We start from the raw sequence: 63,494 nt of genomic DNA, 5'->3' as shown, positions 1-63,494 counted from the left end.
TCCTGTTCTTAGCTGCACTTAAAATATTTTTCGCTTTATTTATGCAGAGTTTTAGCTAGAGAACTAATTTGAACGATAATATGACAAATAGTTTGTTTTGTAATGAGATATTCTCAGCAAACAGAATTTTTAAAAGACATCAATATGTGTCTAGAATATTCAATACGTCTGGTTGCCGGTGACTGAGCAGAGATGAGAGAACATTGGAATTACGTTTTATTTATTGCACTACGGACTGCAAACGCTGGAAACGTGGCTGTTTCTGAGATGCTGCAACCATCAAAGCGTTTTCAGAATCAGTTAGCTCACATATCTTATATCTTAGACCTTCTGATGCTTATCCAAACAGCAAGGGCACCTTTTCACTCTGTCTGAGTGCTCTATGTATTCAGTAGTAACCATGCTGACTGGTGGAGCAGGTTCCTTGAGCAGCAGATGCACCTTATAATACTGTAACTTACCATTTTACTCAAGGCATTTCCCTTAAACACTTTTACTCCTACATGATGAAGAATGGAAGTACAAGAAGGCTGATTTCATCTGACCCCATATATATGATGTTGAATGCACTCAGTTTCATCTGCCTCCTCTCTTCATGGTTTTTGCACTATTCAGCAGCACCAGGAGCTGGAAGGGAGCAAAAATGCGGACAGTCTGGGGTCCCCGAGGACCGGCATAGGAAACACTGCTATGTAGGATGTCACAGTTTATCTTTCATGTCTGCGGTGGAATTGCATATCAGAGAGACTCATCCATCCGCCTTTCGAATGCTTATGCTGCTGTGGGTTGTGTAGGGGCTTGGAGCCTATTCATCACTATTCATACTTATCATACAAGACAGGGCAACACACACAATCACACAATGTGGGCAACTTAGAGACACCTGTGTACCTGAATGCATGCGTTTGGATTGTGGAAGGGAATTGGCAGAACACTGTGGGAACATGTAAACTCCACAATGAGCTGGGCACCAGTCAGGAGCAAACGAAAGATCAGGTCTAATTTTTACAGGAGACATCACTTGGATGTCAGCGGGAAGGTGCTTACGTTTCAGAGCTTCACGTTGTTGAAGCTCTGAAAGTTCTGCTCCAACTTTCAGCCAATGGGGAAGCCCTCACAGTGTTTGATGACCAGTTAATAATGTGGGTGGATGTACAGAAACTGCTGGAGCCCCAGGCACCTGCTGTACAGGATCCTCCCCCTAAGATCCTGTTGCCCAGGGAGGGGCTCTGACCCTGGTGGCCTCTCCTGCACACAAATGGGAGGGGCCCTTCGAGACGTCTTGTTTCCGCAGAAGCAAATATTGACCTTGTTCCGGGCCAGCTCAGCCCTGAGAATGAAGAAGGGACTGGTGCCAAGGACACCTCAGCGTTCCAGCAATGCTGACTGCACTGTCACCCCCCAGGAACCCAGGGACTTACAGCACAGTATGATGGATGTTCCCCCATGGGAATGAACTGGCTGCACACCCCACCCCTGCCTTCCCACCATCTCATTGGCCAGGGACCCCAGTGATTGGGAAGATTTGTATTAGCTTGGGTGCAATTTTATTCAGTTTTTGTGATAATGTAGTATTTCAGAAGCATGGAGTGGAAAGTGTACGACTGACAAGGTGGAGGGACATCCATTCTGTTACATAGTGGATTTTATAGACTTAAAATAATTTAAAGCATGAGTCTTGCACTTTATTGAGTCCCAGATAATAATAATTATTATTATTATTATTATCATTATTAAAAATAAAAATAATAAAGCAAATTTTAAAATGAATTCATACAATTTACAACTTGTAACAAATGCAAAAAACTGCAGTTACTGAGCCCAAAACAACACAAGTACTTGGTTCTGGTCACTCCATCCCTCTGCTTGATACTCTGGGATTGACAAGGTTCTTTGGTTTGGATTACAATATTATTCCTTCGCCCAGGATGGGGGGAGGATATAGAATCCAGGCATGTTCTGCAATGTTAAAATAGATGGTGGGGTACAGAGACGTGTGCTGGTTCTGCAGGAGCTCCTTGATGGTCCATATCCAGTGCATGGCTTCCCACTGTATCTCTGAGCCAAGGATACAAATTCAGTTGCAGCTTTGCATTAAACTGTCAAAAGTACAAATCTTGCCATTTGTTATTCAGTGCACCCAAAAAGTAATCCGGTCAAAAAACAAAGAATACCTTCATTAAACTATGTTACGATACAAAGACCATAGTTTTCTTTTTTTTTTTTTAGAAACTTCCTGTTTAAAAAACTCCCAGTTCAGGCTGCATTCATTTGCATTGCAAGTGTTATTGTTTTCTGGGTTAACAGGGAAGCCAACAGCACAGTAAAAAGGGTGTTGACCTTGTTCATGGCTCTGTAAATAAATCCACCCTTGTACTAACCAGATCACCCCAAGTAAGTGAAAATGAGCTAGCGGAATGTTTACTCACATTTCCATGGTGACGGGACAGGAAGCCCGCCGGGCTCTGTCTGTCGAGTGACCTGCTATAGCCTCTTTTTGCATTGCTAAAAGCTTTCAGCATATTGACTTATGGCACACCTAAACAAGCAGAAATGAAATGGTTTTAATGGAACAAATATTTTAGCCCTTATCAACATGCGATTAAAAATTATCTTTAAGTTCATACATTTATAAATTACTTTACTGAATGCTACAGAATGATTCACTATGCCTAAGAACTGGGCCTTCATAACCTGCCTGTACAGATATGAACAATTTTGAATAGATTTAGAATGAATTTGAATTGATTTGAATAGATGTATGATAAAACATGTAAATGCTCACAAGTATCTGGAAATGAGTTTGTGCAAAACCATTCTAATCACCACTCTGCTCGGCCTGGGACCACGGTAGAGTGAGTTTCATGAAAGGTGTGACTGTGAGAATCATTTTCTGTGCTTCAGTGAGTCACTCATCACCCCTTTTTCTCCGTGCCCCTGCATTTACACCGACCGCCCGTCCCACACCGACCGCCCGTCCCGCGGGGAGAGCTGCCCATTCTCTGACATGCATGTGGTAATGAGATTATTCATGGCAATATATTTGCTTGCACTTATTTGTACATTTGTGGATCACTTTCCTAGAAATGTAAAAAAATAATTAACAAGGATCATGTCTCATTTTATCTTTTATATTAATTCTGATAAATTCATTTAAGGATTTTTTGTTGGTCTGATATCATTACTCTGTTTCCTTGTTGAAAGCTGAACTACAATCATGTTTGAAATACCTGCAAATGAAAAAAAAATTGAATTTATGGATCTGAGGTTGACCAATGATAAAAAGACTAATCGTCTTTGTGACGAATCAGAAGCTTCCTTTATGCTTACCTGTCCTTGGACTGGAGCCAACACAGCACACAAATTAAACCTTATCAAGAGTTATTTTCAAAAGACGATATCAGATCCTCCAGTTTAATAATATGACACTACTGTAAATAGATTGATGTACATGACTCAAACACAAATTTGGCCCAGTGTTCTCTCTGGTGGTCTGTGCTTAGAGATTTAAAGGTGCAGAATGGTTTTTACTCTCACATTCCATCATGAGAGGTGGGTGTGGCCAGGAGGTGTATAAATCAGGCATAAGGTGAGTAGTGGAGGAGAGTTCACTGCGACTTGGAGCAAAAGCACCTGGATAAAGAACAAGGTAACTGGCGCAGGAGAGAAAAACGGAAACTTTCATAAGTTTCACTCGTTCTCTGTTCCTCACCTTCTCTTAGAACTCTCATGATTTTTCCCTTTTGATCATTTATTTTGCATTTACTCTTTCTGTGTGGATTTCATGTGTGTGTCATTCGTGATACCAGTGTGTCATGTGCTCTTCCTACTGCAGAGGCTGTCTTGGGCCGCTTTCAGAACCCATGCATATACTGTTTGTGACAGCTATCAATGCATTTGTTTGTTTCCTTGTTTTAGAAAGTTGCAAGAATGATTAGGATGCTGCTGTCTGTGCTCTTGGTCCTGGTGACCATCTCCTCCTCACTGGGAAAACCAGAGAAGCCTGTAACCAAGAAGCCGAAGCGGGTCCCCCAGACCCTGTCCAGGGGTACGAGTCTCCCCCACCAGTGACGCCCATCAGTGATACTGCGGCCAGGTTGCCGCCACTCCAGTTACACACTGGAGTCCAGCAGTGGCACCATCCAGTGATACTCTCTCTCTCATTTCTCTCCAGGGTGGGGTGATGAACTTATTTGGGCTCAGACTTACGAGGAGGCTTTGTTCAAAGCCAAATCAAGGTAAACGTTTTTTTTTTATAGCGCTAACGAAATGTGAGATACTTTTATGACCATGCTCTAATACTGCATTAACCATATGTGCCTTTGTCATTGAAGCAACAAGCCCCTGATGGTCATCCTTCATCTAGAAGATTGTCCTCATAGTCTGGGTGAGGTACCATAACAAACCCTTATAGCATATTGAATGAGCCCCGTTAACTATTTTGCTAAAGCAGTACAGCATTGTCTTGTCAGTGTTGTCTATAGTCGACAGAGATGGGCCCTTCTGTCAAAAGGCAAATGCATTTTTATAAGTTCATCATTTTATAGCCTGTGAATTTTTGAATGTTGTTATTAAATAAAATGTTTCATGTTGTTTGTTTGCATTTAGCTTTGAAGAATGTATTTGCAAATAACAAGGAGATCCAGAAGATAGCTGACGAGGACTTCATCCTCTTGAACCTCATGGTATGTTATAATGCATAAAGTTCATGAAAAGTATGAAAAATATGTAACAAATACTTATGAATGAGACTTACTGGAAGTTTTAGTGATTCAAAAATGAAAATGTATATAACAAATTCCAAATGGAATGAACTGCTTCCTGTTTTTAGTGTTAATAGAATTATACATGAAACTGATTCATTAATAAAGATTTTCACTCTTATATCAGTATGAAACTACCGACAAGCACCTCTCTCCTGATGGCCAGTATGTCCCTAGAATCCTTTTCGTGGGTAAGCAATAAATCTGTCTTTAGTCGCCATGACAATGTCCAGTGAAACTGTATAGTAAACAATTTGAAAATGCGACAAATGATTTTGCTAACTTGTTAACAGCAGACTGCCTTTCAAGTAAGCTTGATATACCAGTATTCCTTTTCTAAAGTAATTTCTGTCTTGTGCACTCTCTCCAGACCCATCCCTTACCGTCAGAGCTGACATCACAGGAAGATACTCGAACCGTATGTACGCATACGAGCCATCTGATTTGGAGCTCTGTGAGTATCACCAGACTGATTTCCCTTCCGTTTATACACAGACCTAAAATTCTGAACATGGCTGTAAAAACAGTATTTAATACCATTTAAAGACAACAAAAGATAAACGAAACGTAGCAGACATTTTATGTTTTTTTTTTGTTTGTTTTCCTCTCATCTTCTTAATTAGTGCTCAACAACATGAAGAAGGCCAAGAAACTGCTGAAGACAGAGCTATGACTTATGGCTCTCGCTTCATAACCTTTGACCCATGACCTCTCTGACTTTTTGTCATGTTGTAGAAAAGGAACTTCAGTGTCCTGCACTGTACGAAATGTTTGTTTACCGAAATAAAATAAAGCACTGAAAGTCTGTGTCTTTAGAGTCAAAGGATATTTCCTTTAAAGGATGATCTTATTATTGTTATTTCTTCAGTTAAGAGTCTTATGTAATCAACTCTTACTCTTGTTTTGCCTGTTTAATAAATGTTGCTCTTCTGAAAAACTGCTTGTCATTGTAAATGAGCCTTTTATGGGGTTTTATGTTCTGTGGCAGAAGAACGCAGCTCATGATCAGGTTGTTCTATGCTCCCGTTTTTGCTACATCAGTGTTTCTCAACCTGGTTCTTGGGAACCCCAAACGGGCCACTTTTTGCTCCCCCCCAGCTCCGTGCCAGACTTTTTTAGGAAAAATGTGGATTATCTAGGGGTCCCTGAAAAGCGGGTTCAGTAAACACTGCTCTAGACTACTGCTTTAGTGTGACTTTGAAGAACCAATTTAATGAAGTACTGTATTAAACTGATATAAGTATTGTGCTTCATTTAAGAAGTACATGGCTGTGTTTTGTCATTAATTTTATTGACACTGCTGTAAGCAAATGTGTTACGAGGGAGAGGCATGATAGTGATTACTTTAAATATTTCTGAAAGGACATGAGCCACAGTGGCAGAGAGAGTTCCTTGTTTGATTTTGCCCTGTGTTCTGGGTTCCTCCTTAAATCCAGTTTAGAGGCTGCTGCCTTGTGTGGGTTGCATGTGAGGCTTATGAGGAAGCGGTGAGGGGCTGACTGGTGGGACAGCCGGCTGACGGAGCGGTCTAGATAAACGGACTCCAAACAGTAGGGAGTGGAGCACTGTTTCACATCCTGTTGTGCCTAGAAGAATGCGGGCATTTTCCTTGTTTACGAAGTTGCCTAAGAGTCAGTTTCTTCCAAACGAAATTTTTGTGCCCTGGCTTCAGTTGAAATTTTGACAAAACAAACTAATTAATTGTACCTCAATCTATTGAAAAGCACCCAAAGATACTGCCTAATTTTTCTGCAACTGGGTACCTGTTGTACAATCTCCACAATTCACTTGCTGTGTAGTATTAATAATATTGAAAACAAAATGGCATGTCACTGCATCCTGACCTTAAGGTCTGTGTCACATAATCGATTGTTGAATTAGACTACAGTAAACATAAAGCTACGAGCCACTGTCATACAGTCTATAGAATGCTTGTGTTCTGTATGCCTATTCCCAAAACATATTTGTCACCAGATAAAAAAGTATTATATTAACTCTACAAGTGAAATTATAAGTGAATTTGAGAAGCTTGATAATTTCAAAATACATAATTATTTCAAGATTCAGGTTAACCTTCTAGTTCTCTATAATATATATTAATGAAATACAGTGGTACCTTACAGTGGTACCTTGGAACATGAGGCTGGTTGAGTTTGATTTTGGTCGAGGTGCAAGTCGAATTTCCCCATAAGAAATAATGTAAATGAATTTAGTCTGTTCCAGACCCCCAGATGATTGCCTATTTAAACATCATTTAAACATGGAGACAGGAGGGATGGGGGGGGGGGGTATTGTGTGGAAGGGGAGACAGGAGGGATGGGGGGGGTATTGTTTGGAAGGGGAGACGCGTCTCGATCCGTACAGGTCTTAGCAGGTTTGTTTTGTTTTGTCGTGTTCAGCGTTTCTGGTCGGGTTGTGGCTGGATTTCTCTCGACCGACCCGTTCCAGGTCTGAACTGGTAGAGTTAAACTCATCTTGACCCATACAAACTTTAGCACGGTCGAGTTCCAAGATTTCGGTCGAGGTCCAAGTCGAAAAAAATATGACAGCCCCGTTCAATGTCCGATTTGGTTGAGCTAAGAGGTGTTTGACTTCCAAGGTTCCACGGTATATGAATTGCTAACAGTCTATTTGCCAATTAACCTACAGTGCACACACACTTTTGGACTGAGGGAGAAAACTGGCCCCCCCCCCAGCAGAAACCCACACAGGAAGGACCTACGTCTGACCCGTGGATAAAACCCAGGACCTTCTTGCTGTGAAGCAGCAGCGCTAACCACTACACCACCAGGCTGCCTGCAATCAAGCGTCAAGTTCCCAATATCTGGGTCACGAATTGCAGGTCATTGTAATGTATTTAACATGAGGTTGTCATACTGTGCAAACTGGTGCCTGGTCTTTGTCCAGTGACTGCTCATTAACCAGCTTATGCCAGGTCTCTGTAACCGTAAGGCGTAATGCCCAGGGAGTTCTGTGTTTGAGGAAGGTGTGTCGAGCTGCACGATGACGTCACTAAAGAGCAGGTCTGCCGTTACCTCTTACACCTGGGCATCGATCTTTTACGACGGGAACAGGGAGACTGATTACTCAGCCGAGACAGCAACCTGCATCTGAGGACACGGTGATATGAATGTTTCCGGAAAGGACGATCACTTCACGGCTCTTAAACCGGGTCATTAAGAAGAGTAGAAAATCAACCATGATTCACCAATTGACACAATAATTTATAAATACAAATAAATTAATCATTTCTGCAGTTTATCCAGAGCAAATGTCACCACTACAGTGAGCAGAACGGGGAGCACAACACAGGAAAATGTAATAACCTGCAGTGAGCAGAACGGGGAGCACAGCACAGGAAAATGTAATAACCTACAGTGAGCAGAACGGGGAGCACAGCACAGGAAAATGTAATAACCTGCAGTGAGCAGAACGGGGAGCACAGCACAGGAAAATGTAATAACCTGCAGTGAGCAGAACGGGGAGCACAGCACAGGAAAATGTAATAACCTGCAGTGAGCAGAACGGGGAGCACAGCACAGGTAAATGTAATAACCTACAGTACACATGCAAAAGAAAGTTTCCAGTTAGTTTTATTGCAAAACACAAGGGTTCACAAATGCAGTTCACAGAACCAGCTGACATCAGCACACGCGCTTGGCAGGGGGGAGGCATGAGAAGGCACAGAAAGACCCCTCCAAAAAAGTGAAGTGAAGAGATCACCCCTCCCCCCATAATAAACGCAGGCCATTGCAAGTGTCCACCAGTTACTGCAGCTATAGCAATTCACTGACTGGTCATTTAATTAGGAGAACTCACACACCTTCTGCTTCAGTACACAGTTACAGCAGGTATTTCAGTACATTAATTATAACACCCAACTACTCATATGAGCAAGCAGCTTACTCATAGGAGTGGTATATTTAAGGACATCAAGCAGCTATAATTTCCAATGTAGAATTCAGCGTTAAACACAAAGAAAATTCAAAAGGAAATTAAATGGATATTCAGTATTGCTATAGAATTCTAGGTGAAATGCAGCTGTAACACAAAAACTACATTAAAATATAACCCTACAGTATGGTCAAGCCCTGTGCACATATGCTGGAGTGTGTACTGGCAGTGTAAAACCTGGGAGATGAGTAAAATAAACATCCACGACACGGAACATCTCAATGTCAGTCATGCACTTAAACAACATCACAGAGATCACAAAACTGATCATTGTTATCTTTGCTGTGGCTGTTCTGTTCTAAAATGTAACTGACGCTTCATTTTACTTTTTAATCACATCGAAGTGCAAGAATTAAATACAACAAATTTAACAAGAACAACCAAAAACAGGAGATGCTTTATTTTTAAAGCTAAGACCAATGATTAAAAATACAGAAGTGAATTTGGATAATTAACTATGAGCGAAACTTGGAAACGAATGAGGAGCATTACAATTGCTTCAGTCAATACAATACAAAATGCTGAGAAATGTCCACTTTCTCCATATGATTTGACCTGTCAACTGCGCAGGAGATTTTTTTTTCCACAAAAATAATACCCAAATGTCCCAGCATGGTAGAGTTATCTTTAAAATCTTAAAAGTCTATTCAGAGGAAGGCGCTTGGATTTGCTCGGGGGTCTCTCTCATTTCGGTACCTGTGCGTCAGCCACACGCCCAAAATCTGAAAGAGAAAGCAGGCCTGGATTTTCACTTCATTCTCAGCACAGTAACTGAATTTGGGCCAATCAGACAGCGGATCCAGTGCCGGATCCAGGCACAGGCAAACCGGGCAGGTACCTGGGGGCCGATCGGCATGTGGGGGCCCGACAAAGTCATGGACATACAGTATATATTGTATACAAGGCTGGGTCTAGCTATAGGCAGCCTTCCGGGGCCCCCAAATGCGGAATGAAGTGAAATGATCATCAATTTTCCCGGCAGAGAGACCTTCCAAGTAAAGCTTTGCCTACAGCCCCCTGGTCCTGAGCATCTGATCACTGTAACCCCATAAGGTGCTGGTCAGGGTGACGGGGGGAGGGGGGGGGGGTTCCTACACCTACAATAGGAGTTAATATGTATGTTTGCATATTGACATCAGTGTCATCTGCTTTCAAGCAGCTACATTGGATGGACTTCCTATCACTATTAAACTGAACTGATTTTCAGCATTAACATGTGGTTCATTAGAATCCATCCATCCATGTTCTGTAGCTGCTTGTCCAATTCAGGATCACTATCCCAGAAGCCATGGGCGCAAAGCAGGGAACAGCCCAGGATGGGGTGCCAATCCATCACAGGGCACACTCACTCACACACACACACACACACACACACTCACACACTCACCACACACCCATGGGCAATTTGGTAACCCCAATTCACCTCAGCATGTTTTCGGACTGTGGGGGGGGGGGGGGGGAATCAGAGTATCTGGAGGAAACCCCATAATGTCATGGGGAGAACATGCAGACTGCACACACAGAGTCATGGTGGAGACTCAAACCCGGGTCCCAGAGGCGTGAGGCAACTATGCTAAACACTGCACTGCTGCACTAAAACCAAAATTGCTAAATCATTCAATTAAGTTATATAAAATGATACATATTAAAGATACATTAACTGACCTGTGGATTAGCAGTTAAACTTGTTGATTCTTATATGGCGATAATTGTATGTCTTATTGGGTCACTCTTACTGCTAACAAGATATGAGCTGGAGAAGCACCCGGGTGTGACACCCACCTCGGTGAAGCTGAAGAAGAGGCCAACTCCTCCCACGAAGCGCAGCACTTCTTCGGCATGCTCTTCGATCTTGGTCTTGCAGGGGCTGCATAGGAGGTCGCGGGAACAGGCCTGTGGAGAGAGAAACGCAGCAGGCAGACGAGCATGAGCCTCAAATCGTACATCAATGCAGATGAGGCCAAGGGCCAAGTAAAGCTGCAAACAAAGATTCCCCAAGCTGAAGCTCCAGCGTAATTTACGGACGGAATTTACAGAGGTGGGGATATCTCTCACCGCGTCACATGTCCTGTTGTAGTCGACGGACGAGAAGCCGCAGCAGTCGAGCGTTTTCTCCACGTCTCTCTGCATGCTTTCAGAGTTGTTCCAGCCCACCTCCAGCAGCTGCCCCTACAATGCAGGGAGAGGTTCTTCCACACATTAATAACGCACTAGTTAAGCTAACAAATAACGTGAAATATGGAATAAATCATTCTAAAGCACCCGTTCATAAGGAGGCTTCTTGTTACAGGTTTACCATTTTACCAAAATCGGTTGCTTAAGTACACTGCAGACTTACCTGTTGGTCTTCATTTATTGCTAGACAGGCACAAGACACTGATATCTGCACCACAAACACCAGGAAAAGGACGATCATGTACTGGGTGAAGAAGGAAGTCAAGGAAGCTCCACAGGCAGCATAATGAAAAACACCAACATTCATCAATGCTGTGCTGTACCAAGTAAACATGTTATTGAGATCTGAAGCAATTCTAATTGCTTCAGATTGAACCAAACTAAATTGGAGTTACCAAATCGCCTGTAGGTGTTAATGGTGTAAGGTAATTGCTTAGTGTACTCAAAGGTACAATAACGATTCTTATTTTGGGATCAGAAACTGCTTTAAGGTCAATTGCATCTAGCACAAGGGCAAAATAAGTTCCCTCTCATGCATGTAATGAAGGTTTGTCAACATCTGGGGAACTACTCTGCCCCCAGTCCACAAACGTACATAAGTACAAGGAGAATTGCAAGTACAATATAAAGAGAAATAATTCATTTTCCTTTAACAAGAAAGTGAAATGTTAGACTGGACAATCTCAGGAAAACATTACTGAAAGTTCCATTCTTGATACTTTATTCAGAAATTAACCTCAAACATGCATATATATTAATAAAGACTAAAAAATATTTTTTAAGCACTGATACTGATTCAGATAGATACGAAAGGCCTTTAGTGATGTCTGAATAAGTAAATAGATATTATTTTTCCAGGTAAGAATGAATAATTTCATTACATTAATGCAGAGTAGAATTTCTGATTTTTCTAACAGATATTTAACTAAGAAGAGACCAGCACTACAGCATTCTTTATAAATTATGGACTGAGTACAGAATAACTTCTCTGAGTAACTTTTGCTGTTAATCATTTGTGGTTAAACCTTCCGCTTCAGAGCAAAGGATACAAAGAAGAGCAGGACCTGATGGTGCTTCACCGCCCCGATGAGCCCGACCAGCGCCACGACGAAGAGGAAGGAGCCCACTCCGATCATGCCGCCCACCACTTGGAAGCTGGAGACTAGGCCGAACCATTTTCCCCAGGCGGCGACCCCGATCACGAGGAGGCTCACCATCTGAGGAGGGATACAACACAGTGAGAGGCTGGGGGGGGGGGGGGGAGCTTCACTGCATTGGACCCGTAATTCACCCTGCAAAATCACTGCATGGCGGCTTGACGAGAAAGTCAACTACTGCATTAAAAAAACTTCTGAGAAGAATGGCGGGAAGGGTAAGGTAAAAAACAAAGGGGGGGGGGCATTAAGTGGATGGAAAAAGGAAAGGAGAGAGGCGACAGAATGAGAGGAAATACAGAAATAGGAGACAGCTGACAGACTATAGCAGTGCCTTTAAGCGGAGATGAAGTTTTTGCACGTTAGAGGTAATTTAATTACACCTGCAAAAGTAAACATTGCATTCATTCAGTAACAAATTACAGAAACAACTTTGAGTTTATGCTTTAGGGAAAAAAATAATTTATATACTTTAATGGCCTGCTTAAGGATACTACTGTACTTTAATATGAAAGAGTATATATCTCTCAATTACTGTTGCATAAAATATTATATAACATATAATGTAATGTATACACAAGAAATCCAGACAAGGGCCTATGAACCCATTATAGGTGCAGATTGATAATAAATGTAATGTAACACTTAGTATATTAAATATAATCACTCTGAACAGTGGGTTTACAGGCCCTTGGCTGTAGGAAGGGTGCAAATCATCATTATAATTTTTTCCCTTTAAGTAGCCACGATTCGGACTTCAAGGAAATACATCTACTGTATCTTAGTATCGCTGACAGGAGAAATGAGTCGACGTGTAAACATCCTCGTCTACTCTTATGTTCAGCTTCAAGAAAACTAAAATTTTTCATAAAACAGTAAATATTGATGTCACTTAAACAAAATTGAACAAAAGTCAATATCTACAAAAAGATACATATCCTTTGTTAGAAAGCTGCATTTTGTAACATTTTTATATTTCATCAAAGTCAGGTGCGAAAGAATTAAAAAAAGGGAAACCGCAAATACAAGGCCTTAAAGCACAATTTACTCCACGTCGTATTCCTGTAAGCAAAAGAAAATATGTTCAGAAATATGTTCCGAATTTATCATTCCATATGGTAATTTACACAGCAAACTTACCACGTAAAGAATGTTGAGAGCGGAGAGCGCATGTTTAGAACAAGTAAAACCTCCACACACCATTACGTAAATATGGAAATATTTTCTAATTATTAGAAATCCACAGCAAGTTTCAGAAAAAACACACGTTCCAATTCGTAACCGGATAACTGGTTTGACGCTCAGCTATAGAAAACGGGAAGAGCGCTTTACACCAGCAGGGAAGCCGAGAGGCATCGCTGATTGGTCCGCTAAATCTGCACCTCCTCAGTATTCAACAGCTAGTATTTACATTTTATTTATTTGAGCAGACGCTTTGAGCCACATGACGTACATATTTGAGAAACAGGGTCCGACGGTCTCTAGAACAATTGGGGTTAAGGGTGTCGCTCAGGGACCCAACCCTAAAATCACTTTTCTAACGCTGGGATTTGAACCAGATACCTTCCGATCATGGGGACAGAATCCTAACCCGCAGCGCCTAACATTGTCCCCATATAACTTACTGGCATTTTTCAACCTTTTATAACTGGAGACATGTGCCATGTAAAACAGGACTTGCGGACATTTTGGTTTTTGTGGTTTTAAGGAATGACATCTAATTTCTATCAAACCAATATCGATGAAACTTAACATGGAAAACACCTAATAGCATTATAAATGATCATAACAATGATCATCGGCAAGGTAATATAGTATATCTTAAATAAATGGCAAGCCATATGGATTTTTTTGCGGGAGGGTGACCTCTAGTGGCAAGATTTTTTTTTAACAAATTCTTAGAAATGTCTGGACTTATTTAGGATTTTGGATTTGAAAATGGGAGGACAGTGGCGCAGTGGGTGAAGTAGTTGGCTCACAGCACCGTTCCTTGACATTTTAACATGTAGTTATATAGTAATGGGCAGTATATGGGCAGGGTGGGCCAGGCAGTAACATTATAGCCTCATATACCTTCAGGGTTTGGAATTTGTATATTTATTCTATCTTTGTACAGGTTTCCTCTCAAAGTCGACAAACACGCAGAAGGATGAATTTATTTCTGTAATTTGCCCTTAATGTGTGACCGGACGCCCTGATCGTCCGGGGTGATCTCAGCTTCGTGCCTTGGGGTTATAGGAGCTGGTCTCAGGCTCACCACAACAGTGCACTGAACAAACGCTACGAAAATTGATGGGTAACAATTAGCATTATTTCATACTTTTATATTTCTAATGAATTTAATTATACAAATGTCATGTGCAATACACCACACCGAGCAGATGAGAAATGCCACTTCAGAAAGCCGGTTTGCAGTTTGCAATCATCGATACTGTCCAACGCCCAGGTCCAGGCAAATCCCCATGCATGGGTCTGATTCAGGCTGCATCACATGTTAATGTTACATGTTCCCATTGGGAACTTTGTACTTGAATTCATTCATTATTATAATATTTTTTATATTCTATTTTTTTGTTCTGCCCTTAGAACATTTTTGTGTAAATAAAACTCCCGTTAGAAAAACCAGTGCTACCTGAAGCCTCCACTTTACTGCCGCACCCGAGCAGACACGCAAAAATGAGCGACTTCTCGGGCCACTTATAAGGCTTCGGTGAGGAGTCGGATTACGGCATAATTCACTGATGCTATTGTCTAGTACAGACAGAACATACAATGCACTTGGACCTACTTACAAGGGGTACGGCACCTGTACCTAATTTAAATAAGGCGATACCCCCTGACCCACCAACCAAGGATGGACAGGAAAGGGAGGATAGCTAGTCAAAGCAAAGAAGAAGCGTGGTCACTTTATCTTCATTGTGACAGCAGCAAAGGATAGGGAGTAATAAGAAGACACTACTGTGAAAGGCAGTTTATAGCGTTGCACTTATGAGCACCGTTGCCAGGATTTTCCATAATATTTCTTGCGTGAGTGTGAGTCTGAAAGCGTGAGTGTGACGACTGAGCTGACAACCCTGATTATGACTCTTACTCTTCCGCAGTAAATACAGCTTAAACGACATAGCCTATTTACCTAAAGATGCTTCCTGGCTAAAAGCAAATAAGGCCGTCAACATCGTGAATGGGTTCCATTGAGTGTGCATTAGTGGAAATTACTGCGCACAGTAATCATCCTACTTACTGTGTAATGTTAATTTCTTTACTTTTTCGCCGTCTGACAGCCTTTGCAGGGCTGCCAGTTCTCACGCATCTGGAGTGACACTCGCGCTTTCAGACCCTCACGCAAGACATCTTACGGTGAACCTATATTATTCCATAATAAACCTAAAATAAGCTACATAAAAGCACTGGGGTAGTTTTCAAACTCTACGGGCTATTGACAAGGTAATAAAACTGGCGCATACATGTAAATGTGTGTGCAGACTTGTCTCGAATTGAATATCTCACGCCAGCCAACTGACCAAAGTTGACAATCCTGCCTTTGCGCCGTAACTATGGCAGTTTTATTTAACAAAACGTCGATCTGTCACAGCCTTAAAACCCTGATCTCAAAATATACGTAGGGTATTATCGGATTATGATGCACATTAAAATGGGTTGCATTGTCATATAAGTTCATTTTTTCCCAATCATTTTATATTATAAATTATATTTATAGGAATTTTGCTTCATTAAGTGTTAGAAATTATTCAGCAGTTCTATTGTTATTTTTTAAGCAAAACACAAGTTTCGTGCTCCCCCCCCTATCTTTGCTATGGTACAGTCCAGGGGAGGGCCGCTCACAGTGGCCCGCTTTCACAGAACTGGCAGCTGTGGACTCGCTGTCCTGCTGGAAAGAGTTTGTTTCTAATTCTCACAGAATTGATTCTGTAAATTAAACTGAGAAGGATACACGCAAAAGGCGGACTTGCTGGCGTAACCATGGCTGCCCCCAAGAAGGGCGATCTTTCTGCCACAGAAAAGGACCTTTTCCAGGTTATTTCTGCAGGTATGTCAGGACGTATTAACTGCCCAGCTAATCAAACGTGAATCATTTACCGAAACTAAAATGTGAAAATATAAGAAACTAACAACAGGAGTTCTCGATAGCTTAGTTGTTAACAGTTTAAAGTACATTCGTAGTTGGACATTCATTTTGCTTGCATCCAGTTAGCTTATATGGGCTAAAGGATTAGGCCATGCCGCGATCGTCTCGTGCGACATTAGCTAGCTGCTATTAGTTACCTGCAAATTAATGCTGTGGTTTAATTAGCTGCCACTTCAACAGAACAGTATATTTTAAATCAATGTATTTCAAATTTTAAACAAATGAACTTGCTAGCTATATGCACCGAGGAATGAGGTTAAGTCGTTCTTTTCCCAGCCTAACTAATCTGGTAACCCGTTCGCTATATTTGTTTTCTATCTGTTTTATTAGGCAATGTACAGGAAGCTTCACGGTTACTGGGATGTAAGGATGTTCGAGTCAATTGTTTAGATGAGGTAAGAAAAACAGAGGCTAAAGAATATCGGCATTACTGGATACGAGTATATTATATGTATTTCCACACAATATATATATATATGTATACTGATATTGCTACTTGTCGGTGTATTTTAATAAATTTCATTGACGTTTATTCGTAATATGTGAAAATATGAGGTGTCTTTCTTCTTGGAAGTGTTTTATGAAACGGTAATATGCACAATACTGTTTATAAATATGTATCTGGTAATTGTAGAGTATTAATTGTTCCCCTTGATTAATTCACACGAATATACTGCTTGCTTCTACAAACATGTGCACGTGTTATAGAAGAACAAGTGATCTTTTGTGTGCAAACATATGGCTATGACTTGAGTGGTCTGTTGCACTTGAAAAACCACCATAATAGCGAGGTACCACTAGATGTAGTGCACAGATTTCTCCTGATACCTTTATTAGGGATGGGACAGATCACAAAAGTCTGAGGGTCGTGTACCACACTGTCAGAAGCAGATGTGGCAGCATTTGCGAAATTCTTCTAGATTCTAATTTAAGCTTGTTCTTTTTAAATTTTGACCAGTCACTTTTGTAATATCAGTTTTGTTCTGCAGATTCCTAAAAGCACTGCAGTTACAAAAATACAGTGAATGAATAATTTGCATTGGTAACTGATGCTAAAGTTATAAGCTAACTTGATTATTTTGTAGTAAGAGCAATTTAAAGTGTGAGACTTCAAAATTGATTGCATGTAATGTGTGATGGCACAAATAATAGGCTGCTAGACGAACATCCGCGTATAATACCTGTCAAATGAACTTTAGCATGTATCCTTACCTGTTTATCCTTCTGTCTTCAGTATGGCATGACCCCCCTCATGCATGCTGCCTATAAGGGCAAGGCCGACATGTGCAGGCTGCTCCTGCAGCATGGGGCTGATGTGAACTGCAACGAACACGAGCACGGCTACACTGCCCTCATGTTTGCCGGGCTGTCAGGTGGGTGTCGACGAATTAACAGCGGCCCAGAGTATCCTGTAACACGGTCTGGGACGGGACTCTCAAACCCTGGGCTCTGCTGACCCCCCCCAGGGAAGACCGACATCACCAGGATGATGCTTGATGCTGGGGCAGAGACAGACGTGGTCAACTCAGTCGGTCGCACTGCAGCTCAGATGGCCGCCTTTGTAGGTAAGATGGTCTTAGGCTGGTAGGTCTTAGGTTGGCAGCAGCATTGAGCAGAGAGATGGTTATAATCATAGGTCCTGTGACCTAAGGCTACCGTAGTTTAAGAGGAGCATGACAAAGAAACTAAGGATGTATGTCTTTTAACCTCTTTATGATCTTTTCTTAGTTACCATTGCACAATGTATCCATGGTCTTTTGAGCGGAGATGGAACAATTTTTCGCTTTGTGTTTTCCTTCCTCCCAGGCCAGCATGACTGTGTGACTGTGATCAACAACTTCTTCTCCCGGTCGAGACTGGAGTATTACACGAAAGCCCAGGGTTTGGAGAAGGAGCCCAAGCTGCTTCCGAAACTGGCCGGACCACTGCACAAAATCATCATGACCACCAACCTCAGCCCCGTGAAGGTAGTAGCTGGTGCTAAAAGATTCTGGCTCCGTCTTAGCCGAACCTCTGAGCGTAGCCCTAAATGAGCATGGGCAGCCTAGATCTTCTCAGCTGATAACGGTGACCATGGAGATGGTGCCATATGGAATGAGAGGACTTTGAGAATACCTTGCTCCAGCTGCTTAAGGTTTCAGTCTGGAAAAGCTCTCACCCTGATTTGAAGGTCATGCACCAAGATGATGGTTTAAAGGAACAGCACACTTTATTTTTGATCCCTAAATGATTTTCCTCCTTGTTTAGTATGATGTGAAAGAGTATAGATGATGCCATTGTGGCATAGAAAGGGGCTTTACGAAAAAAGTAAAATAGTCATTGTGAAATCCCTCTCCTCTTTCCTTAATTACCCCTCGGGGACAAATAAAGTTGTTTTTTTTTTTATTGAATTGAATTTAACTGCATCCATTTTAAAGTTTGCATCATTTAAAGGAATCGTCAAGCTGCATTTGTTATCTAGGACAAGATAAATCTGATCAGCATGTGACCTCAGTTTAGTAGAAGAAATGGCATCAGCTGTTCGTGACACACCAGTCCCTTGTGTCTGATATTGCTGCTGGTGAACTGTAACCTTATGGCTGCTGCCTCCTCCAGATTGTAATGCTGGTGAAGGAGAACCCACTATTAATGGACGTGGGGTCTTTGGAGAAGTGCCACAAGGTGCTGGACCTGATCTGTGAGAAGTGCGTGAAGCAGCAGGACATGAACGAGGTACTGGCCGTGAAGATGCACTACATCAGCTGCGTGCTGCAGAAGTGCTGCACCTTCCTCAGGGAGCGGGAGGACAAGTTGGACGCGTTCGTCAAGAGGTGCCCCGACAGCCGCCACCTCCGTGTTGTGCCTGAATCCAAACACTTTCTTTACTAGTACAGAATTTTCTTTTTTCTATCCCTGTAAAAGGCCCACTTCCATTCAAATTCTACTCTTCGCAGCCTGTTGAAAGGACGGGACAGTGATGGGTTTCCGCAGTATCAGGAGAAGTTCATCCGGGAGTGTATCCGGAAGTTTCCCTACTGCGATACAACTCTGCTCCAGCAGTTGGTCAGGAGCATCGCTCCTGTGGAGATCGTAAGTCTTTTTCTCCTTCAGGGATATTTAGCAGTATGTCACTCGTCCATTTATGAAGCTCTAACTATACCGTATTTGTCATCAGCATGTTGTACAGAGCCGTTGCAATTCCTGCCTTGTCATTTATGAAGTGATATTAATTATTTTCCAGATAAAGATCCAGTCCTGAATGATGTCTGAACGATAGTAGAAGATGCCTCAATTAACATTTGCCATGCTTATTGTATCCAGGGTAATGACCCTACAGCCCTCTCGGTTCTGACCCAAGCCATCACCGGCCAGGTGGGCTTCATGGATGCTGAGTTTTGCACTGCCTGTGGAGGAAAGCGGGCCAGCAAAAGGTGTTCCATCTGCAAAATGGTAAGCGTGTACACAGCCTTGGGTCTCCACGGGCTGGGAATTCTGTGTAGCTCTGTGGGTTAGAAGGTAGATGGTTCAGGTCCTGTGGTTGCCAGGGTAACAGGGCTCTCCAGCAAGGTCCATAACACCAGTTGCTCCCAGAACTGGCAGGTCCTACTTTCTCAGCTGGAATAAAATTGAGAAGTGACTAAAAGCATCTGCTGTGTAAATGTTAATGTAAAACCACAGTTAGCAGTTCAGATAAAATGTCCGGTGTCTCATCGGGCATGAATGCCTCCTTTGTTGCTGTTTTAAACACGTTCCTAACTGTGTTAGTTATAGAAGTAGTTATGTTAATTAACATAGCTTCAGTTTACATACCACTCTGTTTCCCTTGTAATCTGTTTACAGGTGATGTACTGTGACCCCACCTGCCAGAAACTCCACTGGTTCACGCATAAAAAAGTCTGCAAAAAGCTGCAGGAGCAGAGGGAGAAGCAGGAGGCCAGATCAGCGCTAATGATGGACAAGCAAGCTAACGGTATGAGCGCCGTCTTCAGGTTGAGCTGCTTTTGTGTTGGATGTGTCATATCCAGTGTTACAAAGGTAATTCCCCTTCTTTTGGCTGTAATAAGTAATGTAGCTAATTACCCTTTCAAATTAAATAACTCAATTAAAAGTACTGAAATTTATATGGACTCGTTATTTTTGTCTTGCGTGAAAATATTAATGGACAAATGCAGCATATTTCCCTAATTTCCTGTTTATGATCTAACGTCATTTGACTTTACTGTGGCGCAATAAATGGGTGGTATTAGATACAGTGATAGATAAAATTTGTCTCACACTGTCACAGCAGTAACACTAAAATAAGATGACTACCCAGACAAAACACATGCATAGGCGCGATATTACTGAGATGCTTTAAAATCCATCGGCAAAGCATCTCTATCGGGTCATTTGTACCCTATCATGGACGGCACCTGGTGCGGCGAAAAGTGCCCTGTGTCTAACGAAATTTGATGTTTATGATAAAAATTTCTCTTCGCATGAAATAGCGATATGACTAGATCATGCTTTTCTTTTTTGTTATACCAGAAGACAACAAGCCCGTGGAGGAGGCGACTAGTTTGGTGCAGGGACTCGCCATACAGAAAGAAGAGGATTCCCCATCTGACGCTTCAGTTGTCCAGTCTGGTCCAGCAGTCCCTGATGCGCCTTCGGTCCGGCAGGAATAGGACTTCCTGGGTAGAGTGTGTAGACTCTGCAGTCTTGACACTGTGACAGTAGCCACATGAAGCAAGATCAGGTTGTGTTGACCCGCCAGTGAGACTGCTGGGTGGTAGTGTGAGGAAACCAGTCCAGCATGGGGGGGAAACATTCAGGCTTCCGGTTTGTTCCGTACAAAAGGGAGCGCCCATGAACGCAGCGACGTCACACCAAAGCTCTGCAGCTCACTTGCACACAAGTCAACAGAAGCATCACCGTTTATTTGTTCCTTCAGTTGAATTATAACGTGGAAGCTGAAAAACTGCAGATTATGAATATTTTAATGCAACATCCTCAAACAATGTTGCATTAAACTGATAAATGTCATTTCCAAGTCTTGGGTCATTTTTGTTTCTGCATTGTTAGTTATTCATGAACACATTCACAGAGGACATCCAAAATATTTTTCCTTGGTAAGTCGTGGTTTTCACTGGTGGTGATTCAGTAAGCAGTTCCTGTCGTGGGCTGAATTTGTGACCAACATAGTCTTTTTAACTATGAATGAAATGAAAATTCTAAACAATTATAATTTTCAGTTGACAGGATATTCATATAAGAACAACAATCATAAAGAATGTATAACTTTCTGATATGAAATAACTGGCCACTTTTCCTGAAAATATTTGTCATGCATTGCTAGAACATTCTAAAGGTTTGAAGGATGTTATACAAGTCATTTTACTACACAGTTGTTTGGTGAATAAGTAGTAAATTTCCAACTAGCAGCAGTACCTGTGTTTTGTGCATATGCCTTTGCTGACTGGTGTAACAATATTTCCTATAGTTTGTGAAGATATTTCTGTCAAGTATCCAGCTATATATTTGCATTGGTTGTTAAATTGGTCAGTCTCCTCATTTGTAACTTTAGGTTGGACCTTTTGGATATAACATGGTTATAAGGTCCTAGCCTGGGCAAAAACAGCGAATTAAAATGACAAACTATTACAGAACACAAGGAAAGAACAGCTAAGCAGGCAAGATATGCAGCTTCTTGCTGCTTGTCCGGTTCTCTAACCTGATACCTGGCTGTGAGGCAAAATGGACAAAAATATTGAGTTCTCAATGTGAGCTCAGATCTGGGTCTTTTCTTTTTTTCCAGAATACCGTCTAACCATTAAAATGCATGTAGCCAAATTGAGCATTAGTGTAGATTTTTTGATACATGCCATTAGCTATGTGGTATTGAAGGTACACTTGCTAAATGTGTGTGTAGAATAACTTTCAACATCGCTGTGTGTAACCTCCCCACCATACCCTGAATGATGGTAGGAAAAGCCGGGGGGTGTTTTTTATTTACCACTTGTAATTTAACTTGGGTATGTCTTTGTGGTGATGAGAATAAATAATTTATATAATTGTAGATTATTGAATTCTTAAGTAATGAACACGGTTATTTCAGTGCTAAGCAGCATATGCAGGACATGCCTTGTATGTTTTAGGCCAAATTTACATGATTATATAGCATAACTATTGCTGGTTGTTTATTGGTATATTTACATAGGATTGTATACATTTGGCAGTCATGGTCGTGTTCTTTATTTACTCACTTTTACACTTTGCCAAGAGAGTGCAGTTGACTTATTACGGGTATGAAGTTGCTCTGATATTAAGTAGATGGATTTATCTCATTTAGAGATACAGGGAAACCACTGATTCAAGCACATGCGGATTTTATTTTTGTGCTTTTTCCATATTCTTGGGGAAAATATGGTCCTGGGGTATTTTCATGGGTTGTTACAATCACATGCAGCCTTAAAATGATGTGGCGTGAAATCCTATATTATTCATCCATTGCTTTGGTTGGCAAGTTCCTAATGCGTCTCATGCAAGATTCACACAGCAAATCACAGTTATGCCTCTGTGCCAATAAATGGTGGTTTATGCTCCCAAATGCTGCTGTTTTCATTTTGAGATGTATAATGTATTAACATGGGAAGCGAGAGTGAAGCTGTATGGAAAACCTTTTAAAAAAACATTTAACTCTGAATTAGTGTTAGTTGTTACAGTGTTGACGTAAATGTCATCCCACTGTTAGGTCATCTGTTCATAAGTATAATTAGCACAGAAAACTGGAAATAATCAGCAAAATTTAAATTTTAAATATTTAATTGGTAGTGTTTGCAACTCCTTCAAATAACGAGAATCATTTATCATTACTTCAGATTTTTTGTCTTGTGTAAGACATGCCTGAACTAAAGTAGGTTGGGGTTCTTGGCAATCTCAAAGTGTTTGGCCTACGCAAATCATCTGAACTTGATGGTGATTATTTTTGGTCCTGCTGTGCTGTGTCTGTACTGCCCTGAAGGGATGGTGGTCCAGTCAGTAGAGAAACAGCATTTTTGGATCTCTGCACTGAAGCATTCAGTCTGGCCAAGTGTGGCTCTGAAAATGAGCAAAGGTCGGGGTCATTAAAGAGTTTTCAATTGCATTGATAATCCAAAATGACTTCCTTGACTGAAGTTGCAAAAATGTAAAGAATTCAACACAAATACAACAGTGACTGCATGAGAAACATCAATAATATTCATGTTAACAACAAATTATTGAAGAGTGCTAGCCTTTCAAAGCAGTGTATGCTTAAGATGAGTTTGTACTCTGCATTGGAGCACGAAAGGTACTGTACTTAGTTGTGTACACAATATATATTATAGTAAGAGGATGTACTGTAAACTAGAATATTTTGCTATTGATTGTCTTGAAAAGGGATTTGCATCTCTTTTTTCCTGAAATTACTGCTTGGACCATACTTCCTGATGCTGTCTTCTTGAAAGAGGTTTACCTGAAATTGTACCTGAAGTTGACTGCCTAGCAATGACACAATGTACGTCACTAACATTTGCTGCCTTATTTTAGCAGGTCTAAGCAATGAAATGCAATGAGAACAATGCAACTAATTAGAATTAGCAGCAACAGTAAAAGATGAGAAACTGATCTGGTAGAGAGGTTCATCTACAAAGTTCATCCTTTGGTAAGTCAGGGGTTTGTTGCATCCTTACCAGGACGAATCTGAGCTCTGAACTTCTGAACTTCTATCCCTATTTCCTGCTATTGGAACAAACTCTGCTCGTCGCCCAAAAGCCACAGAGTGCTGGACTCTGTTTCTCCCTGGGCTGAACATCTGGAATGCTGAGATTTTTTCCTCCCGTTTCACTTCTGACAGGAGCACATTTATTTATATTGTCAAAGACGGTCTCTAAGGGTGTGTGTGCGCTGTTATTCAATGATGAAATTAGCTAGCAATTCAGTGGTAAGTTACAAGTCCTTGAATACAAAATAGCAACCACAAACTCCAGCTCTTTTATGTCGAGCAAAAGGATTTCAATAAAAGTTAAATGAATGAAGTGTTGGTTAATTAATGATGATACATAAAATCCTATTGTTCTCATTTAGAACATTATCATTTTGATATGGTATTTTTGTTACATTTTGTATATTGTGTTTAAATTTCCTGCAGACTTATGAATGTGGGTATCTGATTTGTTTTCATTACATTTCAGTATTTCATTCCGTAATGTAGCTGAAAACCATGTTCAATCATTTTGTAATATTTACCTCTTCTATCCAATATGAGCACAGATGGCAAGTGATGAGCCACATAGTTTCGATACTGAGGGTTTTCTGTGAAGGGGTTCAGGAAAAAACCTGGAAACAGATGTGTATAAATCCTAACTAAGTCTTTTTTTTTAATGTAGCCCAAATTTGACAGCACTGTTACATCCTTCGACATAATTTATGGTCAGAGATATTTCTGCCCAAAAGATTCTTGATAAAAATAACGTTCGGCAGACTTCTGAAACTGGTAGTGTTAAGAGAAAAGGAACTGAGGAGACAAAGGGCCACACAGAAAAAGCCCAGAGCTACACACGACGTATCCTTGGACTTACTGAGAGTGTGGAGCTGCTGAGCTCGCCTCAGTTCAGCCACCGACTCCTCCAGACTCTCCAGCTGGTTGTTGTGTAGGAGCAGAACCTGCAGGCAGCTCAGGTGACTGAGGGTCCCTGTGTGTGAGGGACAATCACAGCCAATATTTCTATCTAACGCACCAGGGTAGATGTATCCTTTATCTTGGAAACACTAACAGAGGCGGCTGGGGGACCCCGGCTGGGACCACCCCCACCCCCCCCCTTAATTCGGCTAATTTTACCAAGCACCCCCCCATTGACCCCCCTTGCTGAGAGACTCCCTTGTCCCCTCATGTGTCCCTGCTTGGAGGTGTGCAGTACTTTTTCCATACCAAAAACGAACCAGTTAATGTTGTCGACACGGTTTCATGACCAACATTATTAAGAATCATTGCTATGATACTTATATCGTGAGGTGATATATTAGGGTATACCATGAATGTGTACCTGATATTGTGAGGTGATATATTAGGGTATACCATGAATGTGTACCTGATATTGTGAGGTGATATATTAGGGTATACCATGAATGTGTACCTGATATTGTGAGGTGATATATTATGGTATACCATGAATGTGTACCTGATATTGTGAGGTGATATATTAGGGTATACCATGAATGTGTACCTGATATTGTGAGGTGATATATTAGGGTATACCATGAATGTGTACCTGATATTGTGAGGTGATATATTAGGGTATACCATGAATGTGTACCTGATATTGTGAGGTGATATATTAGGGTATACCATGAATGTGTACCTGATATTGTGAGGTGATATATTAGGGTATACCATGAATGTGTACCTGATATTGTGAGGTGATATATTAGGGTATATCATGAATGTGTACCTGATATTGTGAGGTGATGTATTAGGGTATACCATGAATGTGTACCTGAAATTGAGGTGATTTTATTATTTTGAAGATAAAGTTCGGTCAAGCAGCAGCTGGTAGACAGGGTGGAAATCTTTGTTATCTGAAAAGTTTACCAAAATCAGTTTGGCATATACATAAAAATCACCTTTCCATGATATAAAAATTGATTCATTTTAAATAATTCATAGTTTCTTATACACCCACCCATCTTTTGATTGCAATTGAGGGTCTTGTGGTAATACGCATTTTTTACTCATTTCAATTGCATTTAACGTACAGATGAGATATTAAGCTTTGCTGCAAACTACGGGTTGATTAGATGTGTAAACTTGTTTTATATACTTCGGTTTAATTCTGTGGGTAGCAAAATCAGGTTTTTTATCTGTAGTTATCATATTAAAGCTTAACAGTTCCAGTTAGCTATTTTCCCAGTAATTAAGTACGTAACTTTAATTAAATGACCCATATAAATACCCACCATGTTGTTATTCAGCCATAGGTATCGAAGCATTCGGAATTTTGACAGATTGGGGATCATAACCATTTTTCTAAATCAAAAAACAACATAAGAAAACATTCAAGCATACGTTGTAAATAGGGTTTTAAATTTAATGAGACTTGGGGGCAGTGTCACTCACTTATTTGCTAGATACAGTTGAGTGATATCGATGGCCCTCTTAATTCCAGAGTTTCGACGAAGGACATCGATTTTTCGGTGTTCCTACAATTAATGGTCGATATATACAGTATTTCATGTAGATTTTGATGAAATCTCATTGATAGTGCTCATAATATGTAAAAAAATCTACCGCTAATGGGTTTACCTTTTCGCACATGTCCATTCCTCTTAACAAACGCGTAGTTGCCAGGGAACGTCGATCCGTAAAGCTCGCTTACCTTATGCTTCCTTTAAGTCCAGCAGTGAACGTACAGGATAATCCTACTAGCAACAAGGAAACGTATATTAAATAAATGCGATTTGTAGCTGCCCAATGCTTCGCCTGTACTAATCGCTTCACAGAAGAGGCACATATCGATCCCAACTTTATCAAGGTACTTAAAGTAGACAGACGGAGATAATCACTAGGTGGCAGGATTTCCCTTTTAAAGTAAAGAAAGTAGAACGCAAACTCCAGAATACACGAAAACTAGTATTGTTATATTAATTACTAATATTGTTCATTTTTTAGTGTACATCCATCCAATCATCTTTCTTTCTTGGTAATCCTCTAGGATCTAACAAAAGAAAAGCTTTTTCTATTTGAACTTAAAAGGTGCGGCTTTTCTGTATATTTTTGACAGGCCACTTCTTTGGGGATTGGATTTAGCCTGAATTCTACATACCCATCTATTCCATTATCTCGTGCCATTTTTTGTCTTTCCTTTGTTCTTGATACCTTACTATGTGCTCTGTTGTCTAGACAGGGTCTCCTGTACCCACCCAACACGGTCACACATGGATTCCTGGTAATGAACACACTCCTGTCATGTTGCCTGTCATTATATTAATAATTGCTGCTAATTTTTGGACCTATAAACCAAAACCATTACAGTTAACGTGTAAAAACCGATTCCATCTTTTAAGCTTTTGAAATGTAGCAATAACTGCGCATCAAGCCACGTTTCTCCTTTGAACCCCGCCAACTAGACACTCCGAGTGCATATAAATATAGGCTATTTATATTCATGATACTTATTTTCCATTCATTGATCCCTGAATGTGAGGGGGGTAAAGGAGTTAACCAATTTCAAGAAAATGTTGGTGGAGATTTCCCACAAATGATTATTTAAAAAATCTAATACGTAAATGTTCTTGCATACTTTTAAAGTATAGCAAAGGTAATTTAATTTTGTTTGTAAAGTGCAAGTTTTTAAAATAAAGATAAAAGATGCCCATTAAGGCTATGGAAATAGTTTGTGGAGTAGGAGAAACTCGAGGAATAAATGTTCTTGTGAAATAACTTTTAATTGCACATTTTAAGTAGACCTAAATCATGACAAGATTTTAATAAACGGAAATGACAAATACAACATACACTTTCCCTATGTCATTGCTCTATGAATTCACTAGATAAATGCCTTGTTTCCCATAACGGCATAAATGATTAATGATAATTAGCCTATTGATTTTGAAAGAGTAGGGGTGGTACCCCGATGCCCTGGCGAAATTGCCCACTGTGGTCCTATCAGATCTGGCCCCCTAATCATCCCCTGCATCTAATTGGTGGATTCTCCCCTGCCCCTTCCCCACCTCCGCTTCCGTGTGGTGAGCGTGCTGGCGCAGAATGACTGCCGTCACATCATCCAGGTGGGGGCACAGTGGTGGTGGTTAAAGTGGTTCCCCATTATACTTCAGTAAAGTGCTTTGGGTGTCTTGAAAAGTGCTACATAAATGTAACATACATTCATTCATTCACAGTCAGTTTGAACTGGAAAAAACCGGGTGATAAAACTTTCTTACTGAAGAACTCGTTTCAAATTTGTACATGCCATAATGACATTCCTTCCAAATCACATCTTTAAATTAATTTAAACACACAATGAGAAAATGCACAAACATGATTTTACATGATCAGCATAAGTTTCTGAAACAAATTTTCTGCTCACCCTGGCGTAGACCTTTATGCATTATTTAAACGGAAATACACGAAATTCTGAATCTATATTATCTGTCGGGAAAATGACAAGAGTAAACGAACTTAAGAAATTCAAAACTAAAAGAAAGCATTGATCGTTCTTTTTAAAAGAATAAACTGATTACTTCAGGTATCCGGAGGAAATTAAACATTATTATTACTGCTATTTATGTTTTATGCTAAATTGTCTTGACTATTAAATTTAGCAGTTGTATGAGATATTACTGATGCATAGTAGTATTTTTTTTTCGGCTCAAAGAACATGGGCGTGGTGCGGGGCCAGTTACGCTTCATTCTGAAACTTTCCACCATCTGCACCTGAGCTGCTGCCAAAACAAGAAGCGGGTATATAAAAGTCTCAGAGAAAGGTAACGCAGTACCTTCACGCAGATATCAGAAGAGCGCAGACGGGCAGCGGGAGGTCTGCACTTGTGTTGGACATACGCAAACGCAGCCATGCACATAAACACATGCGCATCTAGCCATCTTATATTTTTGTTCTGCATTATTCTGAAGAACTGTCATACTTTCAAGAACGATGCTACGGAAATCCTTTACACGCAAGTACTTACTCCGGTTGCAGAGGCTCCGAGTAACACATCCTTGAATCGTGCAAGAAACGGCGGCAGAAGCTTGGGCAATACTGAAAGACGTGGTGAGTTTTTTTCCATTCCATTTTTTCCATTAATTTGCAGTCAATTAAATGCGAACAGTTAACGTCTTCATTTTATATGTTGTATTAATATTTGGTTTCACTGGTAAACATAAACAAAACAAAATCAATCCATTTAGATATTAAAATAAGTTCTCCCATACCCACTTTTGAAACAATAAGTATTCCGGATATTTTTGTTCTGTTTTCCAGCAACCAGTTACAACTTTAATGGCTTAAAACGATTTTTTTTAGTTCCATAAATTATAATATAGTGTCAAACTAAATTTCTTCACAGCTGACCTTGATAATGCTCTCCAGTGACAATATCAGATGCATTTGCTAAACGGGATGAAGTAAAGTTTGGCAAAGTCGCCTGCATTACATATTTCTCTGGCAGACACCCAGAGAAGCCGGAGAGATGTGTTAGTTACGCAATGCGTTGAGAGAAGGTGTGTCTCACTGGGTGAATGGAGGTGAATTTAGCAGCACAGGAAGTCTCTGATTAAAGATTGTTAGGTACCCGGAGCTGGAAAAAGACTCTCCATTCACTGGATGATTCCATTGTCACTGAGGTGTATACTGACACTGTGAATGGGTAGAGGTATCGGTTACAGAATTAAGACATATAGCCCAGAGCAAATCTCTGTCAGTGGCAGAACCGGATGACTGCAGATATCTCTGGGGCAAACCATCTTCTTTGATACACATCAAATCAGGTCAAAGGTCACATCATTCAATAAAAAGATGATCCCTGCAAAACTAAGCGTATGTGTGAAATCTCTTGCTTTAGCAAAAAATTGTAATACATTGAAAGCTTTTGCCCTGATACTTACCCAGAAAAGTACTTCATACAATTAATGGATGGATGGAAATGTTCATTTATTCTGTTTCTCTGCAGTAGATCGAAGCCAAGTTGGGTGCAGAGAACTGCGGTCAACTAAATACATCTCTGATGGTCAGTGCACCAGTATAAACCCAATAAAGGAGCTGGTTTGTGCTGGAGAATGCCTCCCAGCGCAGATGCTACCGAACTGGATTGGTGGGAGCTATGGGCGGAAGTTCTGGAGCAGACGGAATGACCAGGACTGGCGGTGTGTGAACGACAAAACCCGCACCCAGCGGATCCAGCTGCAGTGCCAGAACGGGAGCACACGGACATACAAAATCACTGTGGTCACCTCCTGCAAGTGCAAGAGATACTCCAGGCAGCACAACGAGTCGGCCCACAAGTTTGAGGATCAGTCCCGAGCCCAGCCTGTCCAGAAAGTGAATGCCAATAGGAGACATGTCAGGGGAGAGCAGAATGAGAACTGGCACGAAGCAAGACCCAAAAACTAAGTCACCCAAAAACCACGGCCCTGGACTTTTGCTCACTCTAACGGACATGCCAAGGGTGCACTTGTGGTTCCTGACCTCCCCCCCCACCCCCGCGTGGAGCATGGAAAGACTGTACTGATCCCGGCACCAGCATTTAGAACTGAAGGCAGCCATTGCCTGTTTAATCTCCCATTAGAGTTCAATGCAGTTCAAAGCAGCAGAACAAGTCCTCAGTCAGCATTTTTGAACATTATTATTTTTCAAAGTATTCATACTATTTAAAATGTTGTATATAAAAACCCTTTTCTCTCTTTTTAGAAAATGTAGCATGCAAAAAAAAACTGATGTAGGATAAACTTGCATGTCAGAAGATTCCTAAAATTTCAAATAGCACATGTTAAATGTATATATGTGTAAATATTTATATATTTCATTATCAGCTATCAGTTGATTTGAAAGTACAACATTTTGTATAAAACTTTTAAGCATAAAATATGTATATTATGTAATATATGTTTTGTATTGCAACACATTTTTATATATTTTAGTTTTATTTGATAACTGGTATGTTAGGTTCGATGCAGACACTGAGTAACAATGGCATTAGTAAGCTATAGTGTGTTTAGGTGCATATTGTATGTTTTCTTGTGAGCAGAGTAATAAATTGAATTATGTGGTATTACAGTACTTGTTTTCAATCAATTAATTACATGTATCTGCACACATAACTTCAAATACTGTATATCTGACAGTATACTGTATATACTAAAACATATTTTTAGGTTTACCTAAATGTATAGGAGGAAAAAAATGTAAATATTTTTATGTTTTTTCCCTCACCTCTGATGCCTAAGTCGCACGCATACTTACATACACACAATAACATTAACTTGTGCGGATATAGCTGTTCCAGCTACCTTTGCATTGCTGATAATGGTGCCGTTTCGGACTCAGAAGTGAGAAGTGTTATTAGAAAGGGATAAATTAATGATTGGATGGGTGGATTCCCAAAACTTTGAAGTTAATGTGTCGCTGTCTAAATGTTACGTAATAGGCTGACTGCATATATTTGGTCATGGGCGTCGGGAATTGTGTTCAATTTTCCACATTTACTGATGATCTCTAATGAAATATTAATTCCAAGAAACCGCACGAACAGGCAGTCTTACCACAACCTCACTGTCTATAAAACAGCATTTAAAATAATAATAATAATTATTATTATTATTAAATACCCGTTATGTTTGTGATTAAACTTAGGAGATGCTCTAGGCAGTTTAAACACTGCCTTTATGCAGTGCTCAAACGGGGTATACTAAGAACCAGGCTAGCAGCTTGTCAGTGCTCGTTACTGTACAGCAGCGTTGTTATCGGTCCGCTCTACCTCCATAGCACGTTGTCTGCAGGACATGGGATAGGACCAACATTTACAGTCTTTTTAAAGTTATAATTACTACATCCCCGGACAGCACAGCTCCAATCTGTCCAGAACTGAAATACGTAATTCACAATGGACACCAGCTGTGAGAGTAGCGGCAGGCCTACTCATCCAGCGGGTTTCTTTGCAGACGAATCTGACTTGAGTGAACGATTCCCCGGACACGACAGCATCGATTTCCCGGTCGCGGTGGTTCTACCAGCAGGTGGATCTGGAGAAAGGATGGGGTTGGCGACTCCCAAACAGTTCTGCACTGTCTTCAACAGACCTTTGATAAGCTACACAATTCAAGCGTTTGAGAGGTACTCAGTAGGCTAAAGATTTTCTAACAGCAAAAGATAAAATGTTAGCCCGCCAGCTATCAAGCTAACTAGCTATTCGTTTCCATGGTTGCCACAGCAGCGCCAGCTAGCTAACTGGCTAAAAGCTACCATCGCATTTACCGCAAAGCCTGAAATTTGGCTGCCGTATTCTCTTTTATGCACTTTAATTTCCTTTCAGTAAGTTCTTCGTATCTGAATTTTCGCTGTTATTCAGCGCAAAGGCGGCGTATCCTTTTCCCAAACGTTACGGTGCAGTAACCACTGAGTTACTTTGGGATGCAACGTCTGCCTTTAACTTCGGCTTTTATTTAAAAGAAATAAGTTCAAATCAAGCTTACAATAAAGAGACCATAACATCACGCTACTCCAAATAAATGTCTGTTTTTATGCACACTTTAAATTTACGTTTGTGGTGATTTCGGTGATTTCGATAGATACATTTGAAAATATTTGGATGACCATACGTGCTCTTTTCCCTAAACCTAAAAATACGTCCGGCCAGGATTTCTAAATTTCCTGAAATGTACAGGATTTCGGTTTGTTTCATGTCGACTTTGACTTTTTGCAGTCGGGATGCTTTTTGTCTGAATATTCGCGTCGCTTTGACGCCTTACTTTGCGTCCTGCCCCATGTGCTCCTTTGAAAACCAAGCTATGGTCACCCTAATTTAAATGAACAATTCCTAACCGTTTAATATTTAGCAATAAATCGCCAAAACTGACCTTCATCTACCGGTTTTAGCATTTCAGGATTGGCTTCGGAAATGTTGAAACTTAATTATTTGTAGTGCCAGTAGTTGTACTGCCAGCGTTATTACATGGATACGTTAGTGTTAATACTCAGCTGTGGGTGAAACGGTCTGTATTTTTCCAACCTCATTTAAATATTGTCCATTATGCAGATTGAAAATTTAACATACCCATACTTACTTCATAATACTGTTTACGCATGAGCCATTTACTGGACCAGAACAACTCGTTTGACCCAAGTTTCCATGTACAGAATGCCAGACCACCAAACCTGCAAATATTCTTATTTTTTCCGGATTATGCAATGTTTGTAGAGTTTTTGTCCAACTTTAAACTTGCATCGTTTATTGCATTTGTACTGTTATAAATAAACATCACGATTTTTATAAGGATAAATAAATGCATAAATAAATCACTGTAATCTCTTTCAAGCATACACAATCTGTTCCCTACAGTGGAATTCTATACAGATATCTGTTGTGATACTTCATCATGTCCTTCACTGTTCAACTTGTAATATTCTGTAATATTGTGTACTATAATGTGCTCTCCCTTTTATTACAGAATATCCTGGATTGAAAACATCGTGGTTGTTGTAGCAAAAGAAAGCCTTCATCTTATGATGGACATCATTCACAAGTTCTGTCACAAGAAGGTAAAGGTGCTTCTTGGTGGATCATCTAGACACCGGTCTATTTTTAATGGACTCCAAGCCTTTGGAGAGATGCCAGATGGAAAGTCACTGAGGAAGCCAAAAGTGGTCATTATCCATGATGCAGTCAGGCCTTTTGTTGAGGAAGATTTCCTTCTTAGGATAACTATTGCTGCTAAGGAACAAGGGGTAAGTCCGTCTTTCTTTAGTTCACCATTTATCCCTGCTTCAACTGTGTAACACATTTTGTCGGTAACAAACGGGGAAAAAACCACAAAAACACTACTTGCCATAGAGATAAGCTTCCTGCATGGCGGGTTTAACATTCTCCAGAGTTTGTGTTCATGAAAGGTGTGGCTTTGTGCTACGTTTAGTTTTGTATAAATCTTTTATTCCTTCTGGGATACCAGACAATATTTTGTTTCCTTAAACAAAATATTTCCCAGTCCTTATTTCAGCAGGGTTGTCGAGACGGATGAAATTGACATGCATGTCACTGAGCATGCAAACAAAAAGCATACCTAAAGACAGACAGTTTCCTGCAGACTGCTTTTGGTTTCCTTTGTAATCCGTCAGGATGACACACAAGCCACTCTTTCAACACAGCAAACGCTTCCTGTTTCTGTGCGGTGGAATTATCGAACAGTCTTGTTCTGGTTAAAAAGAAAAACTTGTGGTTGTAGAACTGAAACATTAGATGTTGCTGCCACATAACTTGGAAATACTTATTTAAGCAGCTGTAATACAAGACTACGTGACTATGACATTGTTTGCTTTATGTAGTAGAAAACACAGTAAATACATGTTTTTGACGTGGATAAGTGTTTTAGAGTTAATTCAATGGTGTAGGTCTTATATCTTAATCTTAGTTCATATCTCTGCCAGTGAATGTAACCAGTAGAAACCTGTAATGGGAGATAACTGGTGTGGCTGCACCCAGTGTTTAAAACAACAACTGCCTGCTATAGCATGCCAAGGGGTTTAAGTAAAGTATTTTTATTTGGCATATATTCCTCCCAAACTCCAAGCCCCTCCATGACCCTGACCAGATTAAGCGATTAGAAGATGGATTGATGGATGGATATTTAATCCATTCTGAATAGACCCTTCAGAAATATATTTTTTATAGTAATCTAGTGGAACAGTCAGTAGATACTTATAGTCTAGTTTTCTTAAGGGGCACCTGGAGAAGCAAGGCATGTGTAACTGGAGTTGACTGGGACAGTTATTGAACAAGGAACCAAAAGGCCAAAGACATGTAGTTTCCTCTTGTTTGTTTCATACAGGACTAAAAACCCGACCGTAGTCTGGAGTTCATTAATGTGTCACTATCCCTGATTGTTCAGGAAACAAGATCTCCATTTTGGACTTCGAGATTAATATGGATCTCAGTGACACGTGAGGCACACACACACAACATGTGTTTGCTCTTATCTTCTATTGAGTATTTAAGCCCTGACTACTTACATGATGGGCAGTTAGCATTAGCATAACACTAAGAATTCTTTGTTTTGTGTAGGTCAGACACTTATTTTGGAGGCTTATATCCTCAAGGGAAACAATGCAGATTCTGTGTATGGAGATGATTAGCTACCGATTATGCAGTTTTGGTTAGTATTAAGTCATACCAGTGACATACATTTGATCTCAGACTGTGTAACGTTTCATTAATAGAAATCAATTGGGAAAATAAGTTTTGATCAATATTGTAACAATGTCAAGAAAATAATTTATTTAAGTTGATCCATTATTCATTTTTTTTTATTATGAATTAGGCGTCTGGAGCTATACGGCCTCTTGTTTCCACGGTAATAGCTACGACGTCAGAAGGCTACATAGACCACTCTCTGGAAAGGGCTAAATACAGAGCAAGCGAGATGCCACAAGGATTTGTATATGACATCATCTACCAGGCTTATCAGCAGGTAAGTGCTTCCTGGAAAGTGCACAGAACTTATGATAAAGGGGTTGCGAGTTCAAAAACGATAGCGCTCTACAAGTGAGCAAATCACCAGGTATCATTATGCCAGGGCGGGTTTTTTTAAGAACCTCAAAGTGCAAACCTTTCAGCAGATATTTGGGCCTGGTGATTTAAAAGAGCAGCGGCAGACTAGAGATTTTTAATAGTTGGCCCATAGGGCAGTTTCATTTGTCTCGTAAATGAAAAGACGGAAAGCTATAAATCATGCAGCAGTTTTTGGTAAGAGGCTTTTATTAAGAAACCAGCTCTGTATTCACTTTGTAATCAGGTCCTTCATGTCACACATGTCAGGAGATTCATATATAAAACACACATAAACCTTGGAAGGTTGTTCCTGTGAGGTCGTCTTTATGAAGTGTGTAAAATGCCTTAACTGATCTAGTACAAAGATTTATGATTTTCTAAATAATTAAAGCATCACACTGCTCTTATATGACATGTTTTATTATACCACACATAATAGCTCACAACCACTGGCCCGACACCCTCCATTGTCCGCGAGATGTGCCGGGACCTGTAGAGTGTGAAGCCCAAGACCTAGCGGGATAGCCGCTATCATTTACGAGACGCCTCGATCATGCTTGCTAGAGTGGCTTTGTTCTGCACAAGGGAATGCCGTATCATTTTCCGATAGCCTCTCAAGTGCTCTACACGTGTGACTGAATTTTTTTTTGTAGAAAAAGAAGACATGAAAAACTATGTTTACCTATACCTAAGCCTGTAGCAAGTTCCAGCTGTTATCTTGAATTATAAGCTTCTAATCACTCAGTAAACTTGCGGGCTTTATGTCCTGTTGGACTGTCATCTCACCTGTTTGCTCTTCCAAGACCCTGCTTGTTGCCTGCTCAGTACTGAATTCCAGCTTTGCTAGATTGTTATTTAGATACCCTTGACTGAAGAGGTCTGGGAGCCCTGTGAGACAGGGAGAAAGTTATGTTTTCCACTGGAATCCAATTTGTCTCAAGTTATTTTTCTTCCTGGCACAAGAGTAGTTTGTATTTCTTGGACGCCGTGTTCGGTCCAAACATCCCTTTGAACGCTGCGGGTGCAAAATTTGCCAGGCAGTTTTAAGGCTGGTGAGATGGCAGTGTTGCTGGGAGAAACTCACTTAGATGTGCGTGGAGAGGGACATGGAGATGAAGCAGAACAGGAGGGAACTAATGGGGTATTGATGTGACTGCTGCTGTCTTCTCAAAGGGGCTGAAAGTATAAGGTAGCCGTCAGTGGAGTGCTTTAGGACACAAAGTCCTGCAGAGTTTTTATGAGTCGCAGATTCAGCCTGTGAAGTGTTGACTTGTATTTTAAGTCTGGTAGCACTCGGGGTCTATAAGACAAAGGGCAAGACACACAATCCTTCCTCCATGTCTTCCAGAGAAAAGGGACCAATGAAAGGTTAAATTACGACCATATATTTCAAATTTCTTGCCTTGTTTCGCTCCAAGTAACAAAGGCCATGAAAATATACATCTCTTGCAACCAGATAAAATATTGACCTCATATTATCTCAGGTAACGTTGTTGGGATCTCATAATCTGTGCAGCTTCTCTTGCGTATGAGGTAACTGCTAGATCAGATTTCCTTTTCAATCGACTGCATTTTTGTCTTTATTCATCTGTGTGAATCTGTTAACCATGTGTACCGTAAATGGGCTTCTGCTAAGATATGAAGCCCCCAGCCCCTTCTATCGCTCATTCTGAATGGCTGTTTGCATCCCTAGTACCTGTGAATGATCCATGAGTATGATTTCCGTCAACAGTGCAGTGAGTCCGACTTTGAGTTTGGGACTGAGTGCCTGCACCTGGCTCTGCAGTACTGTGGCACCAATGCAAAGCTCATCGAAGGTCCCCCTGCTCTGTGGAAGGTGAGGACCATCACCAATGAGAGGCTCAGTATCCTATAGCACAGTGTTTCTAAATCTGGTCCTTGGGAACTCGCAGTCAATCCACATTTTTGCTTCTGGTAGGAGCAAAAACGTGGACTGCCTGTGGGTCCCCAGGGGCCGGATTGGGAAACACTGCAATAGTAAACTATTTGTAGGTTAGACAGTTGATAGGACTTAAGGAGTCAGTGTAGTTAATTTCACCATGGTGTCTGTTTTTCACATCTGTTTTACAGATTTCTAATGACTTTTCTGTTTGACAGGTGACTTACAAGAAAGATCTTTTTGCTGCTGAATCTGTAATTAAAGGTTAGTGTTTTGCGTGTTTGTTTCTGTACCCAGTTTTATTGTCTGTTTAATAAACTGAACAGACTTTAATTGTTATGAAATTACCAGAAGGCTTGGAGCTTCACCTTCTCTTGGCAGGTCGAAATCTATAGATGTGATCAAACTGCTCTTTACAAATAGAGTCCAAATCAGCGGGAGGATTAAAGAAAATGAAGCCTTTGTGTCTTAAGTAAATCGAGCCAATAACCAGTCAGATATTTGTGATGGATAGCCAGGCTCGACAGACTGTCTCATGGCAAGCTTTCACCCAAAACAGTGTCATTGTGAAATAAATGAAGCATGTGCATTTTCTCATCAGAGAAAAGAAGACTTGGCTGTAAATTCTGTAATTTCTCCGTTATTGGTAGACCTGGGTACCGAACTTTGATGCTTTTATGGCACTGACCGAATTGCTCAGATACCAAGTTATCAACTCTCGAAAATGCCTTGTCATTCGGTTCCAGATTTCAATACCCAAGGATTAAGTATCATCAGTGTCCGTTAACATGCAGCAGGCTTGTATCAAGATCTAATAATTTGGTGGTGATCGGTAACGTTACACAAGATAGATAGTATCAGTCAAAAGTTTGGACACGCCAAGCCAGCTACGAAGGAGAGTGAGAGTGATGCACCACGTGATCTGGCCACCTGACCTAAACACAGTAGAAGTGATTTTGGAGGAATTTGACCAGAGAGTGAAAGAACAGTGACCAGACTACCCATCATATACAACGGTATAATTTTTTTTTTAATGATACCCAGCCCTAGTTATTGGTAAATAAAAAAAAATATATATATATAGTATTAGGGACTTAATTTAATATGCATTTTTGTGTCGCTATAGCATAGAAGAGTGTGGCACATTTAGTGCACAAGGCCTCCCTAATCCAGATTAACCCGCCGTGACACTGATTACATTGTCTGAAGCACTGATAATCTTACACAAGCCATATGTCAAACGTAATTTCTGTAAAACTGATGTTTTTCCAAAGCCGTCCTGAAAAATTTGTCATAACTTGACAAGCTGCAGCCTGGTATTCTGAATAAATGTCATCAATTTTTATTTAAAAAAAAACACACACACATTGTGTCAGTCTAATTTTGGATGATCCCTTACTTTGGGTTAGAATTTGATGAGTCATCTAAATCTACCTTTTATGCTTTCTGTGCCATACATAATATTTGTTCACATCTGATTAATTCTGACAGTGTCTTTTTATCTTTGTTTAAATAAAATATAAGCAATTATACAGTTTTGTCATAATTTTAGGACTTTTTCAAAACACTTAAGGAAAAACAAGATAAGAAAAATATCTATTTAGTTTGACAGATGTTATTTTTTGGTAAAATGTTGCGACAGTCTCTGTGAGTGTGGACATTTATTAGGTAGGAGTGTGTCTGTGGTTCTCCAATACAATGAACGCTCTGACCTGCCTTTGACCTTCTCCCTCAGCACGACACCCCCAGAGTCCCTGGTTCTATCTCGTCTTTATGAGCACTTGGTTATGCCCTTGGACTTCGGAGCACAGAAATTCAAATTTATTTCCACAAAGTAGTGGTAGCAGCTGCCTGGTTCAAGATTATTTTCAGGGGTGGGGCAGTTGAAGAGGAAAAATGAGCAAAGTAAAAAATGCCATATTTGCTTAAATTACAACATAATTATGGCTATAATTCGTGCGTATCACTGCAGTACTGGGAACTACAAAAATTGTAGTCGTGTTACATGCATTTTGGAAAGCTGTTGTACTTCCTATAATTGACATCTTTGAGAGCCAATGAAAATGGAGAGGACCTGGAGGGCCAATCTGATTTTGGGAGGGGGGCGGATAGCTTTAAATAGTTGGTTATAATTTTGTAAGAACACTATGTATACTTTTTAACATCCCCATTTGTCAGCGCTAATACAGTGTCAGACTTAGGCCTGTGTGTACATTGTTGTATGCATCTGGAACTTTGCAGTCGAGTTGGCCTATGTTGGGCGACATCACAACACCTCATCTCTGTGTGGCCCTGAGGTACTGAGAACACGGTTGTGTGTATTTTTTCCAGAAAGAGCAGCGACTTTACGCTGGGTCAACAGAAATGCATTATGGCGGTGCCCAAGTTATTAATGGCTACTGATGAAGGCCTGCCATTATCACCTTGGGACCATGTTCAGAGTCATGCACAGCTGATACATGATGATGGGGTGTGAGAATCCTGACGTCCTTCTCCTCCTTCCCTCCTTTCAGACTTCCTGTCCCAGGCCTGTGTTATCACGACTGTCTGTGCAGAGTCAGCAGCGTTGGCTCACAGGTTTCAGAAGAGCCTTGGAGCCAGGAGCATGGTAAGGTGGTGCTGAGAGGAGAGCAGAATGCTCACTCACCCCCACGATTGTCCCCGGTCATTCTGATGGGCCCTGTCCTCCGTCAGGCTCATTTCGTTAGGGACCTTGCCTGGGTGGGCTAGGCAGGGTGGACATCTGCAGCCAGAATTCTAATGGGGCTTGTCTGAGATTGACACACACTCTGCACCTCTCCCTTCCCAGACTGACAAACCCAGATGGGATTCATTTTTGGACTGCCCTTTATGTACATCATAAGAATTAAACGGATCCAGAATCTGTGACAGCGAAGTGCACACGCCCGTTTTGTTCTCGCCCTGGTTTTTTTTTTGTTTTTTGTAGATGACGGTTTTCCAGAGTCGCATCCTTATTTTCCACAGGACCTTCCATGATACTGGGCGGATGTGCTGTTCGTGTTAGCCGGGGGCACTGGAAAGGCTCACGATTTATGTCAAGTTGGCCAACTTACAGCTTGACAGCCAAGCTGGAGCCCTTCGTCAGATTTTGACAAGCAGATTCGCTGCCGGAATCCGAAAGGAGCTTCTGGTTCGTGTCCTGCCTGATTGCAAACAGCTTCTGTGGCATACAGATGCTGGGCTCCGTTGCTTGTGTTCCAGTGCAGACGGATTCTTTCCAGGGCCACGAAGCGAGATCCGTGCAAATCCAGAGCAGAGTGGCACACGTGCAAGGATTAATCCTGAGCATCCTGGGAATTAGAGACCGAAGAAAGATATTTCTATGGAAAAAGAAAAATGAACAGTGTATCTGTGATCTATATGCCTTTGGTGTGCTTTTAATCAAAACTCAATCATGATAGTAACAGTAACCTGCTTTAGGTCAGTCACACAAGGGTGTCTAGTAACTCATAACTCATCCCCAGTTTTTTTTAGAGCTGCTGATTAAGTCACATTATAAAATGTAACGCTTTAGTTGCATAGATGTTCTTGCTCAGACAGAGTAAAGGACAAAGGTGTTAACTAGTGAAAGGGCTTTTTTATGATTGATTGCTGCATCTTCTTATAAGCCAGGAAATATTATGGAATACTGCAGAAACCTTTAATAAATTGTAATGGGATTCCTCACCGGTAAGAGAACCACAAATCGTCTCTCTTTTCATTCGTTTGGACGAACGTCACATGATTACAGCCTTCATACGCCAATATTATTATGGATTTCCTTGTTTCTCCTTTTATACATATAAATGTTCACATTTAAGCAGATACCAAAGCATAAATTTATGCAAGCACTGACTACCAGATGTAAGACTTGTTCAGAATCCAAATGCACTCATTTGTTACACTTGTCTGTAGTTTTTAATATGTTGGCCTGAAAACCAATAGTGATTTACTTGTTTGTCTGGCCTTCCTTGTAGATAACTGGAAGGTCATTTTTGCCCTTAATCTTCTTTCTTTAGTTAAAATTTGTTTTTGTCCACCAATTTTGTGGTGTTTTTTTCCCTCTGTGCAGGGATGTGTTTATTACATTAAACAAGGGGAAGTTTGCTGTAGACACTATGCTGTTGTGGTACGTGCCCTTGTCATCCAGCATGCCCTGAGTTTAATCTAAAACAATATTTCCATATTATCTCTGAGTGAATCAAGAGGCAAGCACACGTGCGTTTAATCAGCGGCAGTCGGAAATGAAATTCGAGAGGAAATCTTTGCAGTATGTGATGGGGAACTGCAGTGATGGTCAGGACAAGTCCACCATTCTCTGTTTTATGCTCCCCCAATCAGCAGAAAGCGTGAGGATAAAACAGGACTTTGATGACAGGAAGAGCACAGAAACTGAGAGCCGTTTGGCCTGAAATCCCGCCAGTCGCGAATTGGACAGGAGGTGAAGATGCGGTCGTGGTCAGAGCTTCCGAACACGGGTTGAACATGAATTTTAAATCCTCTGCAGAAGTCGTGGACTGATTAGCAATACCTACGTCCTATAAGCCGCCTTTAATGCCCCATGTCAGCTGTGGAGTGTGGCTTTGGAAGCAGCACCATATGTTTGCAAAGAAATAAACCGATTTCTTATGTCTTGCTAATGCTAAAGCAGGCTTTAATAAGGCTAGCCTTTAATGATATCATCACATTTTTAACAGTTGGAATTTTTATTATTAAGAGTTTCCGGGCCATTCCATGGCCAGTTATCTTTCCAGAACAATGCAATTCTTTGTGTTTCTCATATCACTTTTTAATACTCCCACTTAATTTTATTTTAACATATCAGTTGCACAATTCCGAGCGTATTCCGGGCTCAAAGCCCGGATGTTTGTGGCCATGTTTATTTCTTTTGTGTTTAGAGACTTTCACGGTGCCAGGAACAGTTATTCATTGAGTGTGTCATGGCTTTATTAGGGAGATTTTTTCGGTAAGTTATGGGCTTGCCACATTTTGTTTAGAAAATAAAAAATATGACAACCCCGAGAGCCAGTGGACGGCCTTCTGACTGACCTGAGGCCTGGCCAGCTTTGCAGGGGAAATGGGGCGGGGAAAAATGGTCTTTAATTGGGGGAGCAGAGCGGTGGAGGCTGGGATGAAATAACTCAAGTAACTTTGTTTTGTGCCTTAAAGCAGGTGGATGTAATATCGGGCTCATTCGGGAACAACCAGCCGTTGGTTTCAAAGACCTGGAATTTCATCCATATCACTGTGAGTTAAAATGAATGTCAGAGACACCCAAATACATATTTCCAGACTTTTACATATAACGTCTTCCCATGATGTAATGTTACGAGGTTAAATTTAATTGTTTTTTCCCTGTGCTTTCTCGTATTTATCAAAGGCGAATATCGCGTGCTTGGCTGAGATCAGCAGGACAGTCAAGACGCTCCACGAGGCGGGCCAAGCCCTCCTTTATCCCGCTGTCCTGATCTTGGTAAGTTCTTGGCTCTAGTAGGGAGCCAGACAATTCTGTGGTGACCCTGAGCATCTGCACTTTCCCTCGACTTTCCGTAGCCCCCCCCCCCCCCCCCTTTGTGGCTTAGCCCCTCTGAGTCTCCTCACCTTGCAGCCTGTGGCGATTCTTGGTATGGGGGTGTAACCATGAGCCAGCGACGCCTGGGGAGTTGGGGGCCCCAGCCCGTAATCGAACGGAGAGCAGCAACCCTGTTGTCCTTGGGGGGAGATGGAGCACGTGTGAGCTGGTGCAGTCTCCGCTCAATCCTGCTTTCCCACCCTATCATTGAACTTCCTTGTGTGGGTTTTTCAAACACCCAACATCTGGTTACAGAAAAGCCGTAATACTTTAGGAAATGGAACCGACTCCCTTTATGATGCTAAATCTCTCATGCATTTTAGCTTTTACCCATCAACTGCTGGCAGTCTCAGCTCTACCTGACTGTAGCTTTGAGGTATGGCTGAATCCTTGTTTATTCCTTCTGCCAACACAGGACTCCTATATCATAAGAAACTCTCTCAGAGAGAAGCTTCAATTTCCAGCTTCTTCTCATGTGGAAAGTCCCCACACAGGTCGGCCCTTGCCCCCCCCCAGTGAGTCCCTCTTAATCGATTTGGCAGATTATGGCCTGGCTAAGCCGTCGGCATAAGTGGGGCCCAGTCCTCTCCTGGGCGAGGGTCCCCACTGGCGTGGGGACATCGCGGCTGGTCCCTTTGAAGTCGCTCTCGGGTCCCCGCCTCGCTGGGGTGGAAGCCTTAGTGCCGTGTGAAATTACCCATGAGCCGCAAGGTTACCCAAAATATACTGGGCTTTATTAAGACGGCTAGGCTGATTTACTCCTGGCCTGAGGACTTCCCTGGCACCTCTCCAGTCCGTAGCACACTGGAAGGAGGGTAGAGGGCGCTCTGAATTACTCACGGAATCGGGCACGTGCGGCCAGCTGGGCTAGCTATGAAATTCTGAGTGGCATCAGATATCCATCGTAATGTCGGAAACTCAGTATTGAGCTCATCGTGTTCTTTTAATCTATTTTCTCTTTACTTAAGATGGTCTTTTTCACACCAAATATGCTTAATTTATAAACCAAGAATTACTGGTTGCTCTTCTTGTACTGAAATTTGTTTCCATTACGTCTATATCACTGTTATCTCTATAGTTTAGTAAATGAAATTATGGTTATAATACTTGGGACTTTTTTGGGGTAAATTTATGGCTTAATGGGGGTTCTTGCACAGTAGTTTGAAAGGTAGCTGTGCTGTTCCTCGACACCTGGAAATCTCTTCCACGTTTGTTTCCCAGACACTTAAAAGCCTGACTGATTTGTGCTTAGTGCATTTTCTGACACCAATCCAGAATATAGGAGGCCTCTGAGCCCTAGTATGTCTAATGAGACATGGATGATATTTCTTGCTCGCTGTGAAGCCTCCTGTATCTCCAAGGTGTTCCTTAGTCCTGCGCCTTGCTGTTTTCATAGGTGCATTTCAGTGTCCTGCCGCATTCCTCCCTGACTGAAAGAATGGGACAGTTGGGTGCCATCAGACATCTGGCAATGGAAGCAAAACACAGGAATATTTTACTTTACGCCATCCTGCTTAATCACAATGAGGTATGCCTCCCACCTCCCAACCCACACCCCCACCTTCCCCCACCTCTCACAATTTTGACTTATTCGTGATCATCAGAATATTAACAGTATGATAGTTAACAGTTGTATAAGCATGTGCATAAGTACTATGGAAGTAAAATCTGTACCGGGAATGATTTGATAGCTATTTTGGGTCTATAGCTAGGATCTTAGAGCCAATTGTTAGGGCCACACTTTTATGTGGCTGACTGAGAATTGGAACTATTCTTTTATCAGTTCCTTCGAAGTGTGCTACTTAAAAAATGATGGCGGGAGCAAGTAAGATTGGAAGGTATTCAGGAGCTTCTGGCCCGTTGGACCACGACCAATCAGTGGGCCTCATAGTTTTACTCAGCTGATAGCAGCAGTGATTTTCTTGTGGCACGTGTCCCCGTCGCATGTCCACAGCGTGCGCTGGAGGCCATGGCATTCATGCAGGTGCCTACAGACGTCTCAGCTGGACGGTTGCCACTGCAGAGCTGAGCCAAATCGATTTACATTTTGACCCTGATGACATTTTGTAATGGTGGCGTTGCTCTAAAAATGAGAAAACTATTACCAGCACAGTCAACTTGCTGTTTCTTTCCAAATATACATATATGTATCGCAATGTATATAACTATGCCTAGAATATATAAATTCTTTTATTACACCAGTTATATAAAACCTGAGCGTATTTGCGGAATGTGTGCCCAGAAGGCAACATGTGGCTTGAATTTTTGAGACATCTATTTACGAGAAGGTTATTCTAAGACCTAAGCATGACAAATAGGCGGCGGTATCACTTGAGAGGAGTATGAAGTTATAAATGAATGGCAAAACTCGCCTCTCAGCCCAGGAATGTCTCCATGGTTTCTTTTGCCATTGCCCTGTCATCTCTGACAGGGCAAGTACGAATTTAATGGCTTAGCTGAGTTACAAATAAGGCGATTTTTCACAGGGTTGGAGAGTCATGCGCGGGTAATTCTTTTTGATGTCCGTGTGTCATGGGCTCTGACTCTTCCTTGCCGGGGCCTGCGACTGAGCGGGATTTCCAGCAGACCCGACTCAAATCGCGCCGTCGGGCAGCAGCTCAGGCTCATTGCTGGGCCTGCATTGGAGTTTCGCTTAACCTGTGCAAACAGGGCATAGCTATACTATTTACCATTTCACTTATTAGGGAAAAAATGGGGGCAGAGGGTTGATGAAGATAAAACGCCTTTCGCCGTGCTAAAGTATAAGTCGCCCTGAGATAGTGGAACGGCAGATAAAGAACCTGAATAAATCATCCCTTATATGTTTACTGTGATAGAGGTAATTTTTCCCAGATGGTCTAATTCAAGCTTTTCCAAACTGTTTCCAGTCCTCCCTGTTGTGAGTTTGACCCCAAGCACACTAAGTCTGCATTAATATGACTTGTAAACTGAGTGTAGAGCACCAGTATTTTAATTTCACTGAGTTGCAGCAGGTATCCGTCTTCTGTGCAGTCTGTGGCATTTCTGCATTTTCTTATATATTTAGTGAATTTCTTTATGTAAATAGTAATGGCTTGGAGTCCTACTGGACGTCAGCTTTTTCGAGTTCTGCTTTCCGTTTAGTTTAGTTAGAGTCGGGCTACATTTTCTAGTTGTTTAAGTTTAAAAAAAAAATCTATTAAATTTTTACGCATTTCTGAGCATTTTCTGAACATGTTGATTTTTTTCCCTCATGTAAAGAGCCATGTGGGTTTTTACAATGAATGTAAAAGAAATGAAAATTGTATGCTGGGAATATAACTAGGTTGTATTGTGGCATGAAAGGAGATCAGAGGACTTAATTGCAATAATAACAGAAAGCTGAATGTTAAAAAGTGGACATAATGTCCGTTTACTGAATGTCTTTATGCTTATTTTGGTATAATGAAATTGCAGAAAGTTAGACTGGAAAATACAGACCAACAAACAGAATAACAAACAGATATCGTTGTTAAAAATGAGTAAGCATATTTATGCAAATAAAGCTTCAGTGTCACGTTTAATTTCATCTTGTATAATGCAAATGGGGTGATTGAGTTTGAGGTCAATCTCCTGCGTATACAAGCTGTCTAAAACAGTCATTTCTGATGCTGAGATTTAGGCATTAAGGGGCAATACTGGGAAAGCAGCTGTCTGTGCCTTCATACAGCCATGGTTATCTGGGTAACACATATATGGCGTGTTAATCTTCGTGAAATGTCACAGCTATGAGAGGAGTGGGGCTCTCTCTGGGACATGTGACAGATTTTGGCTTTCCAGCCTGAGAGGTACGTCATCCTAAAAGTAAAATGTTACATACGTAAAATGTGAGGTAATGGAGTGTACACTTCTTAAGTACCCACCATCTTCGTCTTTCTAAAAACTACTTAATGTTTTTTTTTTTTTCTATATATATATATATATGACTGGACCCTTTCAGTCATGCATGCAGAATAAAAAGGGAGTTTTAAATACTTTCATCCCAGCTGTTAACAATTTCGGAAAATCACGTTGGAGAAGTAGGGCACTTTTTGGACGAGCCGTCTGCCGCTGCCCCGTTTCCATGCGGTTCTCTTGCGTGTTTTAATTCACGCATAGATGACGCGTCCTGATTCCATGCCCGACACCCGTGAGGCGAGGGAAGTAATGAGAGTGCTCTCTGTCCACTCGCTCCAGAGCAGTGGCGGTAAACTGATCCGCTGGGTGTGAAGATGGTGATTTTATCCCCTATCAAAGGTCGCAGCGGCGATAGGAAGTGACATCGGATCCCCCCCGCGCCAGGCCTGGCCGGCCTGTCAGTGGCTGAAAGGGTGTTGTCACGGTGATATATGGACGTCTTAATCCCGGCACTGAGAGCCCTGATGTTTACCCACCCAGCGCTTCCTTCTTGTCAAAAGGCCCAGACGGCGGCTCCTGAACCTGAGACGAGATTAGTTGCCTTAAAAAAAAAGAAAAGGAAGAGAATGAGAGGCCATTTTCTCACCTGCCCTGATAGACCAGCGAGTGGCAGACTGTGAAATAGTACACCAGGGCCTTCACCTTTTTTTGGGGAGGGTTAGTGGCTCCTAGATTTGCACGCTTTGGGGGGGGGGGGGTCACTGGGATGTAGACCCCCCCCCCCCAAAAAAAAAAAACAACAACATAATGCTAAATCTTTTCAAACCAGAAATACTGCAGATGTCCAACCGTGGCTGGGTGATTCCTTGTATGTCCAGGAAGACATTTGTATCTCAGCTTAGCTTCTCTTCAGTTTAACATTCCTCAATTAACAGAGTCACCAGAGCAGAATCCCTACTGTGGAGAATAGCGAAGCACTGGCTTTCCAGAATTAACGTGCTTTATTAACTAACGTTGCCCTTTGGAAAATGCGTGATTCCTCTTGACCAATTTTACTGTGATACGGAGAAGTGAAGTTTAAGAGCTTCGGTTTTTATAACATTTATTTATTTGTCTGTTTGTTTACTGTGCTATGTGTTTGAGGTGGTTGTGACCCCAGGTTAAATCCTGAACCATGTTCACATATCTATGCTGACAACAGCATTGACGGGTACCGTACAGCTCAGCGCTTAACGGGTAAAGCGAAGAGCAGCTAGCGTTAAGCGCTGAGACCGTATGCTAAATGTTTTCTCAGTTACTCCAGTTGCATCTCCAGTGAGGTTGACACTTTTGGCTGCTCTAGTTAGCGATGGATGTTAAAATATTTTTGTGTGATTCTCATAATTTATTGCCCTGTCACACAACTAGACCGATTTGTATGCTCTCACATTTTTGTATTTTTAAAAATGTGTTTTAATTCCCTATGACTGCATCAGTTATTTTGGTCTCCTTCTGTACTCTGTGCTTTAGGTCAGGTATCGGGAATTAGACTTGGTCTTTTCACCGAGAATGGTGCAGGTGTTTTATTGGTATGTATGTGTCTAACAAATCTAACAAGTCTAAGCCATAACTTTTTTAGTTTTTGGCTTCTTTAGTCTCACATTTTATTTTTTCATGTGTACTGATTGAGTTATAGGAGGAAGGAATGAAGAAACAGTCAATGAATCTATATGCAGTTTATCCATATCATAGCTACATATGATTTTTGATGTTGCTTCGACCACCCACTGAATTTGAGTTTAGGATTTCTAAGCCTTTATAATCCTCTGGAAGACACAATGGTCTTGGGATTAGGCCTCAGTCTGCGTTTTATTATTAGAAACGTTCACCTTTTGGAATACGGAGATCCTTTCTACGCTCGCCCGAGACCTTAGCGCGCTTAACGATGGAAACAGGCTCGGCTTGTTAAGCTTCGTTACGCTGGGATCAGTTTAAAGCTTCTGGCGTGCTCAGGCTAGGGGGTGCGTGCTGCCCGGGTTGCCCCGCTGCCAGCAGGAGACGTTTTGCCCGATATTTGGGTCTCACTTCTGCCAAGGGAGGGAGTGTGGCAGCCTCAACAGGCCTCGTCCGATAATGCCCCGCTTGAACGGCCTTGGTCTTCCTGACAGACAGGCACGTCCTTGGCTGTTGTTTAGTCTGCAGAATTGTTTTGAAAGGGCTGCAAAAAAAAAAAAAAACACTCGCGCAACCAGTTTCGTATACTTGGCCGCATAGCTATTTTAGAAATCAGAGCCGCCGCAGGCGAAAACCAGGTACTCAGGAGCGGATGGGATGCTGAATTTACAGGGTCAAGTCCAGGGCGAGGCACAGAAAAATATATCCCTGGGCGAAATGCTGTGTTTAACTTTCAACCTTCTGCCATTTATTATTTAAAGAAAAGTTTAATGTTAACGCTAATTTAGCTGACGTTTCTAATCAAGAAGCTTTCATAATCAAGCTGCACTACAGCTTGCAGGGTGTGACGTCTGTTCCTCCAAATATTAAAGGTATTTAGAAAGAACTTGTAGCTATTGTTTGTTTATATATCTGAATCCCGACAGCGACAGAAACCTGCAGCAATTGAAACTATTGGACTATCTTCCATGGAAAAGCCAGCTACTCTTATTGTTTTGTGGAAGTAGAGTTCGTGCGGGATTGTAGGTCAGGCGTGCGAAAAAAAAAAAAAAAAGTACGACCAGGGTCATACTTTACACCTCAAGCTTGCCTGTTTGGATAAGCAGCCGGAAACCCTGTAGATACTGTATTTGTCAGGATGCAAAAGCGGAAACACCGCAGAAGTCACCTTTTAAAGCGCTTTTTCATCGTACCTTGACTGGGTTTATGTGGAAAGAATGAACCCGGAGTCTGTGGCCCCGTGCAGCCGCGACATCTGAATAGCCGTGCCAGAGAGAGCGAAGCGGCAGCTCCCAGGCACACAAAAGCTAGCGGGATAAAGCGCATGCAGGGATTATCCACCCTCAAACAATATACGCTCCTTTCAGATGAAGTGAGGCGGAATGCGAATGACAAGGTAATCAGAAATACAGACTTCCAGGCACCGCGATTCCAGCTAAATGTTTTTTCCTGAAGAAATAACTTGTCCAAAGAGCTCATCAAAGTATTTGCCTCCTGATTAGTTATTACAGGGCTGCGTTTGTGAGGGACAGTGCTGATGATTCATTATTTTTCTTCTAGGACAGTGTTGGCCTTCCGTTACTCTCGTATCGCTTTCACGCTGGCCCCCTCTTGTTCGAAATGACGTTCTTTGTCATCCTGGAGCACAGGTTCCCCCCCCCCCCCCCTGTCCTGCTGTTCCACTCTGCCTTCTTTCAAACAGTTCTCCTGGGTGGGGTTACACCACAGCAAAGTATTCTGGTGGATTATGCCTCATATCAAGTCTCTGGGGCTGACAGTAATTAGACCCGATATTTTCATGGTTTACCTCCCAGCAACGACTGGCTGAATGAGTGAATAGTGAGTTGAGGGTTACTGGGGCGGGGGAGGATGGCACAAGGGACCCCCCCCCCCATTCCAGTTTTTTGGCATGCGAGGACAGATTGACTGTCAGATTGAGAAACACAATACCTTTTAAACAGGACAATTAGATCTCTCAGGGTCCTTCACGGATGAGCTTTCGTCTCGTTAGACCACGTTTCCTGACATTTGTTCTCATGTTATAGCTGAATTGCTACACCCTTGAACGTGGTTCATACTATAAGACCATCACAGTGACGCTTATAACACCTGGCTGCCCCTTGAGTGTTTCCTGCAGTCCATGTGACCAAGTCAATCCACTTGAATTTGGAAACTGTCAGCCAGCAATTACGTCGCTCCCCCTTTGGTGATGTTCAGAATTGACCCGTTTGCTCTAAGAGGAGCTTGCAAACAATTTGGAAGGGATTAAAATGAATTGTTGTGACAGTAAGAGTAATGGGGGTCGTGAAATGAGTGTGTAGAGCAGCTGTGCTCTCTGTCCTATTTACTCAACCTGTTTAATTCTGAAGGGTCTCTCCAGTGGTCTGGGGTATCTGCTGCTAAATGTGTTCCATGTGCTGGCTTTTCTGGGAACTCACTCTCACCTGGCTGAAACTCAACAAGGGTGAAAAAACAGCCTGGTTGGGGGAATCTCGGCTCACCGTCGCGGCGTCCCTGCAGCCGAGCACCCGGGAGGTGAAAATGAAACACACTGCATCGTTACCCCACCCCCCCCGCCAGCTGAAGAGATACAGCTACACTCCCCAGGCATACGTTGAGTGCATAAGCTCCGTGGTGGTTCGCTGTTGACAGTCAGTACCTGTTAACCGCCTGCTACTTCGTTTGTCTCAGACTGGGACACACACAGAGCCACGCAGCAACCACTGAACCCCCACAGAGATGTGTGGATCAAATTAAAATGAATTTAAGAAAAAATCTTTATAAGCAGTTTTGGAATGATCTGCCTGTGACATAGTGATCTCCCAGAAATTCAATAGATGTTTTTTTTTTACCATGGTTTGTGCTCCTGGGTCACAGCTGATTTAGCATGGCGTTTATATGTGTGTGTGTGTGTGTGTGTGTATGTGTGTAGTTACGAGGAGCCCCAAGAAAGAGATATTTTTAGATGGAGACTTTACCTCGTGTGCCGATTCCATTGTCATGACAACGGTCTGCTTCTCGCAAGTCTCGACTTATGCGACAACAGCTTAATCAGAACCATATTTTCACACACTCTTTATTTATAAAACAGTTCGGCCAGGCCAGTTGGCCATCCCATTGAGCGGGAATATGAAAATACATAAGCGCTTTTGAATGTTAGAACACATGTCTTGGTCGCACATTACAGGGAATAAACAATTTATATGGCTGAAAAAAAATGATTGGCGGGTTCAATGTTTATAGGCATAAAAGTAATTAAATGGAAAGTTTGCATAAACTATGAAATACTCAATATTTGTTCATTTTTAAATAGCTGCCCATCGGATTTTGTATCCTGGGGGTTGTTGGACTGCGGACAAGTGCAGCACAAGGCAGAGAGACACACAGAGGTGCTTGCGTGATTTACAACTAATTCATTAGAACTATGTTGATAGATGGGTAGATGGATGGGTAGATGGATGGATGGATGGTTGGATGCTTTCTTAATCACAAAAGAAATTCCAGGTTTGAATGATACATCCAGTTTTTGAGAAAATCTGTATTGTGTTTTTTTTGAAAGTGGCTGAATTCACATGACATGCTGCTTTGGGATGGACAAACAAGATAAGCATGAGGGAGAAATGAGGTGAAATGAACGTGGCTGGAAGGATAGGAAGGACTGAGAAGGTTCACTGCCGTCACCTGTGATGCTGCTGTGTGAGGAACGGCCACATTTACGTGGTAATCGCTTTAAAAGAAATCATTTATTACAGAATATTTTTAAATGAAGGTTGAGTTCCAGTTGGTGTTTTAGCTAGACCTTGTATTTAAATTTTAAATGTTGTACGTTTTTCTCTTAGAGATTTTTTTCAGCGTTAATTATATGAGTATTGTAAGTACAACCTGGAACTGTCGAAGTATGATGTGGCAATTAGCACAAGGAGTTGAATCAGGTGTGTTAAATGAGGGTAAACCAAAAACTCTGCAGGTCTCCGGCCCCCCAGGACTGATCTAAGGGTGTTTGTTAACTGCGTGGCGCAGTCAGGTTTGAATGCCAGAACATTTGTTCTCGCCGTCTTCCATTGTGGTTCCGTTCTGAGGGTACACAGAGCCGTGTGTGAACTTTGTTAAACCGCTTGTGCATGTTTAACTCATCTAGTACAGCTTGGAAAAGCTACTGAGATTTAGTGGAAACTGTCTAATTCCCTTGTTATTACAGCTGACTGGCCAGTAGAGGTAAAAGAGAATTAAAATCCCAGATTGCTTTTTGGTAAAAACGCTCCATGCACCCGTAACAATGGCCCAGGCCAACTCATTAGTATTAATGTTTATGCTCCTTTATGCCCCCTTTTATTATTGGATTAGTGGGCCATCTTCAGTGTGAGTTTGGGTGCCAACTGTAAACTGTAGCAGTTTAGCAATTCTCTGTTGGATTTTCTCTCGTATATAAAATCATGTCTACAAGATGTTAGGATCAGTATGATGAAGATGCATGATTAACGTTTGAGTGAAGATGGTAGAGTCCAGTCCACGTCTGAAAGTCTGGGGAATTCTATAGCAGGATTCGGTAGGACCTCACCAGTCAGTCCTTTTGTTAAAGTATAAATTCCTTTAAAGATGCATTGTCTTGAATCTTTGTTATTAAGTCACAAAGATATTAAGGTAAATGTTCATTTTGTTAAATGGTTACAAGTGACTGCTTTTGCAGGTGAGGTGATGGTGATCTGGAACCCGTCACATAAGGTAGTATGAGGTGTGAGGCCTGACAAATGCTGGATAGGTTATCAGTCAGTCACAGGGTATTCAGAAAGGCTCACACTCATTCATGGCAAATTAGGGTCACCGGTTCACTTGTGCAGAATGTCTTCGGATTGAGGCGATTTGGCTGCCTTTAAAAGTTTCCTCTATGAGTTTCTGATAGTCAGATCACTTTTTCCCTGTTGTGCACAATTGTGAATTTTCAGTATTTGGCATGATATTTTAAGAATTTCCTGAAACAAAACATATAAAGAGATAAAATGATTGCCTTTTTTTGCACATCAACTGCAAAGACAACTATTCCAAGTCCAGACTATTTCTGTTACAATTGTGGCGCGCAAATAATTGCAAATAATCAAATAGTCAGGTAAACATAAGCAAACAAAGGCATTTTAGAGCTCTTATTTTCCATGCAAACACACCAATTTTATTTTGTTACGTTGTCTGGCAGATACAGTGTGTAGATACACCCTGTCTTCCCCTTAATCACATCTAAAGCCACCCACTTTGAAGAACTGCTGTACACAGAATTCTCACAAACCCAGACAAAGTGGGAACAGGATTTGGTCTCTGAGCTTGGGGATGTTAGCCATTCCTGAAGAAGAACACAATATTTGTTTTCATGCCCTGTTGTCTTTGTCATGAATTGCTTTGTTTACAATGGATCCTGAAAGACTAAAGTCTAATATTTCAATTTCGTGCAAAATTTATATGGAAATGCTGAACATTTCCATTTCAGCCTACAGTAATGTATGCCATGTTATGAAGCATAGATTGGAGTTCATTGATTATATCATTTAGTGGAAGTTCTAATATAAAGGGTATTGTACACTTAACCATGACACTCATGTCAAGGTATCTTTCATTTAGAAGCATTTGGCTGGATTCTTTTATTAGATATTGACATACAGTAATGGCGTGATATAAAGTCTCATGGATATTGAGCAAATGTCAGAATGAGGGGCATGCAAAAGTATCAGGCCGAACATTCTGTTGACTATTCGCAGATGTCCTGGCCCTCGTACTCAATGAATGTGTTTATGATGCGTTTTATACAGGAAACCTTTTCTTCTTTGATGTCTGAAAATCAGGATCAAACATAAATAAAGAAACACAGGAAATGCCGAAATTACGGATTTTGGAGATACAATATTTGTAGCTGCGTTTCTTTAATCAATAAATGATTGCCGGATCTGCGGGCAGATTTTTTGATTAAAAAAAAAAAAAAAAAAACCTTGAAGGAAAATGTGTGACATAATAGTGGATGTTAAATGTTTCTTATTAAGCATGATTTTTGGGATATTGGCCAGTATGTCCGGTGTCCACTTCTGCTGCTCCACTTCCACGTAGGTGACGTTTGAGATAAGAGTGACACAACATATTGTAACGTGGGATGCCAGAGTCGATGGAAGTTGCTGGTGGACTGCTTTTGATTTTCTAAGCTCATGACAAGCAGACTGATTGTAACTGACAGAGAACCACTAGCTTTTAAAAGCATACAGAATAAATAAAAGTAATCAAAGGCAAAACTTGAAGAGAGAACAGGAAAAGACTGACTAATCTAAATAATACAGGAGAGAAAAATAATAAAAAATATTTCCAGGGCAAGAAAATTGAGACAAATGGCACAAAACAACCACAAAAGTAGTGCTCGTCTTCTAATGATATTTCTTTAGAACATAATTCTGTATTTCATTAAAAGCAAAGTCTTTAATGTCTAATTTGTGGTTATGAGATATTTAAAATATCATGCACTGTGAACTTTAAAGAATGCCATACTGTAGCTCTGTAATTTTACAACCTAAAACAATCTTTAATTTAACAAAAAACACTTTTAAGCACAACGCTATAATTTGGTCAGTCTGCCCCCCAGAAATCCATCAATAATTGCTTTCATCTGTAGATTGATCTTGCTATCAAATAACACAGGCACGAAGATCCCCAAGTTCCCCAAATGCTCGATAGGATTTTTGAAAGTCAGATGTTTCCGTTCACCCTGTTATGTTTTGTGTGCCTTTGACGGACATATTGTGTCGAATGGCGCAAAGAAAATAAGTGGTTTTCCTTGAAAAGAACAATAGTCTTGTCTGGGCATGTCTGACTCTGGAACTAGTTGCAACTTGTTGTCCGTATTTAAGTTTTTGTGTAATGGAAGAAGTTATAAATTAGCCAGAATGATCATAAACTGGGCAATGAACAGTTTGAGGGCCACCCTTTATGGTAATGTAGTAGTGATTCTACAGAGTCACTTTCCTTTAAATTACTTCGGCGTATACAGAAAGGTGCATTGCCTGGAGCAGCATTCCATCCAGCCAGCGTTATGTCATGTATCCGCCAGCCTCCAGCATCAGATGGGTCACAATGTCCCTTCTCACCACACTCCGCTTCACACTAAAGACTCGTCAGCACATCTGTTTCCTGACTTTAGACACCGACAGCACAGTCTGCAAGTATGGTGGAAAAATCAGAGGAAAGGTAGAAGTATTAGAGAACAGTAAAATGAAAGCTCCGGGGGCGAATGGTTCACAGCGCTATAATTAGGGAAGATATATTGTGTGCAGGTAGGAGGGGGTGTGTAACAGGGTAGCAACAGGGGGCACATTTACGGGCCCAGTGTGTATCTGAAGTGTGACTAGACCATAATTTGTAGTTATAGGTCCTGTTCCACGAAAAAAATAAATAAATGTCTGTCAGCAGGCTTGAGGCATTACCAGGAAGTGAGACAGTGAGGGTGCCGGGGGCCGTGTGTCGCCAGGTGCTGGCAGTGTGCAGTGTGCAGTGTGCAGTGTGCAGTGTGTTATTTCTGTGTATCAGAATGCGGAGCAGTGGGAGGAGACCGTGGAGAGCGCGTCCGAGATCACGACGGCCCTCGTCAAGGATAGGAACCCCGCCCTGGCAGGACAGCTCCTGGTGGCCTGAGGAGCGGAGACCTTCCAGACGAGGCCTTCATGAACGCCGCTGTTTCGCCATTCTGCTCGGCAAACCTTGAAATAAGCATGATTGAGATCTGTCGTCGTTGCACTGCCTCACCTGCACATCAGTTAGGAGCGTTTGAAAGATCCCGGCAGTTTACGTTGCTGTGTTTTAACTTTAATGTAAATGCTACTTTAGGGGACATGTTATTACAATTTTAATATGAAATTTGTATCATTAAATGGGTGCACTTCACATTGACAGCCTTTGTGTCATCATTATGTTGATTTCTGTTAAGTGTCTTCAAAGGTTTAATCCATATTTGAGTGTTAAGCTCTAATTAAAATTACCAGTTCATTTGCTTATATCTTTGATACTATACTGTTAAGTCCCTGTTAAGGACAGTTTGGGTCTTTAAGATGACATCACATATTTGGGGGTGTGCTTTTAACCATCTAAATTAAAAAAAATCTTTTTTCCCTGAACTCAGGAGGATATGTGCATGACTTCAGGAGTTTGCAGAGAGCAGGTAGTTCCTGAGCGGAAGGTAACTGAGTGTTATGCTGTCACGCTCCGCTTGGGAAAGCCTCCTTTGCTTCACAGTCATCCTCATCCTTTTATTTCTTCTGAATAAAGCAGTAATTCAGTCGTGAATTGAAATATTTATCCTACCTTTATCCCAATAGCCATGTACCTCTGTGATGGGAAATGCCCCCCTTATGGGAATTATATAAATGTAAATTGGTCATTTTCTAAAGAATGATCTTTGCAATCGGGATCTGAAGCCTGAGGATAACATTTAATTACAGTTTGAAGTACTTGAGCTGTTGATGACACAGCCATCATGCATATTACTGTTGTTCAGGACAAGGGGCCTCTGTAACAGTGACCATGCCTGCCTGTCTGTCTGTCTATCTATCTATCTATCTGAAAATCATAGGATAGATAGATAGATAGATAGATAGATAGATAGATAGATAGATCACAACTATACAGAATATAACATAATATAATTCAACGTTTTCCAATTGTTACCTGCTTCTTACCTTACTGTGCAAGGTACAATACTTAGTCTTAAAGAATTGTTTTTATTCTGTTGTTAAAGCAGTCAAAGGCTGCCGTTATGCATTTTGTATGAATCTTTACGTTAAATGGATTTACGTGTTGCATCGTACTGACATCTGGTGGCTAAAAGTATAACTACATTTGATGTGGCCCTTATTTTCCACTAGGGGCATTGTTTCTGCACTCTTAAGATATTTTCCATTGTACGAGCACGATGAAAGGTACTTAGGAATTATTTTATTTTCACATACCCCATCTTGCTCTCCATGAGAGAGACAGCTCAGGGTCAGCCAGCGTGCTGTGCTGTAGCAGCTGGGGTTAACGGCCTTGCTTCTGGGAGACACAGTGATGTGATTACTCTGCTGGCTGCGGGATTGGAACCCACAACCTTCCGGACACAGGCAAAGAGCCCTGTGGTAATATCTTTGTTCTGCTATGGAAGAATATGTCATTTCTATATATTTTTGAACAGCTGTCACTTTCACTGTCCAAGACAGAAGTAGTTGAGGCTGGATTTCAGCAATATCCATTTAGGGGGGAATACCTAACTTCAGGTTATGATCTAATTTTGCTCTCGCATGTTTCAGTGCAGGAAGTAGTTTACATTTGGGCGCATTTGTGCCGGTGCATGTTAATAGTCCACTTGCTGCCTCTTGCTACACAGTTTCATAGATCCCTCGAGGGTGAATCCATTACCGTTCTAATCTGTTATGTCTCAGTGATGCTGGCTTTCCGTTTTCCTGCGGTCCGTAGCCCTGACAACCACACTTCATAACCGTCACTGTTTCTGTTGCGTTACCAGCTCTGATGAAAACAGCACCCATGGAATGCTTGGATGCATGTCTGCAGCCCCTGGACCTTGAGGAATCGCTTTCAAGGCCTAACCACAGATTCATAATTAATTACGGACTTGGTTTTTTTCCTTCCCCAGGAGCCCCGGTGGTCCAGCCAGCGTGCCTGGTAATGAACTCTCCCCCCAGCATCCATCCCCACCCCCCCCACATGCCGACTTCCTGCAGATTTATAAAAAGAATGGCAAGGAGAAGAATAACGCAAGAGCGAAGAAACTTGTGTGCTTTGTCTTCCTGGTTACAGAATGAAAACAAACACGGCAGCATGTGCCAGAGCAGCCCGAGTGAAAGGGACAAAACACAGGAAGTCTTATCAGCAGAGTGGGAGGCCCATTCCTGCAATTCTATGTGGTCACATGGGCAGAGAGCTTCTGATGATGTCATCCTGCCAAGTTTCAAACTATAGTGACGGAAAATCACACCTTATCATAAACAGAGAGTATTTTAAAGCACAGTCAAGTCTTTGGCTGGCCTAGAGCTCCACCTAAAAGTATTTTGTAGGACAGTACAAATGGGAGGAAACCAATTGGAACAGAGAACAGGAAACAGAAAGTGTGTTCTACACATGCCTCTACTGAATACCAAAACATATCCATTCTGGAAAACATGATGCCATATATTGGTTCTCTATACTCCTGTCAACATGATGTCTGTGAAATGAATTTCTCAGTGAGGGCGACTGGCTTCGTCCGGCGTGTTTCACCACCGAACCCACCAAACTTGTTTTTTTTCCCCTGTCTTTTCCTTTTTGTAGTTTCCCATTTCACCACCCCCCCCCCCACCCTGATTTAGTCATCTCTAATTCTGTAACAGGCTCAACTGTCTCTAATGCCCCCCCCCCACTGCCCAAACGCAAGGCAGAAAAGTTACCCCTTTGATCTGCTCCCCACCTGGCTGGTTGCTGCCCTCTTGACTGCCTGTAGAGGGCAGCAGAATGCAGATGGCTGCTGAGGCATCAATCAAGGTGCCCAGGTGCGGATGAACTATCCCTGTCAAGGCCAAGTGGAGCCCAATAACATTTTGCTGTTGCAGAAATACATAGTTTGTGATGATATGGCATGCTTTGCATCTAGAACACAGTGCTGGCTGTTGTACTGCCACCTAGTGTTGTTGAGTAAAGATCATGCAAGTCAAACTGGTTAACCATCCCGATAAAAAAGTGCTCATGGATAAGGGATGGATCTGTGGATTTATATGTTAGATGCATATTCCATCAGTGTTTTCAAAAACATATTTAAAATGCATAGTGGAAATGTAATACATGTAATACAAAGCGGAATACATATGAAAAACAAACTAATACCTTAAAAAGCTTTGCCACTGTTTCATATTTCATGTGAAATTTATTATAAATGCATATTTATTGATAGATGTTTTAAAGCAAAGGAATGCCATTGTAATTTTCTAAAACATCTGCATATACCATCTTCCCTGGATGGATTTGCGCATGCAAATGCACCACACATTACAAAATAGGCATAATGATAATATAATACTGCCAATAATAATAATATAATCCATCCATCTTCCATAACCACTTATCTTGTGCAGGGTTGTGGTGAAAATAATGTAATAACATGATGCAACACAAATTTAGAGATGTCTCCACTGTGGCTTGGTGAACATGTGTCTTTGTGTTGCTGTTTCCCTTAGAGGGAGTTTCACTACAGAGGAGGGAGGATCTTCCTCTAATGTGGTGAGGATGGTATTCCATGGGTAACGAAGAGTTCGTGCCTGGCCCTGATTACGCTTCCTTGTGGGACCATCCATGATGCGCTGGCTGCAATTATAGCGTCAATCAGAGCCACTCGCAACACATGTAAACAGGATCTTTCATTGTTGAGGCCACAACACCATGGTTTCAGGCTTGGTTGATACACACAAAGACCACAAGTATTACTTTGACTAACTCTACATGAAGACAAAAAAAACAACATAAGACAACAGGCAATGCATTTGTCTCAATCCATATCTGACATCACAGAAACTTAATTAAATTAAAATTTTAATTTAAAAAGGGCTACTTTCTATGTTTGTTAACTTGCAACAACCATATACAGTATGTACATGTTATGCTCCCCAAAAAACATACAGAAACATATAGTAGAAGGACAAAATAATAAACACACCTAACAGTATATCCATATCAAAGAGGGCCACCTTTTGCTTTGACAACAGAGTCAATCCTTCTTGGAATTCTTTGAGGTTAACTTCTGCACGGTAGAATTAGCCATAAAGGTTCAATGATGTTTAGATCCTGTGATTGTGGAGGCCACTGAAGGCATTCCAGTTCATCCTGGTCTTCAGGAAACTCCTGAATTTATTTAGCAGTGTTTCTTAGGGACATTATCATCTTGGAGTATAGGAACATGATTAGTGTATGCATGATAGCGCACACCTAGTCATGAAAAATGGCCTCATACTCTTTGGCTGTTATATAACCATGCAAGTAAATCATCTGACCTAATGACTCTCATCAGATTGCTGCTCACACCAACAGATATGGTGGCCCTTGACCTTCTCCAAATGTAAACCTGTAAGGATGTAGAAAAAGGAATAAAAGATGACTCACAAAATGTTATGACTAGGTCACAGAGGTGCTTCAGTTCTGTGGTCATGATTGAGACCGTAGTTTTGTGGTTGTTAGCAACTATCCTGTTGGTGAGATGATTGTCACACTTTGCCGGTGCAGTTTGTCTGAGTTTGGCATATGTTGCCACCATTTTTTCCCTTCCACACATTAAATTGTTTTTCAGTTTGTGTGACTAATGCACTGGCGATTTGCACAACAACTATTTGGTACTTTTATTAGTTGTTATGTTACTTTGAAAACATCAAAGCCCTGATTGTGAGGATTCTTTTATAACTGACAAATCCGCTTATTTTGCGTTCATCATAATGACTCACCTTTGTGGCCACGTTTCATTTAGCTTAAAGTGCTTTTTCATGTGGTATTTCTGTTATATTTTGTCTAAGCCCTGTATATAGATAGAAAGAAACATATTCAGAGCCTTATTAGCCCTTATACATAAATTAAATGTTTTGATATTTTTGTTACGTAGAATGAAAATGATTCAATCGATTTCATATTGCAAATGTAGACTAATGCAGGTATTTTTAAATATTTGATTTTATTTTGATGGTTTTCTGTTCTTTACAGTTTGTCCGATTTGTGGAAATAATAGTGCATATAAATCTGTTTTATGCTTCTAAAGTGAGAACACACACACTAGCGGCAGAACTCCTATTCAGTATGAAATGTGTTGAAATATTGTCTCATATTTTGCATTTCCAATATCATAAATTTTCACACAGCTGTGGCCGTCTGGTTACTTTTTCAATTCCTGTTTCGTAACTTGGTCCAGCACCTGCATCTCAACACGTCCTACTCATGCACTCACTATAAAATCTTTTTCGTCATGTGATTCTCCACTATCACCCAACACATTCATGAGTAAACAAACATTGCTGTAGAGCCCCCAGTCAGTGTGAATGGCTGCAAAGGAAGCTGAAATAGACACGCTGGGAATTTGATCTGCAAATCATCATTTGATCTGCATTTGAGTTTCTCCCCAAACGAGCTTGATGGGCCGAATGGCCTCCTCTCGTTTGTAAATTTCTTATGTTCTTATGTTCTTATTGGAGGAACAGTTAATTGGAATTTAAGTAGCTTCTATTATATGCAGAGTACCCTGCTCTGGTGTCCATCTACAAAATACCAGAGAAGGAGATAATCACTGCATATAATCACTGTGCATCCCACACTATGGATCATCTGGATGAATGTGGTCATTGTGGCACTGAGGAGCCTTTTAAGGGAAATTCCCTTTGTTGACCTGACCTTTGGCATAAGTACAGTGAAGGCTGGAGTGCACTCCTGCCCAGAGTTCTGCTAAACAAGTCAAGGTGTTTAACTGGTGCTTTGTCTAGAAGATGGATATTATGTGGTGGTTGCATGAACATTTCTTAGCTTTACAAATTCCTCATTGCCAAGTTTTATGTCACGTACAAACATCAAATGGTACTGCACTATGTGTATTGTCTTTGCAGTTTGTTTTTGTTTTGTTTAATATGTTTGTTTATTGTCTGCATTTTACATATCATTCTGCTGTATGTACAAGAATTTTCCTCCAGGATCAATCAAGTTAATGTTATGTCATTATGAATACATTACCTCAGTTTGTTTTTCCCTGGTTAAGGAATTTACATTTGTCCCAGAACTGTTCACCTCACTTTTAAGTTTGTTTCTTTATTTAGTTTGTTTTTTGAGCTTCTTTGTTTTTGTTTTGTTATATTACCTTTCTGACTGAAGGGAATGTCACGAAGGTACATGTGTGTTGTTCCTCAGAGAAGATCTCTTTGTGGTTTTCAAAAGGAGCAATATGCAACAGAATGAGACATGCAATGGAGACCTTCCTAATTGTGAAGGTTTTTCTTCACAACATTTGAAAAGGGAAAGGTGAGGACTAACCAGTTACTGATATTTTAACCTTAGAATTGGCAGGTAGAAGGAAGCCAGTTGTGAGAATGATATGGAATGCATGGGCAAAAGGGTATAAGGAGCTGGATGAAGGAACTTTTTCAGAAGAATAACACCTAAGTACCTTCTTACCCTTAATTTCCTGCATGTTACTTCACAATTTATGCAGACGTGTCAACGTGTGTGTGTAGACCAAGTGACTAGTAGATTAGCAGGAGACCGATCACAAAATAACCAAGAATACATCAAAATGAAAGATGGCCTTGTTAGAAATGTTAGACAGGTGGGTCGCAAAGAACCAAAGGAACTACAGCAGGCATTTACTGATGTACCAAGAACACATCAAAATTTAAGAAGGCCTCATTAGAAATGTAACAAATGGACCCCAAAGAACCAGAGGAACTACAGCAGGCATTTACTGATGAACCTGAACCACACATCCCCGACGCTTTCAGATGGGTCTTTCCATAGACCTTAATTCTTCTCCCATCATTCCCACCCATTCCACTCCTCTCTGTCTCCAGCTCCTTTCTCTCTCTTTCCTCTGCTCAGCGTGATTTGTATTGTATGTCAAGATAATCCCTTCCATATTTCCTTCAAGAAGTCGTCACTGTTTTTTTTTTTTTTTTCCACTTTAGCAAATCAGCGGGGAATCAGGCCTGACAGCCTCCCCGCTGCGTGACGGGGGGGGGGGAGGGGGGAACGAGAAGGGTAGCGCCTGCCGTGACAGATACCACAACCTTCACACGTCGCTCATGGTGCTGTGAGCCTGTCGAGTGCCAAACTAACGCCCTCACTGTGCCAAGGCCCCTCTCCGGGAGATCAGGAAACAATGCCTGTGCCATGCCAAAGTCCCAGGGTGGGCCCCATTTTGGGCTAGGGGGTCCAATTATGTTCAGCAATTAGCTGTAATTATGTTCTATGCAACAGTTCCCTTGCGTCATTATAGTCTTTTTAGCCATGTTTAGAGATTCTTGAAAACTTGACTTGAAAGGATTGAACCAATAAATGGAAAGCATGTCCTCCTAAAACATTATATATA

At 41.3% G+C, this 63,494-nt stretch overlaps 6 protein-coding genes across 16 annotated transcripts; 4 read left to right on the top strand and 2 right to left on the bottom strand.

The window, feature by feature from the left end:
- The first annotated feature begins 3,540 nt into the window (after positions 1–3,540).
- Positions 3,541–5,703, top strand: LOC111839049 (anterior gradient protein 2 homolog). Its single transcript, XM_023802630.2, has 8 exons — positions 3,541–3,649; positions 3,919–4,048; positions 4,175–4,238; positions 4,335–4,387; positions 4,609–4,685; positions 4,891–4,954; positions 5,134–5,217; positions 5,387–5,703. The coding sequence occupies exons 2-8, from the start codon at positions 3,931–3,933 to the stop codon at positions 5,434–5,436; spliced, it is 510 nt and encodes a 169-aa protein (XP_023658398.1). The 5' UTR covers positions 3,541–3,649; positions 3,919–3,930; the 3' UTR covers positions 5,437–5,703.
- A 3,399-nt stretch (positions 5,704–9,102) lies between these two features.
- Positions 9,103–13,454, bottom strand: tspan13a (tetraspanin 13a). The gene is made up of 6 exons (XM_023802563.2): positions 13,187–13,454; positions 11,942–12,109; positions 11,056–11,136; positions 10,773–10,886; positions 10,500–10,610; positions 9,103–9,439 (listed from the first exon to the last, which is right to left on the bottom strand). Exons 1-6 carry the CDS (start codon positions 13,247–13,249, stop codon positions 9,365–9,367), a joined length of 612 nt encoding a protein of 203 aa, XP_023658331.1. The 5' UTR covers positions 13,250–13,454; the 3' UTR covers positions 9,103–9,364.
- On the top strand, positions 12,041–22,761 carry ankmy2a (ankyrin repeat and MYND domain containing 2a). Of its 3 annotated transcripts, none has more exons than XM_023802555.2 (10): positions 12,041–12,129; positions 16,524–16,588; positions 17,428–17,566; positions 17,660–17,758; positions 18,000–18,160; positions 18,789–19,003; positions 19,127–19,262; positions 19,494–19,622; positions 20,013–20,142; positions 20,700–22,761. In XM_023802555.2, the coding sequence occupies exons 3-10, from the start codon at positions 17,434–17,436 to the stop codon at positions 20,837–20,839; spliced, it is 1,143 nt and encodes a 380-aa protein (XP_023658323.1). In that variant the 5' UTR covers positions 12,041–12,129; positions 16,524–16,588; positions 17,428–17,433; the 3' UTR covers positions 20,840–22,761. The 3 variants fall into 3 exon arrangements, with proteins under 3 accessions (XP_023658323.1, XP_072572141.1, XP_023658321.1); XM_072716040.1 differs by lacking the exon at positions 12,041–12,129 and adding an exon at positions 15,876–16,094 and having other exon boundaries at positions 20,703–22,761; XM_023802553.2 differs by lacking the exon at positions 12,041–12,129 and adding an exon at positions 15,876–16,094.
- Positions 22,762–22,958: 197 nt separating this feature from the next.
- Positions 22,959–29,599, bottom strand: LOC111839021 (leucine-rich repeat-containing protein 72). 4 transcript variants are annotated; one of them, XM_023802558.2, is made up of 10 exons: positions 29,243–29,599; positions 28,860–29,042; positions 27,903–28,035; positions 26,476–26,591; positions 26,290–26,372; positions 26,130–26,199; positions 25,670–25,751; positions 24,755–24,868; positions 24,423–24,512; positions 22,959–24,023 (listed from the first exon to the last, which is right to left on the bottom strand). In XM_023802558.2, exons 4-10 carry the CDS (start codon positions 26,491–26,493, stop codon positions 23,863–23,865), a joined length of 618 nt encoding a protein of 205 aa, XP_023658326.1. In that variant the 5' UTR covers positions 26,494–26,591; positions 27,903–28,035; positions 28,860–29,042; positions 29,243–29,599; the 3' UTR covers positions 22,959–23,862. The 4 variants fall into 4 exon arrangements, with proteins under 4 accessions (XP_023658326.1, XP_072572143.1, XP_072572144.1 ...); XM_072716042.1 differs by having other exon boundaries at positions 22,959–23,252; positions 23,867–24,023; positions 28,860–29,598; XM_072716043.1 differs by having other exon boundaries at positions 22,959–23,252; positions 28,860–29,597.
- On the top strand, positions 28,588–30,938 carry sostdc1a (sclerostin domain containing 1a). 2 transcript variants are annotated; one of them, XM_023802557.2, is made up of 2 exons: positions 28,588–28,942; positions 29,844–30,938. In XM_023802557.2, exons 1-2 carry the CDS (start codon positions 28,744–28,746, stop codon positions 30,278–30,280), a joined length of 636 nt encoding a protein of 211 aa, XP_023658325.2. In that variant the 5' UTR covers positions 28,588–28,743; the 3' UTR covers positions 30,281–30,938. The 2 variants fall into 2 exon arrangements, with proteins under 2 accessions (XP_023658325.2, XP_023658324.2); XM_023802556.2 differs by having other exon boundaries at positions 28,590–28,942; positions 29,841–30,938.
- Positions 30,939–31,550: 612 nt separating this feature from the next.
- crppa (CDP-L-ribitol pyrophosphorylase A) lies at positions 31,551–59,943 on the top strand. Of its 5 annotated transcripts, none has more exons than XR_002837012.2 (11): positions 31,551–31,999; positions 33,334–33,610; positions 35,197–35,346; positions 37,159–37,263; positions 37,545–37,590; positions 39,840–39,934; positions 42,496–42,573; positions 42,707–42,799; positions 44,295–44,426; positions 51,966–52,126; positions 55,958–56,311. XR_002837012.2 is itself a non-coding variant. In XM_023802672.2 (11 exons), exons 1-11 carry the CDS (start codon positions 31,770–31,772, stop codon positions 51,980–51,982), a joined length of 1,299 nt encoding a protein of 432 aa, XP_023658440.2. In that variant the 5' UTR covers positions 31,551–31,769; the 3' UTR covers positions 51,983–52,095. The 5 variants fall into 5 exon arrangements, 4 of the variants coding, with proteins under 4 accessions (XP_023658440.2, XP_023658439.2, XP_072572140.1 ...); XM_023802672.2 differs by lacking the exon at positions 55,958–56,311 and adding an exon at positions 51,720–51,795 and having other exon boundaries at positions 51,966–52,095; XM_023802671.2 differs by lacking the exons at positions 51,966–52,126; positions 55,958–56,311 and adding an exon at positions 51,720–51,950.
- The last annotated feature ends 3,551 nt before the right edge of the window (positions 59,944–63,494 follow it).

The sequence above is a fragment of the Paramormyrops kingsleyae genome, chromosome 9, assembly GCF_048594095.1.
Source record: "Paramormyrops kingsleyae isolate MSU_618 chromosome 9, PKINGS_0.4, whole genome shotgun sequence".
NCBI lineage: Eukaryota > Metazoa > Chordata > Actinopteri > Osteoglossiformes > Mormyridae > Paramormyrops > Paramormyrops kingsleyae.
The sequence above is the reverse complement of the archived record's forward strand: the minus strand, read 5'-3'. Positions and strand labels throughout refer to the sequence as shown.

Coding starts and splice junctions, on each gene's coding strand:
- LOC111839049 (XM_023802630.2), top strand. CDS start 3,931: ATGATTAGGATGCTGCTGTCTGTGCTCTTGGTCCTGGTGACCATCTCC. Junction 4,955..5,133: donor CCCTAGAATCCTTTTCGTGG/GTAAGCAATAAA, acceptor CACTCTCTCCAG/ACCCATCCCTTACCGTCAGA. Junction 5,218..5,386: donor GCCATCTGATTTGGAGCTCT/GTGAGTATCACC, acceptor CTTCTTAATTAG/TGCTCAACAACATGAAGAAG.
- tspan13a (XM_023802563.2), bottom strand. CDS start 13,249: ATGGTGTGTGGAGGTTTTACTTGTTCTAAACATGCGCTCTCCGCTCTC. Junction 12,110..13,186: donor CTCTCAACATTCTTTACGTG/GTAAGTTTGCTG, acceptor ATCCCTCCTCAG/ATGGTGAGCCTCCTCGTGAT. Junction 9,440..10,499: donor TCTTCTTCAGCTTCACCGAG/GTGGGTGTCACA, acceptor TTTCTCTTTCAG/ATTTTGGGCGTGTGGCTGAC.
- LOC111839021 (XM_072716041.1), bottom strand. Junction 26,200..26,289: donor CAACTGTATCTAGCAAATAA/GTGAGTGACACT, acceptor TTTTTGATTTAG/AAAAATGGTTATGATCCCCA. Junction 24,513..24,754: donor TCAGCAGCTCCACACTCTCA/GTAAGTCCAAGG, acceptor ATCTGTTTCCAG/GTTTTTTCCTGAACCCCTTC.
- crppa (XM_023802670.2), top strand. CDS start 31,770: ATGGACACCAGCTGTGAGAGTAGCGGCAGGCCTACTCATCCAGCGGGT. Junction 39,935..42,495: donor GCCTTGGAGCCAGGAGCATG/GTAAGGTGGTGC, acceptor TGTGCCTTAAAG/CAGGTGGATGTAATATCGGG. Junction 42,800..44,294: donor ATCCCGCTGTCCTGATCTTG/GTAAGTTCTTGG, acceptor CTGTTTTCATAG/GTGCATTTCAGTGTCCTGCC.
- ankmy2a (XM_023802553.2), top strand. CDS start 16,028: ATGGCTGCCCCCAAGAAGGGCGATCTTTCTGCCACAGAAAAGGACCTT. Junction 18,161..18,788: donor CCAACCTCAGCCCCGTGAAG/GTAGTAGCTGGT, acceptor TGCCTCCTCCAG/ATTGTAATGCTGGTGAAGGA. Junction 19,263..19,493: donor GCATCGCTCCTGTGGAGATC/GTAAGTCTTTTT, acceptor TATTGTATCCAG/GGTAATGACCCTACAGCCCT.
- sostdc1a (XM_023802556.2), top strand. CDS start 28,744: ATGCACATAAACACATGCGCATCTAGCCATCTTATATTTTTGTTCTGC. Junction 28,943..29,840: donor GGGCAATACTGAAAGACGTG/GTGAGTTTTTTT, acceptor GTTTCTCTGCAG/TAGATCGAAGCCAAGTTGGG.